Source organism: Tamandua tetradactyla, chromosome 2 (assembly GCF_023851605.1).
Source record: "Tamandua tetradactyla isolate mTamTet1 chromosome 2, mTamTet1.pri, whole genome shotgun sequence".
Lineage (NCBI taxonomy): Eukaryota > Metazoa > Chordata > Mammalia > Pilosa > Myrmecophagidae > Tamandua > Tamandua tetradactyla.
In genome coordinates, this window is record NC_135328.1 from 46136568 (window position 1) to 46208656 (window position 72089).

At 41.4% G+C, this 72089-nt stretch overlaps 2 long non-coding RNA genes across 3 annotated transcripts; one reads left to right on the forward strand and one right to left on the reverse strand.

The window, feature by feature from the left end:
- Nucleotides 1-20524: 20524 nt before the first annotated feature.
- Nucleotides 20525-30259, reverse strand: LOC143660032 (uncharacterized). Of its 2 annotated transcripts, XR_013163819.1 has the most exons (5): nucleotides 29832-30259; nucleotides 26311-26480; nucleotides 25088-25317; nucleotides 24567-24794; nucleotides 20525-20849 (listed from the first exon to the last, which is right to left on the reverse strand). It is a non-coding gene; the product is annotated as an uncharacterized LOC143660032 (long non-coding RNA). The 2 variants fall into 2 exon arrangements; XR_013163820.1 differs by lacking the exon at nucleotides 26311-26480.
- A 78-nt stretch (nucleotides 30260-30337) lies between these two features.
- Nucleotides 30338-39002, forward strand: LOC143660040 (uncharacterized). Its single transcript, XR_013163821.1, has 2 exons — nucleotides 30338-30463; nucleotides 38383-39002. It is a non-coding gene; the product is annotated as an uncharacterized LOC143660040 (long non-coding RNA).
- Nucleotides 39003-72089: the final 33087 nt, after the last annotated feature.

Here is a 72089-nt window from a genome sequence, read left to right on the forward strand (position 1 = left end):
TGAATTGGAATCTTAATGAATCAAAGCTGTCTGGGTGGAGAAGGGGAGGGGTGTGGGCATTCCTAGCAGAGGAAACAGCCGGGACAAAGGAGTGTGGAGTAGTTTAATGGCTGGGGGTGCCCCTGGAGAGGAAGGTGAGGTTCACCATATGGAGGGCCTTGAATGCCAGCTTAAACTTTGTCCTGGCACCACTGGGGACCTTCCTCTTACCAGTTGGGCAAGGGAGGGAGGGAGGCAGGGAGACCACTTAGGAGGCTGGGGCAGTCATCCTGGAGAGTCCAGCCTGACTCCCCTGCTCTTTCCTGGGTTACGGGCCCAGGCTACTGCACTCATGTTGGACTTCCATTTGACACAACTGGCTTCCAGGAGAGGAGCATTTGCTGCCCTGGTGGGTGGACCCTGCTGGCAGAAGTAGGCCAGGCCAGTTTTCTTCTGACAGCTGAAGCCCCCAGGAGGGCTGTCCTGGGCCCTCTGGACCCTGGCGACTCTTGGAGAGCCATCAGGCCCTTCATACCTTCCTTTCCATCTCTCCCCGCCTCTGCCCTCTCTCCCTGTCCCAATGCTGGACACTGGGAACTTGGAGATTATTTAGCCACAGTCCCTCCCTCTAGTTTCCTGGCTGTCTGGGAGACATATATCAAAAGTTAGCCACTGTCCTGCGTGTGAGGGAGGCTTGGGGTTATGAGATTCCCAAGGAGGGAGAGTCTGATTCAGTGTGAAGAAAAGTTTTATTCAGCACTCTGCAACTTACAATGTCTTTTTAACATACATTATCTCATGTAGCAAACATCTATATGGGGCAGAGATTATCACCCCATTTCACAGAGAAAGAAACCAAGGAGAAACCACTTGCCTAGAGTCACATAGGTTGGGGGCAAAAAGATATTTGCATTGCCATTCAATTCAATTCAGCTGGCATTATCAATCTCCCCCCACCCCCATGCCAGGCACAGGGGCTGTTGGCACCCAGGGAATATAGGACTAACCTGGGGTCTTGGGGAAGCACACCAGGTGTGAGTGGAGCTGGGTCTGGGAGATTGAGATGCTGGGGGAGCCCAGAAGAGGCTGCTAACTGGGACTAGTGTTTTGGAGTCTTTTTGAGTTGGAAGATCAAGCAACCCACCTACAGTGTGTGAAGTCACAGGGGATTGATGGAGAGGGCAGAAGAACTCAGGGTATGGTATTTTCCACCAGTGAACAGCTCCCATGTGGGCAGGAGAGAATCAGTTCCAATTCTTTGGAGCTGGAAGCAACTGCTCAGAGTCTCTCTTCCAGAGATATGCAACAGAACCACTCCAGAAGCTTTTCCACAACTCCCATATTGGCTCCTCACCTCTGGGTCAGGAATCTGTGAGGCTGGGGAGGAGGCCGGGTCAGTCTGTTTAGTTTTTTTAAGTTTTTATTATAGAAAATTTCAAACATATACAAATTAAACAGAAGAGTACAATGAATTCCCATGTACCCTTTACTTGACTCCAGAGTTAGAACATTCCTTCATTCCTATAGCATCTATATCTCCCCAACCACACCCCATCCCCAACTCAAGGATGATGATGACCTGTGCATTTTTTTTTTTTAAAGTCCCTCAAGGATTCTGACAGGCAGTCCAAATTGGGAACCACCCATCTGGCCCCTTCATTTTAGGGTTGGACAGTGTGAGATCGGAGAGGGGAAGGGATTCATCCAGGGGAACCAGCCAAGAAGTTGCAGAGCTGGGTTTATTTGGCTAGAGGGCATTTATCGAGTGTCAGATCCTGTGTTGGGCATTGGGGATACCAGTTGTTTTGGTTTGCTAAAACTGAAAAATGCAGTATACCAGAAATGGGTTGGCATTTACATTGGGGATTTATTAACTTAGAAGCTTAAAGTTCTGAGGCTGTGAAAATGGCCAAATCAAGGCATCAACAGGTGATGCCTTCTCCCTAAAGATTGGCTATCAGTGAACCTGGGCTTTTCACTCACATGGCAAAGCACATGGCAGCATCTGCTGGTCCTTCTCTCCTGGGTTTTGTTGCTTTCAACTTCTGGCTGCTCCATCTGTGGCTTTCTTTCTAAGCTTCTGTATCTTTCTGTCTTCTGTGTCTTTCTCTCTGTCTTTCATCCTCTTATAAAGGACTTAAGTAAGAGGATTAAGACCCACCTGAGGCATGCAGTAACTGAAATAATTTAATCAAAAGGTCCCACCCATAATAAATCTACACCCATAGAATGGATTAACTTTAAGAACATGATTTTCTGGGGCACATACAGCTTTAAACCATCACACCAATGAGTAAGATAGTCCCTGCCCTCACAGGGCTTAGTCTAATGGGGCAGATAAATGTCAAGCAGCCTCAAAAGTAACTACTTAATGATGTTGGTGTTAAGGCCTATGTGGGACCATGAAAGCATATCCATGAGGGAAAGGATGGCTTCCTGGAAAAAAAAGTCATCATTGAACAGGGATCAGATGATGAGTAGAATCAGATGAATGAGCAGAAATTAACTCAGTAAAAAGGAGAAGAGGGGAGGAAAAAGGAGCAAAAGTATGTGCAAAGGCCCTGAGGCCCATCAGGTCCAAGGCACTAAAAGATGGCCAGCATGTCTGTAACTCCGAGATTGAGGGCCAAGGTGATGGGAGGTGGGACAGAAGATATGGCGGGGGTGCTTTCCAGGGAGTGCCTGGGCCTTTATTCCAAAAGCATGAGGAAGCAGGGAATGAGGAGTCAAGTTCATGTTTTAAGAAGAATGCTCTGGCTGCCTGATGGATGGGGCAGGAGGGGCAGGTGTGGGTGTGAAGAAGTTCTTGAAGTCACCCAGATGGTGGGACATCTGACTGGGTGGAGGCAGAGAAGATGGACTGGGTGTGGGCAGAGGGAAAGCAAGGAGGGCACAAGACAACAGGTGGATGGTGCAGTGTAAAACATCACCGGCAGGAGGCAGGCATGGGATGATCAGGGATTCGAGGTTTGCACTTGTTCTGTTTTTGATACTTTTCAGACATCAAAATGCTGACCCAGTTCCTTGCTCTCAAAGTGCTCCTAGTCAGATGGGGGAGGGATTAAAGGGACCTGGAACATTTACCCACTGCTTCTTCTCCCTGAATTTCCCAGCCTTCCAGAGTAAACTGGCATTTGTTGCTGGGTGAAATGTCAGCCCCTGCCTGTCTCTCTGGTGTAGGACTTGGGACCTGTCCATTTCTGGGTCTAAAGCCAGCCGGGCTTTACAAACTCTCATCAAAGCCTTATGTGCTGGGTGGGGGTCTTCTGCCTGAGGGCCCTCCCCTTTTTTTCTCCTTCAAAACTTCTGTTCAAATACCCTCTCCACTGTGGAGCACTCCCAGTTTATCACCCTCCCCTCCTGACCCTGCTGTGGCTTCTGTTCCTCTTAGCCCAACGGGCCATAACTGCCTGTTCATTGTCACCGCTCCCGAATAACCTGGGAGGGAAGGGAGCTGTGCCTACCTGGTTCAGTACAGCTAGCACAGTGCTGGGCACAGAGTCATGACCAACACATTTTTACCAAGTGAGCAAATTAATAATGAACCTGTAGGTGTATGTTTGGGGATTATTTTATCTCCTGTCTTTCCTGCTGCTGTGAGCTCCCTGACTCAGACTCTCTGTCTTCACCTTCAAATTACACCCAGCACAGTGCCTGGCAAGTGGTAGGTCCTTAATAATATTTCTTACATCCCTGCCAGAATAAATGTTAGCCTGGGGTTCTCTATGGCTGAGTCTAGTCCTTAGAGCTTTGGTGCTAAAATGCTGCCCTGCCACTTACTGCTGTGGGATCCTGAGGAAATTACTTAATCTCTCTGAGCTCCTGTTTTTCTTATCTGTAAACCAGGGCTAATGATAACACCTATTTCATTGAGTTTTGTGAACATCCAGTGACATAATTCTTGCAGCATTAGAGTTTAACAGAGTGCCAGGTGCACAGGAGTGCTCTGTTCTAGGAGCTGTTATTTATAATTCAGTCTTTTGATACCGTCATCTTCATGAGCCTTTTTGTTCCATGAGAAAACCGGAGGAGACCTCCACTCTGGATGGCCTTGGAGGTTCTCAGAGCTATGGAGGAGCATGGGATGGGGGTAGGCTTCCGGACAGAGTTAGGTGGCTGTTGGAGCAGGCCCCTGGGGACTAGAGAGGGGGCGGAAGCTGAGCCCAAGGCCGGATCCATTGGGTAGAAAGCGGAGACATCCTGTGGGGGCGCCTGTCAGGACCTAGGGCAGCTCCCCGGAGAGCCGACCGGAGTAGGTGGGGGTTGGGAGAGGAACACTTGGGTCAGGGGCTTAGGGGCCCCCACTGGGGCCGAGCGGAGAGCGCCCCCTGGCGGTGCACCGCAGCATCACCCCGGGATCTCTCTCACCCCTCCCTCTTCACCAATCTGGGGTCTGAGCTGATGAAATTCCCCAAGGGAAGTCAGAGAGATTGGGGGTCTGTCTACTCCGGGCTGTGCTGTCCGTGCTTTCATCAGCTGCAAAAATGGGGGTGATAATTTTGGGTAACTGATGTGTGCCAGGTACCGCATTAGGCATAATTCAGCGGCTGTGACAGAGTGAAAGTGCACAGTTTAGGGATTAGTATAGCAGGTGTCCTAAACATGCCCTCCTTTCCTTTAGGTTCGTTCCCGGGGGGCCTCTGGGCAGAGGTGCGAGGTCCAAGCCTGGCGCGCTCCCCAAGTATGGGAAGAGATGAGAGGAGCAAATCTAAGCACCTATCTTGGATTCCCCAAGGGGCTCACACTGCCCCCCAGTGGCTTCCCCTATGATTGGAGCCTGTCTGCGGTGGTGTGATGGGTGGGGGAATTGAGGTGTGGTGGGTATAGGTATGTGGGTGTGTTCTGGTGTCAGTGTATCTGTGTGTGTGGCCATGTTGGCATGGGTGTTACTGTGGAGGTGTTTTAGAGAGGTATATGTGTGCCTGTGTGCTTATGGGTGTGTCTCCATGTGCCTGTGATCACACGTATGTGTGTTCACACAGGGGTGGGTGTTCAGCGTGCAGTATTGAATCTATGCATGTCAGGTGTTGGGCATGCAGATTGAGGACCTGTGTGCAGGGAATTTTCTTCAAGTGTGTGCATCTGTGATCAGAGAGTTGTGTCTATATGTTCAGGGATTTGTATGTCAGTATGTTCACTCCGTGGTGTGTGTTCAGGCATGCATAAGTGTTCACGGTGGTGTTTGCTCGTGTGATGAAGTTGGGGGGGGTGTATATAGGGGCTGAGGGATGTTCTGGGCCTGTCCAAGGAGTGAGTGAAAAACCTTAGTCACAATTCTGCCCGTCAGCAGGGGAGAGCTGGCTCCCTGTCCTGTCCCCTCATTTCAGCTGCCTCAGGACCAATATTTTCCTTTCCTTTCCCTTTCCTAACCCCTGCCTGTACCTAAAGTCCAGCTCCCTCTCTCTTTCCCTCTCCCTCTCTCTCTTGGCGAGGGTCACATTTCATTCTTTTTCCATGTGAGCATCCCCTTATTGCAGCACCATTTGCTGAATTTTCTTTACTCCGTTGGTTTGTTTGCTTGTTTGTTTGTTTAGGAAGTGCATGGGCCAGGAATCAAACAGGGGTCTCCCGCATGGCAGGCGAGAATTCTACCACTGAACTACACTTGTACCCCCAAGTCCAGCTCTCTCTTTTTTTTTTTTCCTCTGTAATGAGTGGTGCTTAATCTAATCACTGGCAAGTCCAGCTCTCTTATGTGTCTTTATAGAGATGAGAAGCCAGGAGGGTCTGGGCCAAGAGCATTTAGCAAGAAGATGGTAGAGCCAGGTACTGGCCAGACTTCGGACTCTAACTTGAATTCTTTCCTCTCCCAGGAGGACACTGTGCACCTTCACCCAACCTGGGACGCGGGCGTGGACAAGTTTCTGGGCTGGGCTGAGTGGGGAGCAGGACAAAAGGACAGTGTATGCCCATGCCTCCGCCTCCTGGCCCTATCCTGCTCCCAGAGCCGGGTGGGTGTCCAGTGCCAGGCTGGGCAAAGAGGACTGCCTGTGAAACCCATGCTTACCTGGGAGCCCAGAAGGCCCTGGAATCACCTGCTCCCACCATCCCATGGGCTGACTCTTGTTGGGCGTGACAAGGAAACAGAGCCTCACCCGCATTTTGGGCTCCTGGTGCCAGCTCTCAGCTGGCACCCATCCAGACCCAAAGTGCTTCAGCTTGTCCTGCTCTGAGAGGGGATCGATGAGTAATTAAGATTATGATGATATCAACACAATATATTAATAGAATCATAATGATGACTACTGTTTTCTGAGGCCTGACTATGTGCCAATGCTAAGCTCTTTACACAGGTTCTGGGGAGGCAGTGATACAGGGTGTTAGGACCTTGGGTTCCAGTGCCAGCCAGACAGCCAGGATTATTTCTCAGCAACGCTTACTGGCTGTGACATTGGCCAGGTTGCTTAATCTCCCTGTGCTTAAATTTTCTCAGTTGCAGATAGTAGATAGTTAATATGTATAAACCACTTAAAAACCATGCCTAACCCTGAGTAAGTGTACAACAAGTATTAGCTCTTAATACAGTTATCTCCTTGGCTGTTCGTGGTAATCTAGGAGGTAGAGTACTATACCAGTACTCTACTTTACAGATGAGGAAACTGAGGCTGAGCTGTTTGCCACAGGTCACAAAACAAGGGAGTGTCCAGGCTGGGTGGTGGCCCCAGGACTCATACTAAAGTCCATGTTCCAGGCATTGGAAGGATAGGTTGTGGCTGATGGGATTAACAAAGTGCCTCCCTATGCATTGACTTGTTTGAATCCCACTAGAGTCTTAAGATAGGTATTTAATATTAGCATCTACCTTGGATAAGTGGGGAAATTGAGGTCAGCATTTAATTCCAGGTCTTTCCATTAATAAATACTATCATTTTATGTGATTATGATTTGGGGGGGTCTACCTGCTGTGCATCAGGCTACATGCTTGCACTGCACCCACACGATCCTTTGTAATCCTTACATCATCCTCATACAGATTCTCAATTCCACTGGGTTCCTTCGTCAATCCTTGCCCTGCATACACATCCATCCCTCCCCGCCTCCAGGTTTGGACGCCCTAGTGGGCAGGGGCAGAGTGTGATTTAGCTTTGGGGGTCCAGGAGCAGCACCAGGCCTGGCACACAGTAGGTGCACAATCTGGGGGACATAGTGGTTGACTATGAGGGTCCCCAGTTACCAGGAGAAGTGGACCAACAGGGACTTGAGTGGGATTATAATTGGAGCCCCTGACCCATGGTGGGTGGAGGGGGTGGGTGTCCGGAAGGACTATCCTGAGAGGCATCCATGTCGGTGCTGACATGGAAAGGACAGGCAGGGATAATATATTTACATCCATAGTGAAATTTTACCAGGCAGTATGCTAGTTATGACTTAAAGGCTTTATATTTATTGCCTCATTCAATCCAAATTTGAGGTGGGTTTACATATTGTCCCCATTTTACAGATAAAGAGACTTGAGCAGAAGGCGATGCGGGCAGCTAGAGTGTGGCAGAGTTGAGATGTGAACCCGGGTCATTGGTATCCCTCCAGGCAAAAATGGGTATGGGGGTTATGAATGTGTAAGATCCATCCTCAGCTGTCTCATTTCTTCCCACAGCTCAGTGAAGAACTGCCTTAGCTCGCCTTCAGTTTTAAAATTAGAGAAGAAGACCCCATGCATAGATGACATTTCCCCTCTAATTTCCTCTTAGCACATGCCTAGTTGGTGTGGTTCTTTCCTGGTTCCCATGCCTCCATCATCCCCCCCCCCCCCGCCCCCGCCCTCCCAGAAGCAGGGCCAGGCATGCAGCCGGCACTTAATGGAAGGTGCTGATGGATGCCTGGATCTGACCTGTCCTGGGCTCTGGGCCCGGGGTGGGTATGGGGCCAGAGCAGGGTCCTCGGGAGGCCCTCGAGGATGCTAGGGCCAGCAGGAGACAGCTTAAAAACAAGCATGAATTAAATGCTTCCTGTATGCTGGGACCACATGCAGGGTGGCCTGGGCTTGAGGGTAAGAGGAGGCTCTGGGTGGCTCCCTGAGAACTGGTCTTCCAGCACACGGGACCCTCAGAGTGTAGCCGGAGCGCCCCGGGGAGCTGTCGGGACTGGGCCTCTCTGGGGTGCGCCAGCATCGCGGGGCGGAGGGGGGCGATTCTGAGCAGGCCAGGAAACGCCTGCCGGCGCATTTGTTTTTCCATCAACAGGCTTACGTAAACTCCTCGCCGGCTCCGAGGGCTGCCAGCCCGGGGGAGGCGGCCTTATCTGATGGGGGCTCCGCCGGGGCCGGGGTTCTCTGCGTGTCCCGGCACAGGCTGCGAGGAGAGAGTCCCGACGGTGGGCGGGGGGCGGGGTTTGGCACCCTGCGCCTGCCTCCCGAGGGCCTTCTCTCCCAAGACGTTACCACGGGGTCTCTGTCTCCCGACCCCCGAATCCCAATCCCCTGGTCTGCTAGTGCCCAGGAAAAGGGTCCTCTTTACCCTTGGCCCGCTGAGGGAGGGAAGACGCCTGAAGCGAGGAGCTGGTGTGGCAGGTCCACCTGGCTCCCAGGCTCAGCTTTGTGCTAGTCCAGTGGTGCTCAGGATACAGTGTGCTTAGAGGAAAAGGTTGATTCACAAGCCTCACCTCCAGAGATTCTGATTTAATAGGGCTGGGATAGGCCGCAGGAATCCGCAATAAAAACAAGCAAATCCTTTATTTGAAAAAAAAAAAAAAAGATAAATTACAGAAAAGGGACAACAGAACAATGATCTGTCATATATCCTTCCTAGAGTCACAGGATTCCTAGATTCACATTTTGTCATATTTGTTTTCTCTTTCTTTATCCATATGTACTATTGTTTCGAGAGTCAATGACAGACATCGTGATCCTTTGCCTCTGAACACATAGTATGTGTTTCCTAAGAACAAGGACAGCCTCTTACTTAACTTGGGTACAATGATCAAATTCAGGAAATTCAACAATACTAATATGTAATATGCATGCATGCTCGTATTTTACCAGTGTCTCAATAATGTTCTTTAAAGCATCCCCTCCCCTCCCCCACCCAGTCCAACATCCAATTCGGAATTACTCATTGCATTTAGTTGCCTTGGGCATCGGCATTTGTAATACTCTCCCACGCAATCCTCACCTAGGTGGTCGTGGACCCCTGAGAGGGACTCTCTGTATAACCTACTCCACACATCCCCGCGAGGGATCTTTCTGAGCGCAATGCTGTAATCCCTGACTTTCAGAGTGGCGTCCAAGCCTTTTAGCCTGTTATTAAGGACCCTTCATTATAAGGAGCCATCATTAATGATGATGAAAAAGATGATGTTGGCTGACGGGCATTATTTCATTTAATCCACAATGCACCCCCTGAGGTGATAATATTATTAATCCCATTTTACAGATGGAGATACCAAGGTGAGAGAGCTGAAATAACTTGTTCAAGAAAGTGGTGGCGCTGACATTTAAACTTAGATCTATATTGAAAACTTTTGCCTTTTTTTGTTAAATATATTTGTCTGTTTTTGAACACTTAACATTGGTACATAGTATATATAGGTATAAAGTATTTAGTTTCCCTGCCACTTCTCTTCCCCAGCATCCTAGTTCCTCAATCAGAGGCAGCCTGTTTCTTGTGTAACTTTGCAGAGACATTCTATGCCTATGAAAGCATGTCCGTAAATACATTTTTACATAAATGGTAATGTATGTCATACATTGTTCTGCATTTTGCTTCTCCCAGCCTTAACTATGTATTACAGAGATTTCCCATATTGGAAAAATCAGTCTTTACTGCCCCCATTCTCCTAAGCCAGTGCATAGTTTTCCACTTAATAGATATTCTATTATTTATTTCACTAGTCCCCCACTGATGGGAAATTAGGTTGTTCCCTATCTATCGTTATTATAGACAGACTTCAGTAAATACATACATTCACACATCTATTTGTACATGTACGAGTCTATTTGTATGATAAATTCCTAGAAATTGAATTGCTGGGTTAAGGGGTATGAGGATTTTACATTTTCTTAGATATTGCCAAAATGCTTTTCAGGGAGGTCGTACCAATTTGCCCTCTTGCTTGCAATGAATGAGAGTACTGTTTCCCACACTCTTGCCAATACAGCATGTTATCAAACTTTTTGATCTTTATCAATCTGTTAGATATAAAATGGTATCTCATAGTTGTAATTTCATTTCTCCTATTACGAGGGAGGTTGATCATGTTTTCTTATGACTAAGACTCATTTACATTTCCTTTCCTGAAATCTGTTTATATCCTTTGCCTATCTTTAATTAGGTGGTTGATTTTTTCTTGCTGATATGAAGGAGTTCTTAAAATAGTAAATATTATCAATCCTTTGTCAAGAATATATGATATGATTATAATATATTAATTTTTGACATTGTTTTATATTATTGCTTCATGAGGAATTAAAAATATTTTTATGTTGCCAAATTTATGACTTTTTATTTATGGTTTTTTTATGAATCCATACTTTAAAAGCTCTTTTTAAATCTAAGATTATTTTTTAAAGTATCCCAGGTTTTCTTCATTTTAGAATTTTTTTGTGTTTAAAGTATGAAGTAGAAATTAGTTTTATTTCTTTCTAGTTGTCTGCCTTGCTGTTCCAATACTATTTGTTGAATAATTTACCTTTTTGCTATTGATTAGCAGTAACACTTTTGTCGTATGCGAAATTCCTGTAGGCTTTTGGTTATGCTTTCCAATTTTCTGTTCTTTTCTATTGATCCACTTGTCTAAGATGTGCCAGTACCTCACTGTTTAGATTATTGTAGCTTTAGACTACATTTTAAAAATTTTATTTATTTACTTATTTAATTTTATTTATTTTTAATTGTGGTAAAATATATATAACACAAACATCATTTAAACCATTTTAAGTGAACAATTCTTTGACATGAAGTACACTGACAATACTGTGTAACTTTCAACACTATTTTCATCATCTCAAACCATAACCCATACTGATTTAGCAATAATTCTCCACTTTCCCCTGCCCCATCCCTGATAATCATTATTCTACTTTTTGTCCCAAGAATTTGTAGGGATGAGTACTAAGAATCTAAGTATTTCATATAAAAGAAATTATATTATATTTGTCCTTTTGTGCCTGGCTTATTTCCTTCAACATGATGTCTTCAAGGTTCATCCATGTTATAGTATGTACCAGCACTTCACTTCTTTTTATGGCTGAATAATATTTCATTTTATGTTATACCGTATTTTGCCTACCCATTCATCTATTGACAGGCACTTGTATAGATTCCTCCTTTTGGTTATTGTGATTAATGCTGTGGTGAACATTGCTGTACCAATATCTGTCCAAGTCCCTGCTTTCAAGTGTTTTGGGTATATATACTGTTCTAGCTTGTTAGCTGCCAGAATGCGATATACCAGAAATGAATGGCTCTTAAAAAGGAGAATTTAATAAGCTGCGAGTGTACAGTTCTAAGGCCAAGAAAACGTCCCAATTAGAACAAGTCTAAAGAAATGTCCAATCAAAGGCATCCAGGGAAAGATACCTTGGTTCAAGAAGGCCGATGAAGTTCAGAGTTTCTCTCTCACGTGAGAAGAGCACATGGCGAACACAGTCAGAGTTTCTCTCTCATCTGGAAAGGCATGTGGTGAACACGGTCAGCGTTCCTCGCTCATCTGGAAGGGCACATGGTGGACGCGGCGTCATCTGCTAGCTTCTCCTGGCTTCCTGTTTCATGAAGCTCCTCGGGAGGCATTTTCCCTCTTCGTCTCCAAGTGTCGCTGGCTGGCAGACTCTGCTTCTCGTGGCTATGTTGTTCTGCTCTGCTCTCTCTGAATCTCCTGTTCTCCAAAATGTTTCCTCTTTTATAGGTCTCCAGAAACTTATCAAGACCCACCTAAATGGGTGGAGGCATGTCATCACTTAATCCAGTTTAACAGCCACTCTTGATTAAATCACATCTCCAGGGAGATGATCTGATTACAGTTTCAATCATACAGTATTGGATAGGGATTATTCTGACTTTATAAATGGAATTTAGATTAATACATGGCTTTTCTAGGGGACATACATCCTTTCAAACCAGCACATATACCTAGGAATGGAACTGGTGGTTTGTATGGTAATTCTATGTTTAACTTCCTGAGGACCCACCAAACTGTTTTCTACAGTGGCTGCACCATTTTACATCCACACCAACAATCTTTAAGGGTTCCTATTTCTCTGTATCCTTGCCAACACTTGTTATGTTTAGTTTTTTAAAAAAATAATTGCCATCGTAGTGAGTATGAAGTGATATCTCATTGTAGTATTAATTTGCATTTCTCTAATGGCTAATGACGTTTAACTTTTTTTTTCATATACTTATTGGTCATTTGAATATCTTTTTTGGAGAACTGTCTATCCAAATCAACTTTTTAAACAACCCATTTTTAAATTGGGTTGTTTATCTTTTTGTTGTTGAGTTGCCAGGATCCTTTGTATATTGTAGATATTAAACCCTTACCAAATATATAGTTTCCAAATAGTTTTTCATATTCTGTAGGTTGTCTTTCACTTTAAAAGGAAGGTTTACTTCTGCCATTTAGCTATTTGTTTTCTGTAAGTCTTGTTGTATGTTTTTGTTCCTGAATTTAATCCATTACTGACCTTTTTTTGGATTTAGTTGCTTTTTTCAGCGTACCATTTTTATTTATTTCTCCTTTTTTTATTGTAGTTTGTAGGTGTTTTCTTCGTGGTTACCTTTGTAACTACAATAAATATCTTAAACTCATAACAATCCAGTTCAACTAGTATCAACCTAGTTTCAGTAGCATGCAAACTCTCTACTCCTATGTATCTTTGTCCTTTCCCTTCTGATTTACTGCTGTTGTCTCAGATTACATCTTTATTCATTGTATAACCATTGTCTTAGATTTTAAATGTATTTTTCACATTTGCCTGTTAAGTCATGTGGGGGGTGGGGGAAAACATTTACAAACCTAAAGGACAATAATACAGGATTTTATATTTACCTGTGTAGTTACCTTTACCAACATTCTTTATTTCTTCATATGGCTTTGAGTTACTGTCGGTTACTGTCTAGTGTTCTTCTATTTCAGTATGAAGAACTCCCGTTAGCATTTTTTTTTTTTTTTGTAAGACAGGTTTTCTGGTAATGAACTATTTCACCTTTTGTTGATCTGTAAATGTCTTAGTTTCCCTTTCATTTCAAAAGATAAATTCTCCAGAATTCCTGGTTAACAGTTTCTTTTCTTTAAGGATTTATAGCCATCCACAATCTTTGGCCTCCATGATTTCTGATGAGAAATTTACTATTGATCTGACTTGAGAATCCCTTGTATGTGACAAGTCACCTCTGACTTGCTGCTTTCAAAATCCTCTCTTTGTGTTTGGATTTTGACAATTTCGATATAATATGTCTTGGTAGAGATCTCTTAGAATCTATCCTGCTTGGAGTTCATTGAGATTTCTGGATGTTTGCATTTATGTCTTTCATCAGATTTGGGTTTTCAACTATTACTTCTTCAAATACTTAAAAAAATATTTTTATTGATAAAACTTAACAAACATTCTTAACATACAAACATTTCATACGTGGTGTACAGTCAGTGGCTCACAATATCATCACCTTGATTATTTTATCATTTATTCATCACATGATCATTTTTTTGAACATTTGCATCATTCCAGAAAAGAAAGAAAAAAGCAAACACTCATACATACCATACCCTTACCTCTCCTTCTCATTGACAACTAGCATTTCCTTCTACCCAATTTATTTTAACCTTTGTCCCTCTACTATTTATTTATTTCTTATCCATATTTTTACTCATCTCTCCATACCCTGGATAAAAGGAGCATCAGACACAAGGTTTTCACAGTCACACAGTCACATTGTAAAAGTTATACATTACACAATCGTCTTCAAGAAACAAGGCTACTGAATCTTCAAATACTTTTTCTTCCTCTTTCTCCCTTGTCCTTTTGGGACTCCAAGATGCATATTTTGGTATGCTTAATGGTGTCCTGCACGCCCCTAAGGGTCTGCTCATTTTTCTTCATTATTTTTTCTTTTTGTACCACATGTTGGATTAGTAGAATTGTCTTGTCCTCAAGTTTGTTGATCCTGATTACATGTGCTGCTGAATTTATCCTGTGAGTTTTTCATTTCAATTTCTGTACTTTCTCTTTGTTTTTTAAAAATAATTTCTACCTCTTTATTTTGTTCGGACAACGTTTTCCTAATTTCCTTTCTTTCTGTATATATGGATTCCTTTAACTCACTGAAAATATTTAAGATGGTTGATTTAAAGTTTTTAACTTGTAGTTCCAAAGTATGAGCTTTCCCAGGAATGGTTTCTTGCAACTCTTTTTTTTCTTGTGATTGGGCCATACTTTCCTGTTTCTCTGTGTGTTTTGTAACTTTTTGTTGAGAACTGGACATGCTGAGTATTGTGTTGTCGTAACTCTGTAGATCTAATTCTCCCACTCCTCCGGGATTGCTAAGTTTTGTTGTGGTTGTTGCTGAGGGCTGGACCTGTCAATTTGTGGCTTTTCTAAACTATTTTTTGCTCACAATCAGGGAATAGAAAGAGAAAAGAGAGAGAAAAAACAGGTACTGCTTCTTTAAGACTCCTCCACTGCTTTTGCCTGAGGGGGCTGGAACAATGCTCACCCTCAGAGCCAGCCCCTCAGTGATGTGAAGTAGCTAATCAAAAGTCTTGATCAGTGATCAGACCACCAGTACCGGACTTGGGGAACCGGTCCATACAGCCCACCCTGGCACCAGCAAGCTGTACCAAGAACCTGCAATTGCCACTGCTGCCTGCAACATGATTGGGGATGGGGGAGATAGTCAATGTTTATAGAGTGAAATTAACTGAAGTTTACCACAATTTATCAACCTCTTCCTCCAGCTCTTGCCTGGATGCTGCACAGTGTTCCTCTAGACTCCAGAATGTCAAACAGTTGATCTAGACAGTTCCTGCTAGTTCAATAGTTGTTTTGGTGGAGAAGCTGATTTATGGAGCATCCTCCTCTGCCATATTCCTGCCTATACCATATATATGATATATATTTTGTATGCTATATGGTGGGGGGTCACATTTCATTCTTTTTCCATGTGAGTATCCTGTTATTGCAGCACTATTTGTTGAATTTTTTTGGAAGTGCATGGGCTGCTGTTCTAGTTTGCTGGCTGCCAGAATGCAATATACCAGAAACGGAATGGCTTTTAAAAACAGGGAATTTAATAAGTTGCAAGTTAACAGTTTTTAGGCCGTGGAAAAGTCCCAATTAAAGCAAGTCTATAGAAATGTCTAATCTAAGGCATCCAGGGAAAGATACCTTGATTCAAGAAGGCCGATGATGTTCAGGGTTTCTCTCTCATCTGGAAAGGCATGTGGTGAACCTGGCTAGCTTCCTCTCCAGCTCCCCAGGAGGCATTTTCCTTCTTCATCTCCAAAAGTCGCTGGCTGGTAGACTCTCTGCTTTGTAGTTCTGCAGCGTTCTCTGTTGTGCTCTCTCTGAATCTCCCCCTTTCTCCAAAATGTTTCCTCTTTTATAGGATTCCAGTAAAGTAATCAAGACCCACCTGGAATCTGACTTAACACCCACTCTTGAGTGAGTCACATCTCTATCTAATCAAGTTTAATAACCACATTGATTGAGTCACATTTCCATGGAGACCACCCAATCACGTTTCTAACCTTTAGTGCTGAATAGGAATTAAGAGAAACGGTTGCTCCCATAAGATTGCTTAGGATTAAATCATGGCTTTTCTAGGGTACATAAATCCTTTCAAACCAACGTAGCTGGAAATTGAACCTGGGTCTCCCGCATGGCAGGTGAGAATTCAAACACAGAACTACCCTTGCACCCCCTAATACAATATTTTAATATGTGTTAAAATGAGTCCTCATTCATTACTCTTCTTTTCAGAATGTTTTAGAATTTCCTTGCCTATATTGCCATGTGGAATTTAGAATTGGTTTACTTATTTCTAAAAATTTCATCAATTTTTTTATTGGAAGTAAAAAAATACATTAAATATCTAGGTTAACTAAGAACAACATTTATGATGTTGAATCCTCCTATCCAAAACCATTCTATATGTTTAGGTCTTTAGCAATTTATTAAAGTTCACTTTCAAAAAATCTCATACATTTTTGGTACATTAATTTCTAAATATTTTATTTTTTTGCTACTATTGTAAACAAGGATTTCTCTTTTATTATCTCTGCTGATTGTTTGTATTTATGAAGACTATTTATTTCAATATATGAATTTTTTTCCACCGACCACCCAACTGAGTTCTTTTATTATTTTTTCTGAAAATAATTATCAATTCTTTTTCTTCTCCTTTCTGATTTTTATGCTTATATTTTTCATGACTAATTGTGTGGGCTGGCATTTCCAGAACAATATTGAATAGTGTTGGGAACAGACACACTTCTCTTATTCTTCATTATTTAATGTTTCCTCTTTAAAAATGATGCTAACTTTTCAGTTGGAATAAATATACTTTATTATGCTTAAGCATTTTTCTATTTTGTTAAGAGAAAAAAATGTTCTTTTTAAAACTACCTCCCTCTCTGACTTCCTTCAGATACAGCCCTGGCTCCACACTGCTGAATTACTCAATCCTTCCTGAATAGGTCATTTAGTTTCATGTTTTCTAGCCATTGCCCATACTAGTACCTCTGCATGGAATGCCCGTCCCTCTGGCTTCTCCCATGCAAGGCCCAGAACAGCATCACCTCCTCTGAGAATCTTCCTAGCCAGAGTTGGTCCCTCCTTCTTGTATCCTTACATCCCTCCTCAGGCTGGGCTATAATTGCCTTCATCCCGCTCTGCTCCCCACACCAGCCTGTGAGCATATTTCCGTGTGTGGGGAGGTGGCATATCTGGATTATTTCTGTGTCCTCAGTACCTAGACTAGGATTGAAATAGAGTAGACACATGGCAAATGTTTTTTGAAGAATAATTGAATAAAAGCTAACACTCACCAGGTACTTACTAGATGACAGGCTCTGTGCAAAGCAATTTACACTTATTATCTCATTCAGTGCCTACAACAATCCTGTGAGGCGATGATTATTATCTCCATCTTGAGATGAATGCATAGAAGTTCAGAGAGGTTATATAACATGTGCAATGTTGCACAGCCAGGATGTCAACCCAGGTTTCTCTGACTCTAAGTTTCAGGCTTTTAGCTTCTAGGCCATTCTGAATGACTATAAATAAATGTATGAATGAACAAATGCCACATGATTAGGCCTAGGGTAGGGGCTAGGCTTGGTTATGACGCCTGCAGAGAGGAACCCTGATAAGAGGCCTCCTAAGTGACCCCAGAGGGTAGAGCTAGGAGTGAGGGTGAGGTGGGATAGGAGGACCAACCACCTTGGTTTGTTCAGGACCAAGGGGTTTCCCGGGATGTAGGACTTTCAGTGTTAAAATGTGAAAAATTCTGGGGCAAACTGGGACAAGTTGGCCTCCCTATTTGGGAAGCATAAGCCACAGATGCTCTCCCTGTGTGAGCAAGGGTTCTCAGAGTCAGGAGCAGCCAGGGAGGGGAGGGGCAGTCCCTGAGGCAGTGAGCTCCCTATAATGGGAGGTCTAAAAGCAGGTGCTGGAGATACCTTCACTTTCTTATTTCCTCCTCACCCTCTATGAAATTCCTGGGTAATCTTAGCTTTAGGGGTCCCGGCTTTGTCCTAAGTCCCAGGGTCCTTGGAGGAAACGGAGACCAGCTGAAGGCCAGTTGCTGTTTCATGGCTGGATGCTCCTCTGAATGGCTTATAAGGACCATGGGTGGGCACAGTTGATGATCTATGTGTCACATGGTTAATGGGTCTCCTGCCATGCCTGGAAGCCTCCTCCTCGTAACATCCCTCCTGGGGAAAGGACACCAGGGAAGGGGGTCAGCAAAATGAGAAAACTGGGACTCGGGGGAGGGAGTAAATCAGTGGGAGTGTGGGTGGGTGGGGAGCTGGAGCATGAGTCTCTGCCTCCATCAAGTGTGTGGTGGGCACCTGAGGGCAGGAGCCACTCAGAGGCAGGGAAGCCCACCTGGTCCATGGGCTTATCTCAGGAGTGTTCCTCCAGCCAGACCCTAGGATCTGAACAAGCGAGCTCAGCAGAGGCCCCTGAACAGAGCGCTCTCCCTATGGGACTCACAGAGGTGGGATGGAAAGTCTCAGAGGGCAGGTCCCGGGAGGGGTGTTTTGGTAGGGCCTAAAGGTAATCTGGGTGGTGAGGGTGGAGGGTGGGCACATTGGGATAAAGGGAGAGAAATGGTTGGTGTTAAGAGTGGGCAGAGCTGAAATTTCTTTAAACATCTCTGCACATGTTGACTCCTAAGAGTGAGTGTGTATTTTTTTTTCTAACTTATATGTCCTTTAAAAAAATTCTTTTGAGTGTGGCATAGCATACATGTAGTAAGTATGTATAAGAGTATAAACTTGATGGTTCTACGAATATGTACACCCATGTAACCACCACCCAGATCAAGGTATTGACATTTCTAGCATCTCACAAGGTTTGCTTAATACTCTTCCCAGTCTATATCTGCCAACAAAGGTAGCCACTATTTTGTCTTCTTCTACCATCTTGAATAGTTTTGCCTGTTCCTCAATGCCATATACATAATTGTTTTAGTTTGCTAGCTGCCGGAATGCAACACACCAGAGACGGATTGGCTTTTAATAAAAGGGGATTTATTTTGTTGGTTCTTCAGAGGAAAGGCAGCTAACTTTCCACTGAGGTTCTTTCTTACGTGGAAGGCACAGGATGGTCTCTGCTGGCCTTCTCTCCAGGCCCCTGGGTTCCAACAACTTTCCCCGGGGTGACTTCTTTCTGCATCTCCAAAGGCCTGGGCTGAGCTGCAAGTGCTGAGATGAGGAATGCCGAGCTGCTTAGGCTGTGCTACGTTGCGTTCTCTCATTTAAGCACCAGTCAATTAAGTCAAACGTCACTCATTGCAGCAGACACGCCTCCTAGCCAACTGCAGATGTAATTAGCAACAGATGAGGTTTACATACCATTGGCTTATGTCCGCAGCAACAAGACTAGATATGCTCACCTGGCCAAGTTGACAACTGAATCTAACTATCACAATAATATACTACAGTAAGTGCACTTTTGTGTCTGACTTATTTGCCCAATGTAATAATGGGATGACTCATCCATGTCGCTGCACATGCCAGTCATCCAGTCCTTTTTTAGTGCTGTGTAGTATTCCATCATAGAAATACACCGCAGTTGGTTTATCCATTCTCCTGTGGATGGGCATTTGGGTTGTTTTCAGTTTGGGATTATTAGGACTATGTCTGTTATGAGCGTGCACATCAGGTATTTTTTTTTTGGCACTTGTACTCAAGTCTCTTGGGTATACCCAGGAATGGAATTACTGGATTATAGGATAAGTTTAGCAAAACATGCACTGCTTTTGTTATAAAAGAAATTTGGAAAAATCAGTGTGATTTGTTAACTTGTTACAACTTTAAAAAGACTGTAAAGAGTCATGTGGGAGGTGAACTTGGAGTTCTCTGGGGCCCCAGTTCCAGGTTCTGGGTATGTGGCTTAGATTCTAGAGGGGAAAGTCAAGCACAGGGAGAGAGTGGGCCTTCTCAGTCCCCCTTGCAGGGAAGAGAGATAAGGGTTAGCATGATCCTTATCTCCTCAGGCAGATCCAATAGGTATCCCTGCGAAGAGCCTGATTTCAGGCCTCACTCTCCCCACTTGTCTGGTCTGGTGCATGATGGACCCAACTTTGAACCTCTGGTGTCTTTGGGTGTCTGTCCAAAAGCCTCCTTTTACAGCCCCTCTTCTCTGACCCCATTGCAGCGGCCTGTGGCAGTACTGACTCTGGAAGGTTTTATGGGATTGGGGAAGGTACCTGAGCTCCAGAGCTTCTACCAGGGTGAGCCCTGCAAACAGGGCTCCAGAGGCCACCTCCCACTCCCTTACCTGGTCCCAACTGTGGCTCAGACTCCCTGGGAGTTGGGGGGGAGAAAGAGTGGGGTGCAGTAGCCACGGCTATTTCCATGAATTCAGAACAGCTGTGGCCCAGGGTTTGGGACGTTGTTGTTCTGCTAGGGGACACCCCGAGGGAAATGTCAGAGCCAGGGCCTGGCTGCCGGGGTCCTGGCCATGACTGGGCGAATAAATCACCCCTGAGATGAGCTCAGGGACTTGTCCCCTAGCCAGCAACTGAACAGAAGTATTCGCTGACCAATAAAATACTTCTCAGTCCAGCGAAAACATTCAGCTGTGGTTTTAAATGACTCAGTAGCCCAGTAGCAGTCCTCACAGGGCCAAGGGAAGACACTCACTGAGCCTGGAGTAATAGATATCTGTTCACAGTAGCACTCATTAATTTAGAAAACAAAAACAAAAACAAAAATTAAACTAAAAGCCCCAGAATGGCTCTGGGTTCATGTCCTGGCCCTGCACCTTCCTGAGCTCTGGTTTCCTTTGGAGGAATAGCCACTCCCTTTGTGGTTTGTTGGGAGCATTCAATCACATAATATCTAAAAAGGCTTTCCTTGATGACCGACACATTGTGGACCTTCAGCAATATTTAATGAGGTCTTACTATGCACCAGGTTCTATTTTTACAATTTCTGCAATCCTTAAGAATGCAGTCCTGAGAGATGGGGCTTTGGTAGGGACAGCTTCTCTGAACAAGATTTATGAGCTTTATTCACAGCTTCAAACATTGCATGATCCTTCAAGAGTCCTTTTTGGTGCACTTCCTGGTTCTCCTTCGGCTGTGTTTTGAAAGCCTTGAGTCGTACCCAGATTTAGTCTTCCTTCTTTCCTTTCCTCCCTTTATCCACCACCTCCAGTGTCAAGTCCTCTTCTTGGCTCTGGGCTTCAGAGATGTTAGACTTGGTTCCTGTGTAAACAGGTGATGAGAATGGACTAGGAGTTAGAGTGATACTACTACTAATAAAAATATAATTAAATTTCTGCTGCTCATTTGTACATTTCCACATTATGAGGAAGCAATCGCATGAATAATTAGCTATATTTGGAGGGTGTACCTGACTTAGTGTACACGTCTGGGTGCACATGTACATGACTTAGTGTATACCACATTCCTGGTCCAGGAAGTGGGGGCATGGGAGAGATCAACTAGATGGACAGGTGTCTTCCAGGGCTTCTCAGATTGATGGTCAGTGACAGACCATTTGCTTGATGATTGGGAGGCCACTTGTATTAAGATGGCACAGACAGAGAAAACAACTGGGTTCTAAATGTGAGCTCAAAATTGACAATCATGAGGGCAGGCACTGAATATGGGTATTGATTTGTGATCAAGTGGCTTCAAACACTGCCAGCTCTGCGTGGCTGCTCCATAAAGAATAGAAGCAGGAATTAATTTGTTTTACCATGTAAAATAAATGTAACTCAGTAAACGACAGGATTCAACAATCTAAAGGCCTAATAATCAACTAATAAAAGATATATAATAACTCTATGAAAAAATACAAAATATTATTGAAGAACAAAAACACACAGAAATGAATAAATGAAAATGTGCACACCATTCACGGAAGAGAAAAGAGATCTCAAAAATAGACCCAAATTATCTTACAACATACACAAAACATAAATTTCAGATGAATTAATGACCCAAATGTGAAAAACAATCTTAAAAGCTCGTAAAAAAAAAAAAAAAAGGAGGAGAATCCCTCCCTTATGACTTGGGATAGGGAAAGAGTTCTTAAAGAAGTCACAAAAGCTAGAACCATAAGGGAAAATATTGTTAAATTTAAGGTCAACTGAATAAAATATTTTTGTACAATAAAAGACACCATTTGCAAAGTTAAAATGTAAGCAAGTATCTGAGAAAAATTCTTGCAGCAAACATAACAAACATAGCATTAATGTCCAAAGTATATAAAGAATACCTACAAATTAATAAGAAAAACACAAAAACCCAATAGAAATATGGGCATAGTGAATTAAGAACTATTTGCAAAGTCCTCTTGTGGGACTGGGGAGAAAGGAGGAAATATTCAACTTCCCCATTTAGAGAATTCCTGATATTTTCGCACAAAATAGGGCCAGACAAATCATGGGGTTCATCCTTGAAACTTATTCCTGCAAGGGATAGGATAGGCCTACTTATAATTATGCATAAGAGTTACCCCCAGAGAACCTCTTTTGTTGCTCAGATGTGGCCTCTCTCTCCAAGCCAACTCAGCAGGTGAACTCACTTCCCTCTCTCCTGTGTGGGACATGACTTCCAGGGGTGTAAATCTCTCTGGCAACGTGGGACAGAACTCCTGTGATGAGCCAGGACCTGGCATCATGGGATTGAGAAAGCCTTCTTGACCAAAAGGAGAAAGAAGGAAATGAGACAAAATAAAATTTCAGTGGCTGAGAGATCTCAAGCAAAGTAAAGAGGTTATCCTGGACGTTATTCTTATGCATTATATAGATATCCTTTTTTAGTTTATGGTGTATTGGAGTGGTTGGAGGGAAGTACTTGAAACAGTTGAGCTGTTTCAGTTGAATCAAGTAGGCTTGGTTCTTGAAGATGATTGTATAATGATATAGCTTTTACAATGTGACCGTGCAATTGTAAAAATCTTACGTCTGATGCTCCTTTTATCCAGGGCATGGACAGATGAGTAAAAATATATGGACAAAAATAAATAAATAGTAGGGGGGATAAAGGATAAAATTAATTGGATAGATTGAAATACTAGTGGTCAATGAGAGGGTGGGGAAAAATGGGCAAAAGATATGAACAATTCACAAAAAAGGTAACCAGAAAATAGTGATAAGTGGTTTGGTAAGACTACTTACTGTACAACTTATCAAACAAATAAATGTAAGTAAGTAGAAAGTTAAGTAACAAAGAGATTCCATTTCACATCCATCAGGTCAACAAAAGTTGGGAGGTGCAGTACTATTAAGTGTTGGCGAGGATGTATGGAAATAGGAACTCTCACATACTGTAACTAGACAATAGCCATAAAAATATTGGAAGTGTGCCTACTGTGCTGGTTTGAAATGATGTATGTACCCTAGAAAAGCCATGTTTTAATCCTAATCCCATTTTGTAAAGGCAGCCATTTCTTCTATTCCCTATTCAATATTGTATGTTTGAAACTGTAATTAGATCATCTCCCGGGAGATGAGACTTAATCAAGAGTGGTTCTTAAATTGAATTAGCTGGAGGCATGTCTCCATCCATTTGGTGTCTTGATTAGTTTCTGGAGTCCTATAAAAGAGGAAACATTTTGGAGAAAGAAAGAGATTCAGAGAGAGCAAAGTAGAACGACATAGCCACGAGAAGCAGAGTCTACCAGCCAGCGACCTTTGGAGATGAAGAAGGAAAATGCCTCCTGGGAGCTTCATGAAATAGGAAGCCAGGAGAAGAAGGTAGCAGATGATGCCATGTTTGCCATGTGCCCTTCCAGATGAGTGAGGAACCCTGACCGTGTTCACCATGTGCCTTTCCAGATGAGAGAGAAACTCTGACTGTGTTCACCATGTGCCTTCCACTTGAGAAAGAAACCCTGAACTTCATTGGCCTTCTTGAACCAAGGTATCTTTCCCTGGATGCCTTAGATTGGACATTTCTATAGACTTGTTTTAATTGGGACATTTTCTTGGTCTTAGAACTGTAAACTATCATCTGATTAAATTCCCCTTTTTAAAAGCCATTCCGTTTCTGGTATATTGCATTCTGGCAGATAGCAAACTAGAACACATACCATGTGACCAGAGTTCTGCTTCTAAGAATGAACCCTAGAGAAACCCTTGCACATTGGTCAATGAGACAATGTGGATATTAATTTTGGAAGTAACACAAATGTCTATCAGTGGAATAATTAAATAAATCAGTGTCACCTATTTGTAGAATAGAACACCATACACCAAACTAAATTACCTTGTCACATATATCAACATTGGATAAATATTTTTTAAAACTACCATCTTGACTTTAAAAAGCAAGTAAAAAATAATAAGTATAGCATGACACCATATATGTAAAATTTTAAAACACGTACAATGATACTTTATTTATGGATTTTAAGAAATTGACAGGAAGATACATTCTAAATTCCTGATGGTAGTTGCTTTTGAGTAAGGAAGGGAGATGCGACTAAAGAGGGGTAAAAGGACTTCAATTAAAAAAATGTTCAGTGTGTATTTCTTTTATAAAAAATGTCTAAAATAAAAACGACAATTCATCAACATTTGTTAGCTTTGGGTAGTAGGTTTGTGGGCATTTGTTGTATTATATATCATCCGTATAAACTGTGTTATTACTGAATGTGTATCTGGGACCATATATACATCTGTGTATATATGTGAATTTCAAATATTTGCTTTTTGTATATGCAAATGTATGGATTTCCTGTGTCCCTGCACACTCTGGCTGTCGTGCTGACAACTTCTATTGCACAAACTCCCTTGGTACCCCCTGCCACAGCAGGAGCAGCCTTGTTGGGTCTGCACCCAGGCACCATGGGTGAAGAATACTGCTTGGTGCCATATCAGAGACCTGCTTTCTCCGTTCTTCTCTATTGGCAGCTCTTGAGTTTCCTGGATAAGACAAATACCTGCAGAGTGTGAGGCTCACGAGGCTCACCTGGACCCAGCAGCCACCCACCGGCGTCTTGGTCTGCTCTGAATGACTTGGTTCATAGAAGCCAGGACCACAGATGACAGAAGCACTGAGTAAATGTCTCCCCAAGAAAGCGGGAATGATCCAGTGCCAGGCAGGGGAAAGATCCCGGGCTGGGCAGGGACCCTCCACGCTGCACACCATCTCCACTCGAGACCATGGGCAGGTGGTTGCTCGCCTCACCACCATATGCTAAATGAGGGGGATGGATGACAATAGGTTGGCCAATGTCATGTCACCATGTCACACTCCTGCATCGGTGGAAGACATTGCTAAAACATTGCTATCGTTTTCTGTCTAAGGTCTGATATAGCCCCAAAATCTTTCTCAGCCAAGACTCCAGCTTCCGTCAGCACCAACTGGAATGGGAAACAAAACCACTCTTGGGACGTCTGAGCCCTGAGGGTCTTTCTGACTCGAATGTTCTGGGATTCCCACCTCCAGGTGGCAGTAAAACACCCTGGAAACTTTCTTAGTTATCTCACCTGGAAAATGGGGATGAAAATCCATCTTCCTTCCGAGGTCTGCTATCAGACTAAATGAGGTAGGAGAGCACATGGGAAGGACCAGGTTTGGCAAAATAAATGGGAATTTCCCAGGTATATCTTTGCCATGTCTCCCCCCACCTTCTCCCAAGACTAGGAGGGGCAGCCAAGATGTCCTGGACTCCTACAGGCACTGGGCTGGATGCACTTTTTTTCAAGCTCACCCAATCCTGCAAGGTTCAACAAATTTTAATGATGATCATAATAACATTAAGCAAATAGAGCAGTATTGTCTTGCATGCTATATTCTAAGTGCTTCACATATTAACTCATTTAACCTTCACAATCACCTTTGAATTAGGTGTTGCTATTTCCATTTTACAGATGAGAAAAACTAAAGCACAAAGTGGTTAAGTCACTTGCCTAAGCTCAGTATCAGCCTGAACTAACAAATGTCAGAAGAACGGATTGGACCTCGGTAGTCCTGAGTCTGAGCCTTGTCTGCTTTTGGTAAGGTGGGCACTGCCACTCCATTTGAACAGGTGAGGAGACTGAGCCTTGGAGAACGCAAGTATCCAAGTTACCCAGGCCACCGAGTAAGCAAACAGTGGCGATTTCAACCTAGCCCGCCTGGCCTTTTTGCTATACCTTCCCACTTTGTCACTGGCCCATTCATGCTCTCGGGAAGACTGGCAGAGCTCAGGGGTTGCAGACTAGGGTACTGGACCCTGCAGGTATCCCAGACAGAACCGAGGCTCGCTACTCTCTGGGAAAGGGCCAGGCTGCCACGTGGAAGGGTGGTGGTCCCCTGTGGGACCCACGTGAGTGGTCTCTTGGGGCCTAGGAGGAGGCAGGGCCTGAGATTGCCAATGCAGCCAGGCCCCTCTGACCACTCCCTACCTCCTCGGGTGGGGAAAGCGGCCGATGTGGGGTCATCTCTTGGGTTGCGTCTCGATTGTTGCACACACCTCCTCCCTTAGAGATCCTCTCGCCAGCAACTCACACAGCTAACTGCCCCCATGGTGGAATCAGGGCTGGCTTCTGAGTGTAATTATCAGGAGAAACTTCAGGAGGGTGGACAGGCTGGCCCTGGGCCCACGTCAGAAACACATCCATGCACACATACACAAAAACACTCTCTCTCTCTCTCTCTCTTGCTCTCAGGCTCACACTCTCATGCTGTCACTACGAACACTGTCACTACCCAACCTCCCCACACTCACCCTCACATGCAGTCTCAGGCTCACATGGAAAAAGTCACTTGCCAGAGACCACCAGTGGAGCAGGAAGATGCTGGCTCAGGAGCCACCCAGAGCAGGTTCCACTATGGGGACTTCTCTGCTGTATGACCTTGAGTAGCACCCTTTGTCTCTCCCAGCCTTACTCTCCGCATCTGTAAAATGGGGATAACAATCTAGTAGAAACCTCTCAGCTCACCCAACTGGTCTCAAGTAGTTGACCAGTAATTGAAAAGGTTGGCTAAGAAAGGGACTCAAAATGGAGGCATGAATACTGTAAACATTTTGTGCCAACTTAAAACAGTAAGTGGGCTGAGGCTGCTGCCTTGAGTTTAAATGCCCTGGTTGGAATTCCATTTTGTCTGTTTTGCCTGTATCCGCAGAGTATTGTTAAAGATTTCCAGTTTTTTTTCTTTACAGTGAAGACACTTGTGAAGCAATTTGAATTGGAACTCTACATTTTTATTATCCCTCTCTCCAAACTCTCCCAAAATGAAATCAACAGGTTTATTTTTAGCAACTCATCTTTTATTGCATATTTTCAAAGCAGTAGGCTTAGTTTTTCTCAAAACATTACTTTCTTTTTTTGCAGCCCAGATTTCATTATTTTACGTTTTATTTAACTAAATTTTATAATTGTATCAATAAATACAAACTGACCAAACGTTTTAGGGAGCAAATTCTCCTGATGTGGGTAGCTCCCCACAAAGCCAGTAGAAGCAGAAGTGCCTGGGCAGGGTGGAGAATGCCCTGGAAGTTTCAGTCAACAGTGTTTGTCGGCAGGGCTGGTCTGTTTTGGCCAGGGAAGGCAGGGCAGCCAGTGGTCCAGCAAAGTGGTGACATGCGTGCCACTTAAGATCATTTCTATGGAGCCACATCACAAGGCCTTTGGGAGAATCAGAGGCAACATGGGGAGAGAGTCCAGACCATGGAGGGCGCTCAGTGGGCTGTAGCGCCGCCTGCCACGCTGCTCGCCCAGGCCCGTGCACATCCATCCTTCCATAACACTTTTCTGCCTGGGTTTCAAGGGTCAGTGCCTGACTCCCCTGCAGTGTGGCACTTCTTGAGATCAGACAAGGAGCCTCCTTCCTCTCTGTTTCTCACAGCCCATCACTGGGGTGTGATGTGGTGTGTGACTCCAAAGCCCATGTTTTTTACCACTAAGCCAAATATTGTGCACACATGTGAACGGGCCTCTGGGAGAGAAGTACATTGACTGGTGCCAGGCACCCTTCTGGAGACCAGGGAAGGATCCTGCCTTTAACACCCTGCTTCCAGTCCCCTTGTGCATGTCCTGGTGAAGGGGCCTGCAGCCCCTTGTGGGTTGAGATGACCTGGTGTCCAGAGCTGTACTCCCAGGTTTGGGTGGAGGGAAGGAGGCAGGCAGTCTGAGTCCTCCATCTGGGCACCTCACAGTGGTCCCTGGAGCTTGTGCCCTTCCTATGACCTTCTAGATGCCAGCTGGCATGTCCTGGGCTCCCCCTGGATGACCCTGGGCAGGTGCCCAGTGGGGTATGTAGTGTGCGGGTGTGTATGGGTGTGTAGGGTAGGGTGTATGCTAGAAGGTGCCATTACATTCAGCAGCCCCAGCCCCCAGGGTCCCCTTGATGGGGACAGGTGCAGGGACTGCTGAGTCTGCTCTGGCCTACTCCCCCAGATGGATGGTGGTTATTTTCCATATTGGGGGTAGAAGTGGCATGTAAGGCAGGAACAGGTCAGGGAGAGCTTGTACTCAAAGAGAGAGGTGGTTACTCTTTGGCCGCTTATTTTATTTATATGTAGTTTTTCCAATTGCAAAAGTAAAATGCAGCTAATAAGTGCACGAAGAGATGTTCAACAGCATTAGTCATTAAGGAAATGCAGGGAAACCATAGTGAGATACCATTTCACACCCATTAGAATGGCTATAATAAATACAACAGACAATAACAAATTTTGGTGAGGACATGGAGAAACAGAAACCCCCATACATTGCTGCCATGCTGGAAAACAGTTTGGCAGTTTCTCAAAAAGTGAAACATAAAATTACCACAGGACCCAGCAATTCTGCCTGCAAGTATCCTCTACCCAAGAGCTTGTATATGAAGGTTCATAGTAGCATTATTCATAATAGCTCAAAAGCAGAAACAAGCTAAGTGTCCATTGACTGGTGAATGGATGGAAAAAATGAGGTGTTATCCTACAATGGAATATTATTTAGCAATTAAAAGCAACAAACTGCTGACACATGCTATATCATGGATGAACCTCAAAATCATTCTGCTCAGTGAAAAATGCCGGACACAAGAGACCACATATTGTATGAGTCCATTTTATGAAATGTCCTGAAAAGGCAAATCCATAGAGACAGAAAGTAGATTAGTGGTTGTCATGGCTGGAGATGGGAACAGGATTAACAGTAAATGGGCATGAAGAACACTATCAGGGGATGAAAATACAAATGGGTGAATTTTATGATATGTAAACTATACCTCAGTAAAGTTATTTAAAGAAGTATAATGTATATTCATAACACAGAATGCAACCTTACATAACAATATACTAACCAACATTGTTGGGTACTTAATATATGCCAGGCGCCACAACTTCTAAGATATTCGTATTAGTAGGTAGCTATATTAAGATATTAAACTGATTTCTGTTTTATGGATAAGGAAAATGATATGCAGAGAGTTTGAGCAAATGGCCTCAGGCGGCTGAGTAGGGGGACAGGGTTCCTTCCCAGACCGCCTGTCCTGGAGTCCAGGTGTTCACCTGTCTGCTCGTCAATATCCCTAAGTATCATCATTTGTATTTCACAACACAAGGAGACAACTGTCAAATGGCTTGCCAAGGTCACTCTACTGGTCAGTGGTACTTCTTGGATACGGTCCTATCCCGGGCAGTGTGACTACAGCACTGACTCTTAACCCACACTTAGGCTGCCTACACACGCCAACGTAATAGCAAAAGTTTCCCCATAGCTTTACCTTTCAAGAGAGCCTCTGTGAATATCTTGCTGTCTGTTCTTCCAAACAGTTTTTTCTATGCATAATTAAGATCTGTAGGTGTAGCAATACTGACTTCAAAAGTGGCATCATCATTCTATATGTACTATTTTGTAACTTTCTTTCATTCATGTAGAAATATGTCGTGATCGTTGTATCATGCTGTATTGACTTCATTTAAACAAAATTTTTGTGTAATGATCCATGGTACTGATGTATCAAAATGAATTTATACAACCCCTTATTGAGGGACATTTATTTCTGATTTTACTGTTATAAGCAACATTATACTGAACATCCTTATACACATATTTTTGGTCTCTTTTGTGAGTGTTTCTATAGGTTAAATTTCTAGAAGTGGCACTGCTCGGTCAAAAAGCATATGCAGTTTAAACTTTGAATAGAAACCTTTAGAGCTGAACTTTAAGGGAACCTGGCTGCCCCAGACATCAACCAGTCCATTGACATTATCCCATTGATGTGAACTCCCAAACCCCAGTTCTGGTCCCACCTGCTTACCTGCACAGTCCCAACCATGCCACCAACCTCTCCCAGTTGTTTGGGTGTCCCCAGGGTAAGGAGGACTGATCAGCCCTCAGGAACACATTCTTCTCTTCCAGGTGCCACATGCCTACTCACTGGCCACTCAAGGGAAGAGCTGCCACCCTGTGTTGTGGGTGCCTCTCATGCATGACTGTCCTTTGCTGATCACTTGCTGCCAGGAGCCCACAAGGTATCCAAGCTGCACTCTAATTCTGACTCCTGTCAGGGAGAAGTGGGGGCCAAGGGTAGGGGAGCAGGATTCCCCTCTTCCACATCTGGGTCTCTGGGCCAGTTTTTTATCTTCCTGGGTCCGGAAGTGGCACAACCTGGGTCCAGGGCCTCACTCGATCTATCCCAGACCCGGCTCCTCCAGCCTCTTGGGCTGATGTCTCTCCCATAGGGATCTGTAGAAGACTGGATTATTGTTCCCAACTCTGATAGGATTATGACACAGTCATACCCTTTGTCACATGACTGCAGTCATGACTGCAGTGCCTCCCTGTAGAGCAGGCAGAATGTATATTCTCACCCCCATTGAATTGGGGCTTGGTCATAACTTACTTCAGCAATGAAAAGTTAGCAGTCATGATGTTACCAGAGCTATGAAGGTACTTGTTTTGTTTGCTTGGCTTCCTAGATATCTGCCATCTATCATGAGATGCTCATGCCCCAGGTAGCTGGTGCTTGCAGAATGAGAGCCAGGTGGAACAGACTTGAACCTGGTCTTCAGCCTGATGCCAAGCCCAGCCAATTGCAGAAGAGCCTAGCCCAGCCAGACTTTTGAGTAAAAAGTAAATATTTATTATTATCAGCCATTGAGTATTGGGGTTGTTTGTTATGAATCTTTATTATAGCAATACCAGACTGATAAAAGGTTCAAAACCATACCTTTTAGTACAAGGTCCTTTTACCTCCATTCTCTCTTCTCCAAGACCCTCTGCTTCCAATATAACTTCTCTTTCTTATTCAACATCCTAACAACAGAACTAAAACTTCTATAATTTCTACTCATGCTAAAGATGATCAGATTAGCAGCTCTACAACCAATCAGACTCCAATTCCTGACTTGGGTTTAGCTGCTACGTGATGATAGTAATAGCTATTCCTCGTCAGAACTTTTCTGATAAAAAGCCATTTCCCCAGCCATGATCTTCACTGATATTTACAAACAGCCTCCTGAGGCAGGTATTATCATCTCCATCTTGCAGAATAGGAAATGGTGATGACTTGGTTCATAGTTTCACAGTTAATCCAGGTTGGCGCCTTGCAGGGACTCTTAGTGGTAGATTCCATTATTTCTCAATTAAGTCAATTAAGTCATAACTCTCGTGTAGGCACCCTCCCTAAGTCCATCTAAGCCCTTTTTCTGTCATCCTTCTAAGTCCTTGAGGAAGCTATGTCTTACCCACGTCTCTTTCTCCCTTTCTATGCTGTAGGAAAATTGAGCCTTTTCTTTTCTTCAAAGTTTATTTTACTCAATCCATGACTTTCTCAACATGTTCCCTCAGCCTGGAATGTCCTTTTCTCCCATCTTCATATATCTAAATCTTAACCATTTTTTAAAGTCTAGCCCAAATGTTATTTCCTCCATATTGTTCCCCCATACTTCCCTCTCCCCACACAGTTTCTATCTGTGACCTCATTTGCTTCCTGATATCTATTGCTGGAATCACTTTGAAGACCCCGATGACCTGCATCTTCTATATATGTCTGTTAGGGCTGCCTGGTTTAGAATTGTTCCAGTCTTGTACTTTCTTATTAATCTTATGATTAGATGTTCTATCCATTATTATTATTATTATTATTTGGCTTTTTTCCTCTTTTTTTTTTCTTGGGCAGGCACTGGGAATCGAACCCAGGTCTCGAGCATGGCAGATGAGAATTCTGCCACTGAGCCACCATTATTTGGCTTTTAAAAAGGGAATTTAGTAAGTTGAAAGTCTACAGTTCTAAGGCTATAAAAGTGCCCAAACTAAGGCATACAGGAAAAGTTACCTCAGCTAAAGAAAGACTGATGGCTCTGGAACACCTCTGTCGACTGGGAAGGCATGTGGCTGGCATCTGCTGGGGTCTATGGCTTCTCGTTTCAAAATGGCTTTTCCAGGCGTGTGTTTTCCTGCATCTCCAAAGTTGTCTGCTCTGTGTGGGCTCTGTCTGCTCTTTCTATCCATTATTAAAAGTGGTATATTAAAGTCTCCTACTATTAATGTGGAATCATTAATTTCTCTCTTCAAATCTGTTAGTATTTGCTTCATATATTTTGGGATTCTGCTGTTAGGAGACTATATAATTGTTACATATTATTGTTGAATTGTCCCCTTTATCACATATGATGATGATCTCTGTCCCTCTTAACTGTTTTTGACTTAAAGTCTACTTTCTCTGATATTTGTATAGTTACCCCAGCTCTCTTCTGGTTACTACTTGCATGGTATATCTTTTCCATCCTTTCACTTTCAACCTACTTGTATCTTGGAATTTAAGGTGAGTCTCTTGTAGACAACATATAGTTGTGTCATGTTTTTAAATCTATTATGTCAATTCTTGCCTTTTGACTGGGAAACTTAATCCATTTACATTTAAAGCCACTACTGATGATGCAGGACTTTCTTCTGCCATTTTGCTTAGCCTTTGTACATCTTATATCCCTTTTGTCCCCTCCTTAATTCTTCCATTAAAGCCTACTTTATATTTATTCGTTTATGTATGTTGTACCATATTGAGTACTTTCTCTTTTCTATGTGGATATATTTTTCATCTATTATTCTTGAGGTTACCATGTGTTAAAATTTAACATCATAAATATTTAAAAATCATATTTGGTTTAATACTAACTTAACTTCAATAGCATACATATATACTTTTCTTATACCCTTTTGTCCCTCCACCATTTTGGGGTACTTGTTACCATTTATACCTTTGTACATTCTATGTCCAATCATAAATTTATCATTACTTTCTATGCATTTGCATTTTTTTTATTAATCAAAAAAAAAGAAAAGAAATTAACACAACATTTAGAAATCATTCCATTCTACACATGCACTCAGTAATTCTTAGTATCATCACATAGATGTATGATCATCATTTCTTAGTACATTTGCATCGATTTAGGAAAAGAACTAGCAAAACAGCAGAAAAAGATATAGAATGTTAATACAGAGAAGAGAATTAAAATAATAATACTAATAATATATATATATAAAAAGGAAAAAGAAAAAACAAAAACAAAAGATACAAACACACAAACAAACAAACAAAAAACCATATTTCAGGTGCAGCTTCATTTAGTGTTCCAACCTAGTTACATTACACTTAGGTATTATTGTGCTGTCCATTTTTGAGTTTTTGTATCTAGTCCTGTTGCACAGTCTGTATCCCTTCAGCTCCAATTACCCATTATCTTACCCTGTTTCTAACTCCTGCTGGTCTCTGTTACCAATGATATAGTCCAAGCTGATTCTCGAATGTCGGTTCACATCAGTGGGACCATACAGTATTTGTCCTTTAGTTTTTGGCTAGACTCACTCAGCATAATGTTCTCTAGGTCCATCTATGTTATTACATGCTTCATAAGTTTAGTCTGTCTTAAAGCTGCATAATATTCCATCGTAGGTATACGCCACAGTTTGTTTAGCCACTCGTCTGTTGATGGGCATTTTGGCTATTTCCATCTCTTTGAAGTTGTAGATAATGCTGCTATAAACACTGGTGTGCAAATGTCCGTCTGTGTCTTTGCCCTTAAGTCCTTTGAGTAGATACCTAGCAGTGGTATTGCTGGGTCGTAATCCATTCTGCCATTCTATGTCTTTTGATTGGGAAATTCAGTCCATTAACTTTTAGTGTTATTACTGTTTGGATAATATTTTCCTCTACCATTTTGGCTTTTGTATTATATATATCATATCGGATTTTCCTTCTTTCTACACTTTACTCCATACCTCTCTCTTCTGTCTTTTCGTATCTGACTCTAGTGCTCCCTTTAGTATTTCTTGCAGAGCTGGTCTCTTGGTCACAAATTCTCTCAGTGACTTTTTGTCTGAGAATGTTTTAATTTCTCCTTCATTTTTGAAGGACAATTTTGCTGGATATAGAAGTCTTGGTTGGCAGTTTTTCTCTTTTAGTGATTTAAATATATCATCCCACTGTCTTCTAGCTTCCATGGTTTCTGCTGAGAAATCTACACATAGTCTTATTGGGTTTCCCTTGTATGTGACAGATTGTTTTTCTCTTGCTGCTTTCAAGATCCTCTCTTTCTCTTTGACCTCTGACATTCTAACTAGTAAATGTCTTGGAGAACGCCTATTTGGGTCTATTCTCTTTGGGGTGCGCTGCACTTCTTGGATCTGTATATTTAGGTCTTTCATAAGAGTTGGGAAATTTTCAGTGATAATTTCTTCCATTAGTTTTTCTCCTCCTTTTCCCTTCTCTTCTCCTTCTGGGACACCCACAACACGTATATTTGTGCACTTCATATTGTCATTCAGTTCCCTGATTCCCTGCTCAAGTTTTTCCATTCTTTTCCCTATAGTTTCTGTTTCTTTTTGGAATTCAGTTGTTCCATCTTCCAGTTCACTAATTGTAGCTTCTGTCTCTTTAGATCTACCATTGTAGGTATCCATTGTTTTTTCCATTTTTTCTTCTTTGTCCTTCACTCCCACAAGTTCTGTGATTTGTTTTTTCAGATTTTCTATTTCTTCTTTTTGTTCAGCCCATATCTTCTTCATGTCCTCCCTCAATTTATTGATTTGGTTTTTGAAGAGTTTTTCCATTTCTGTTCGTATATTCAGCATTAGTTGTCTCAGCTCCTGTATCTCATTTGAACTATTGGTTTGTTCCTTTGATTGGGCCATATCTTCAATTTTCCGAGCGTCATCCATTATTTTCTGCTGGTGTCTGGGCATTTGATCAGATCTCCCTGGGTGTGGGACCCAGCTGGTTGAAAGGTTTTTCTGTGGAATCTCTGGGCTCTGTTTTTCTTTTCCTGCCCAGTAGGTGGCACTCGTGGCGGTCGTTTGTCTGCGGGGCAGTTGGCCCGGGAAACCGTGCGTGGAGGCGGGGGTCGCTGGCCGTGGCTTGGGGGAGTGCTGGTCCAAATTGCCCAGCTGGCCCGAGACGCCAAGCGTGACGGGAGGGCCCCGCTATCCAATGTTCCCAGTCAGACCGGGGAGCCACGTGCGTGGAGGGGACCCCAGACGCCAGCCACCCCAGCCGGGAAAACGTGCACCCCTCGGGTATCTCACAGCAGTGGATTCTCCCTACCCGTTCAGCCGTTCCAGAATGGGGTACGCTGTCTTTTTTGGTCTCTGTCGTGACTCCGGGAGCTGTTTCGTATTGTTTCTGTTTCTTTAGTTGCTTTTCTGGAGGAGGATCTAAGACCCGCGCGTCTTACTAAGCCGCCATCTTCTCCGGAAGTCTGCATTTGCATTTTAACACTTGTAGGAAGTAAGTGGGGTTACATACAGAACAACACAATACAACAGTACCCAAATGACCACTTTTACCACAGGTCCTTATTTATTTGTGCCACTTTGAACCACTGTCTAGTAAAGAACTCACTTAAGCATTGTTTGTTGGATAGGTCTAGTGGTGATGAATTTCTTCAGCTTTTCTTTATCTGGGAATGTCTTAATCCCTCTCTCATTTTTGAGAGAAAGTCTCATCAGACATAAAATTCTTGGTTGGCAGTCATTTTCTTGCAGCGTTTTAAGTATCTCAACCCATGCCTTCTTGCCTCCATGGTTTCTGATGAGAAATCGGTACTCAATCTAATTGGGATTCCCTTGTACATAACATGTTGCTTTTCTCTTTCAGCTTTAGGTACTCTCTCCTTGTTCTTTGTGTTCATTAGCATCATCAGTATATGATGGGGTGTACTTTTCTTCAGTTTATCCTGTTTGGTGTTCTCTGGGCTAGTTGGATGTGAATATTCACATTTTTTGCTAAGTTTGGGAAGTTCTCTGTCATTACTTCTTTGACTATTCCTTTCTCTCTTTTCCTTGTGGAACTCTCGTACTGTTTATAGGTGCGCTAGATGGTGTCCTAGAGGTGTGTTCTAGTTTGCTAGCTGCTAGAATGCAATGTACCAGAAACAGAATGACTTTTAAAAAGGGGAATTTAATAAGTTGCTAGTTTACAGTTCTAAGGATGAGAAAATGTCCCGATTAAAACAACTCTATAGAAATGTCCAATCTAAGGCATCCAGGAAAAGATACCTTGATTCAAGAAGGCTGATGAAGTTCACGGTGTCTTTCTCAAGTGGTAGGGCACATGGCGAACACAGTTTCTCTCTCATCTGGAAGGGCACATGACAAACATGGCGTCATTTGCTAACTTCTCCTGGCTTCCTGTTTTATGAAGCTCCCTGGGAGGCATTTTCCTTCTTCATCTCCAAAGGTCTCTGGCTGGTGGACTCTCTGCTTCGTGGTGCTGCAGCATTCTCTGCCCTCTCTGAATTTCTTATTTTCCAAAATGTTTCCTCTTTTATAGGACTCCGGTAAACCAGTCAAGACCCACCCAAATGGGTGGAGACATGCCGTCACCTAATCCAGCTTAACAACCACTCTTAATTAAATCACATCTCCAGGGAGATGATCTGATTACAGTTTCAAATATACAGTATTGAATAGAGATTATTCTGCCTTTATGAAATGGGATTTAGATTAAAACATGGCTTTTCTAGGGGACATACATCCTTTCAAACCAGCACAAGGTGTCTTAGGTAATTTTATGTTTTTAGATACTTTCTCCTTTCTGCTCCTCAGCCTGACTCATTTCAGTTGTTTTGTCTTTGAATTCGCTGATTCTTTCTTCTGCCAGCTCCACTCTGCTCTTGAAACCCTTCTAGGAATTTTTCAGTTTAGTTAATATGGCCTTCAACTCCAGTAGTTCTGTTTGAAATTTTCTGTCTTCACCAAGATTTTCATATTGCTCATTCAGTGTTTTCCTGATACCACTTAGCTCTTTCTCTGTATTTTCCTTCATCTCCTTGAGAATTTTTAAGATCTTTTTTTTTTTTTTGTAAAGGTTTTTGTGGTATGTTCACATTCTGGTGTTCTTTCATGGTATTTTCTTCCTTTTGCTGAGCCATTATTTTCTGTTTCTTTGTCTGTCTAATACTCTTTTGCTGCACACTGTACTTTTTAATATTTTTAAATGTTAACTCTGGGATTTATTTCATGAAATGTCTGTTTCTTGATTTTGTAACCGGTGGTGATAAGACAGAGATGTTCTGGAGCTTCAGCTCTCCTCTCAGGAAGATCTGCCCAAGGCAAATACAGTGTGCAGGGCCCCCTGTCTTGTCCTGTCTTTTAGGGCCCATGTCTTGTCCTGGGCTTTTGCTTGTTAGCTGTTTTGGAGTCCCCATTACAATAGTTTGGTTCTCCCCTCTGTTTCCTGGGAGACAGACATCCCTTTCCTGGGTGTTTGAAGCCAGCAAGCCTTTGCCCCAGACTAGTTTTTTTCACATTGCTTTAATTGCCTCAAGCTGTTTTTGCCTGGAGGGCAAATTCTAAGAGAAGGGGCATACCAGAGAGGACTTTCTTAGTCAGTCTTTCCCCGCTGAAACAAGGCTAGAGACCCACAGAGGGGGTGCAGACTGGCTCCAAATGCTCTAGGGAGAGGATCAGGAAGCGGACCAAGAACCTCTTCCATGGTTCCCCAAAGTTGAGTTTTCTCGGCCTGCCCAGAAAATGCAGTCCTTCAACTAACTGTCCCCACGGCTTTGAGGAAGTATAGCATCTATAAGTCTGTCCTGCCAGGGCCTTTGTCCAGGGTGGATTCGACAATAGCCACCCCTAGAACCAGGCCCCCAGTGGTCCAAAGTCACTTATCAAAAGTTGTGATCAGTGATCAGCCATGCCCACCCCTGGTGTTGGGAAATAAGATTTTTACATCACTCTCTGTCACCAGCGAACTAGCCAGGGGCTGGACTCTGTAGTAGGCTGCCACAAGAGTGGGGGATGGGCACTGGTAGCTGCTGCATAGAGAAAGCAATTTGCTATTCTTTATAGTAATTTATCAGCCTCTTTCTCCCACTCTATTCCCTGGATGCTGTACAGTGTTCTTCTGGCCCCTGGAGTTTCAAAATAGTTGTTTCAGACAGTTTCTGCCTCTTTAATAGCTGTTCTGGTGGGAGGACTGAGTCCTGGAGCTCCCTACTCCACCACCTTCCCACAGTCCTCCAGTGACTTGCATCTTCTATTGGAGTCATTGTTGGTCATGTCTGTTTCCCTAGTAGACTGCAAGCACTGGGAGGGCAGGAACCTTGACCGACTCATCTCTGAGCCTCCAGAATCCAGAAAAGACTCTTGTGCAAAGTGGGTTCAAAGAGTATTTTGAATGAATAAATGAATGGATGGATGCATGGATGGTTGGAAGGAAATGGAAGATTGAATGAATGGGTGGGTGGATGAGTAGATGAAGAAGATAGGATGGATGGAAGGTGAAAGTACGAATGACAGAAGGATGTCTGGTTCCTCTCTGCCAAATTATCCTTAGACTAAAAATGCTCTCCTGTCACTTCTAGATGCAGAAAGCCTCCGCGATTCCACTCGTGAAATCTCCAAAGACAAAATCTCTCAAGAATCCCCCTAATTCCTGTTGGACCAATTCAAAGCAGACTTTTTTCTCTTCTGATTCACCTCCATGCACAAAGTCACTAAAATCAGGGGAAAAGAGCACCTGAAATCCAGCCCTCATTCTTCTTCCCAAGAGGCACGCCCTGGTGTGAGATTCATCCATCAACAGGAAGGTGCACCTTTTCCCTTACACAAGTCATACACCTGCAGATCTGCATTTGCTCAGAATGTCAGCTTCTCCTAATTTTGAAGAAGACATCCTTTAGATTATAGGTGATTCTGTCCCCATGGGTTCTTTCTCTTCTACTCTTGTTCCTCTCCTTTCCTTCTTCTTCCCTCTCTTGCCCATTATTTCTCTCCTATCTTCACTCTTGCCCTCTATCATATGGCTTGGTGGAAAGAGTCAGGACTTTGGATTTAGAAAGACTTAGGTTTGAAGCCTACTGCTCTTTGATCAAGTCATTGCACCTCTCTCCCATTTATAAAATGGAGCTAACAATTCCCAACCATCAGGAATGTTGCATGAGTCTACCTGTGTAAGTTTCAAAGATAAACCATCTTAAAAACACTCCAACTTCCTGTTTGACTTTTTTGATCTTGGGTTGGTCTTTGGGCTTGGATTGGTCCTTGCCTGCATGGCTCCAGTGCCCAAGACAAGACCTGGCACAGAGGAGGCACTCATAAGGCATTTGTTGAATAAAGGAATGAAAGATGTGGCTGTCAGGCTGCAGCACCTGCTGTCAATGTCCCACCTATCTCTTTTAAGCTTGTACTGGAAGTTACCTGCCGACAGTTCCCCGCAAGCTGGGGACTTCCTGTATCTCTCCACTTGAGGGTATTCTGTGGTCATGCTCAGCTCACCTGTGGGTAGGTAGAAGTTCTTGAAAGTTTATACCTTAGCAGCAAATTCTTAACAAGAGAAGAGAGCTAATGGGTAGAAAGTCCTTCTTCCTTGCCTCACCAGTGAGGGCTTTTGAGATGCTAACCCTAATCCTAACTCTCAAGGATCCTCAGTAGGATTAAACCCTAGTTGCTCACAGTGAAAATCCCTTCATTAATTTAATCTTTGTTACATTTGCTCCTTTCCTTTGCTCACTTCCCTCACCATGTTTCCTGGGATCATTTACAGATGAACTATTTGGATCCTAATCATTGTTTGACTAAGACAAATGGTAGGAAAATTTTGTTTTTCAGCAAATACAGAAAAGTTAATTTGTTTGAGTAGTTATGAATCAACCTGTTGTTCTAGGTAACAAAAATAGCTCTGGTCTATTCTCCTGGCCTTCCCCTCACCCCCATTCCAAATGCATTGGAACTTTTGTATGTGAAAAATATGAACCAGGCTATATTAGTCAGAATTATCCAGAGAAACAGGGCCAACAGGATATGTGTGTGTGTATATTTTTACAAATGTATGTATTTCTATCAAGAGAATTATTTCAAGAAATTGACTTATGTGATTGTGGGGACTTGTAAGTCTGAATTCTGTAGAGCAGGCTGGAAGCTGGAAATTCCAGTAAGAGTGATATTAAAGTACTGAGTCCAAATTTCTCAGTGAAAGCCAGCAGGGTGAAAACTCAGAAGTGGAAGGTGTAGTCTTGAGGTAAAGTTCCTTCTTCCTAGAACCCTCAGTTGTTTGTAGTTAAGGCCTCTAACTGATTGAATTCGATCTATGTTAGGATGAATTATGTACCCCAGAAGAAAACGTGTTTGTAATCTTATTCCATTCCTTTGGGCATGAACTTATGGTAAATAGTACGTGTCATGGTCCGGTTCATGTGTCAACTTGGCCATGTGGTGGTGCCCTGTTGTCTGGTTGGGCATGCACTGGCCTGTATGTTGCTATGAGGACATTTCATGAACTTAAATCATGAACATGTTGGCTAAGGGGAGTGTCTTCTGCAATGAGTGATGCTTAATCTAATCACTGGAAGGCTTTTAAGGAGGATTCAGAAGAGACAATCACTCTTCCTGCTTCAGCCAGCCAGCCTCTCCTGAAAGTTCATTGAGGACCTTCATAGGAGCTGCCAGCTCGCAGCCTGCCCTACAGACCTTGGACTCTACATCCCCAGGGATACATGAGACACTTTTATAAATTTTGTATTTACAGATCTCTCCTGCTGATTCTGTTGCTCTAGAGAACCCTAGCTAATACAGGGCCTTTTGAAGATATTATATTTAGGTAAGTTGTGGCCAAAAGGAATATGGCTGGATGGGCCATGGGCAGAGTTCTCACCTGCCATGCCAGAGACCTGGGTTTGAGTCCTGGTACCTGCCCATGCAAAAAAAGAAAGAACATGGCTTTTCTGGGGCACAGGACAGTTTCAAACCAGCACGTTCCACTCACTGGACACCCAAAAGACATGTTCTTTCCATATACAAAGTACATTCAGTCATATTCCTATTTCTGGAGAGTTTATCAAGATAAAGCTACATGGAGGAGTAGGTGGTAAATAGAAGCAGAACTTGGAAGGGAAAGGAGAGCGCATAATCATGTGACAGAAAAGCCAAGGAACACATAGAATTGCCAGCCAGCCAGAGCATACCAATCCTGGAAGAAAGCCAATCTCAGAAACCATGAGTGGATATGTTCCTGTTGTTAAGCCAATCCATTGTAGGTATTTGTTTTAGCAGCCAGGAAACCAAGACAAGAAAGACCAACCTACATTATCAAGGGTAATCTTCTTTATTTGAAGTGAACTGATTGTACTTGCTAATTCTATCTACAAAATATCTCTAAAGTAACATTTAGGCCACTGTTTGACCAAACAACTGGACACTATAGCCTAGCCAAGTTAACACATAAAATTAGCTATCTCATGGGCCACCTCCAAATTATAAGGCACATTTCAATAGAAATATCACAGGGTGACTTGAAACATGTCAAAGTGCTTTTATGGGGACCTATGTGGATGGATATTTACACCAGGTCACTGGAGAGTAGTAGAAAGAAGGTCTGTTCTGCAGTTGGATAAGCTTGGCTCAAGTCCCAGCTCCATGCCTACTAGTGGCAGCCTTAGACAAAAGACATTGCACCTCACTGAGCCTCAGTATCCCTATCTGTTGAGACAGGACATAAATAATTGTGACCTCACCAAGCTGTAGTGATAATGGAGGAGATAATGGAAGTAAAAGAACTTTGAAAGCTGCAAAGCAGGATTCCTCTATTTATTATGATGATTTTTGAATTTTGAGACAATATAGTAGGGAGCAGTGGTGAGGAATGCAGGTCTTTGTAATCAAACAGATGAACTCATATCTGGCTTTACTACTCAATAGATGGGTAATTGCTTTGCTTCCTTAACCTCAGTTTCCTCATCTATAAACTGGAGATGAAAGCCTGATTCAGTGGATCTCAGTTTGATCACAAGACCCCTTTACACTCTTAAAAATTAGTGCAGATCAAAGAGTTTCTCAAAATTTTGGTCATATTTATTGATATTTACTATATTAAGATAAGCATTAAAAGCTTTTAAATATTTATTGATCTATTGAAAAATAACAGTTATAAATTCATTACCTGTTTTAGTTTGCTAAAGCTGTCAGAACACAATATACTAGAAATGGGTTGGCTTTTACAAAGGGGATTATTAAGTAACACCTTTACAGTTCTAAGTCATACCAATTTCCAAACTAAGGTATCCAGAGAAAGATACCTTGACTCAAGAAAGGCTGATGGCATCCAGAACACCTCTGTCAGGTGGGAAGGCATTTGGCTGGTGTCTGCTGGTCCTTTGGCTTCTAGTTTCCAACAGCTTCCCCAGGGTGTTTTCTTTCTGCATCTCCAAACATCTTTGTCTGTGTCAGCACTGAGCTTATTCCAGAATGGTTCCTTTAAAGGACTCAGTAAGTGGGTTAAGACCCACCTTGAATGGGTGGAGACACAGCTCCATGGAAACTACTTAATCAAAAGGCCTCAGCTCCAATTGTGTAGGTCACATCTCTATGGAAACAACCTAATCAAAAGGTCCCACCCTAATCAATAGGGCTGCCCCCACAGATTAGAAAACAGAACATGGCTTTTCTGGGGCACAGAACAGTTTCAAACCAGCACGTTCCACTCACTGGATACCCAAAAGACATGTTCTTTCCATATACAAAATACATTCGTTCCATCTCAATATCACAAAAGCCTTAAACCATTTCAGTAACAATACAAAGACAATACAAAGTCAGGAAAAGTACAAAATCTCATCAAAGTCAGTTACAGGCATGGTCTGTGTTTTAGTTTGTTAATGCTGACAGGATGCAATATACCAGAAATGGGTTGGCTTTTTTAAAGGGAATTTATTAAGTTGCAAGTTTACAGTTCCAAGGCTATAAAAATGTCCAAACGAAGGCATCCAGAAAAAGATACCTTGACTCAAGAAAGGCCTGAAGATATTCAGAGTTTCTGTCAGCTGGGAAGGCACATGGCAACATCTGCTAGCTTTCTCTCCCAACTTTTCATTTCAAATGGCTTCCCCAGGGATGTTTTCTTTCTGCATCTCCAAAAGTCTCTTGTCTGTGTCAGCACTGAAGCGTTTCTCAAAATGTTTCTCTCTTAAAAGACTCCAGTAAGCAACCCACCTTGAATGGGTGAAACACATCTCCATGGAAACAATAAAAGAAATCCCACCCAACAGTATTGAATGAGGGTTAAAGAACATAGCTTTTCTGGGGTATACAACAGTTTCAAACTAGTAGAATCTGTCCTAAGGCAAAATTTCCCTCTTGCATTAGACCTTTCAAACTCAGAACAAGTTAGCTGTTGCCAATATACAAAGGAGGGACAGTCATAGGATAAATGTTTCCATTTCCATAGGGAGAAATTGTAAGGAACACAAGGGTCTCTGGAACCAAACAGTTCCTAAAACCAGCAGGGCAAACTCCATTAGATTTCAAAGTCTGAGAATCACTTATCCTGAAGGCTTGGTAGAGTGGCAGTCCTACCCTCTCTAAGGGCTTACATAGCAGCCCTGTTCTCTCCAAACACTGGGATGATGGTTGCAATATTGGGGGGTATTGGAGAGACCACTTTTTCTTGGCTCCATGCTCTCAAAGCATCAGGGCAGCCTCCTGGCTCTCTGCCATCTCCAAGCACATGCTCAACCCCTCAGAGCAATGGGGCAATTGCTAGGCTCCCCCCAACCCCTGGGGAATTTGCTCCACCCTCTTTGAGGCCCATGGTGGTAACACTCTTCCTCTGCCTCCAAGACAAACTCACCTTTTCCATGTGGATGGGTAGTCTGCTCCCCTGGCCTGTAATTTCTTGGCTTCAGATCTTAGCTTCCATGGTTCTGCCTTTGAAGTAATTTTTCCTTCATTTTTTCCATTTTCTGTCCTTTTATAGTCAAGACTGGCAGTGGTTATTTTTATATATGTCTCACAAGAAACTTACAGGGTTTCCATGCAGTATGCGGGGATGACACCCATCAGACAATTGGACCTTTTGTAAATCCTTTCTGGATAATTCCATCTCCAATTCTGAGTTTTTATGAAATGGTTGACTGATTTCATATTTGGTTAAATCCTCACCTGGGGCACTATTCTCTGGGGTCTCCTTTTCTGGAAATCCAGACTTTTCCAGACCATCAAATTTTGGTTTCTTTGTACCCAAAAGTTCAGTTCTCAACTTACATCTTTCCTGCCACATTTCATTATAAACTGCAAGGAGAAACCAGGCTGCAATTTTCCCATTTAATTTGGAAATCTCTTCTGCTAAATATCCAAGTTCATGGCCTTTAAAATGTGGCATCCATCCAAAACCAGTAAACAATTTTGCTAAATTTTCTGCCACTTTACAACATGGATTACCTTTCTTCCAGTTTGCAAGGGCATATTCATCATTTCTATCTAAAGCCTCATTGGAAGTATCTTTAGAGTCCATATTTTTACCAATAGTCTGTCCGAAGGAATTCAGGCCTTTTCTATCAAGTATATCACAATTTTTTCAGAGTCTTCCCCGTATTCATGTAAAAAGCTATTCCAAAATGTTTGGTATTTACAAACATCAGTACCCCATTTCTCTGGTACCAAAATCTGTTTTAGTTTGCTAAGGCTGCTAGAATGCAATATACCTGAAGTGGATTGGCTTTTATAAAGGGGATTTATTAAGCTACAAGTTTATAGTTCTAAGGCCATAAAGATGTCCAAACTAAGGTATCCAGAGAATGCCTGAAGGCTCAAGGGAGGTCAGTGGTGTCTGGAACACTTCTGTCTGCTGGGAAGGCATGTGGCTGGAGTCTGCTGGTTCTTTGACTTCTGGTTTCAAACCAGCACACTACCTAATGTAAAAATGTTTTGTGGAAAATAACTTTATTTTCCAAAATGAAAGTTGAGTGAGAAATGTGGCATTCTTTTACATTTTTGCAAATCTCTTTAAAGTTGACTTAGTAGAAGAAAACAAGATTTTTTATATTTGGTATTCAAATTACTGTGATACATTGTTTTGGTTGAAGTATAGGAAAAAATTCGTTTCATGAAAACAAGATTTCTCAGATAACTATGGATATTATGTTTTGATACTACACCCAAAATTGACAAGTGGTCGTTTTTTAAAGCTTAGATGTAAATGTAGAATCTGAAATCACATTAGTGAATTTTTCATAATCTGTTTCATAAAAATCCATTGGTCTACATTGCACTTTGAATGGATCTTTTACCGATGCATGATTTTGTAACATCATACATGTTGATTTGGAAAATATCGGTTCACTGGGTTGTGCTGATTTTCCAAATATTGACATATTTCATTATATAAAAGTAAAAAAATCACACTTGATGATGTCATGTCATCAATCTGAAATTACAGGGATGCTGACAAACTCATAGTTTTTACTTGAAAGCTCAAATTTTATCACTGGCAACAAATACCAGCAGTTGTTTGTCTTGGAGTGATATGCTAATTTCCTTCATTTTTGAGAAAATGTCTGCTAAATACTGAAGTCTGATTAACCACATTCATCTGTTGTCCTTTCAAGTAAAAATGGTGCTCATGATAAAAGTGGGTAGTTTAGCTTGCAACTGAATCACAAGAGTGCTTTTCTTTGAGACAACCATTGTAATGAGATATGCAGCAAAAGGGCTTTCAGTTCATTCCCCATTTTTTAACACAGCATATAAAAAATATATGTACCTCAGGGTTGATCTTTCATAATATCAATAATTTTTACTGAATCACCAATGATGGTTCTTTAAACTGCAATGTGTGGTAGTGAGGAATATAAAATGATGATCAGTACGGTTTGCTTTGCTTGTGCACCATTGGTGCAAATGACAAACAAAAAATATGCAAATAACTTGGTATTATTAGGAAAATATTTTGACTGTGAACCCTCTGAAAGAGTCTTGGAGATGTCTGGGGCCTGCAGATTACACCTTGAAAATTGCTGACCGTATTTAGTAAGATGTTATGATGACTTATCTATGATAATGTATTTAAATATCTGGAACAGTGCTTGGCATAATGCAGGTGCTTGGCCTAACTTATTTCCTTTTCTTCTCCAGCTATGCCCCAATGACCCCTCCTTTAAGAGGTTTATTAATACATGGCTCTGTTTACACTGGTTAGAGATCACAGGACCAGTCCTCTCCATCCTCCGGTCTCCCACAGTTGGTGGTCAGGGCCTTTGGAAGACCTGGGGGGATGTAAGGGAGCTATGAGATTGTTTAACCTGCAGGATCTATGGAGATTTCTTTGACTTGTGTAGTGATTCACGTTGTTGTAGCTGGGCAAAGTCTGAGTTCTAATCCGATTCTGAGAGAGACTCTTTGACAAATATTTTGTAAGTCTCAATTCTATAATATTTTCGTTAGTCTCTTAGTTCTGTCCTCTTATCACCATGGTAATACACATAAAAAGAGGCAGGAGGAGTGGTTTCTACTGCTATTTTTTTGAGGGGCATTGTCTTACATTATGCTTCAACACATTAAAAATAAAATAAGTAAAATTATATGTTTTAATAAGTTAAAAGTAAGCTCTTTGAAGATTCCAAGTTATCTGAACTTTATATATCAACGGGGCTGGTTTCTATCAGAGTTATATCAATGACAGCTGTATCCTAAAGCAGTTAGAGCAAAATGAGAGAGAGAGCAGGGAACTACAGGAAATCTACTATGCCAATTTCTGATCATTCAAAGCTTTTGTAAACCTTAGGAAAGTGCTTCTTGTCTGAGTTCACTTCCAATGCTGCCTAATTATTGTATCTTACTGTTACCTGACGGCTTTACTTTGCCTGAGCTGCTATCACAAATACCACAAAATGGGTTGGCTTCAGCAACAAGACTTTATTGGCTCATGGTTTTGAGGCTAGAAAATGTCTAAAATCTAGATATTGGCAAGAATTGCTCTCTTCCCAAAGATTATAGTGTTTTGGTGCTGGCTTCCAGCAATCCTTGGGGTTACTTGGTTTTATTATCACATGGTGATATTTTCTTTCCTAGCTTATATGACTTCTGAGTCCTCTTTATAATCTGAATTAAGACCCACCCTCACACATTAACTAAAAGCAACATGTTCAAGAAGTGCTATATACAATGGGTTCATACCCACAGGAATGCAGACTGAGATTAAAATCATGTCCCCCCCCCACCTGGGGTACATAGCTCAATCTACCTCACTAATATTTTTCAATTCCTTCCTTCCCTGATTTCTTTTACCTTTGCAGACATATTTAAGAAAGTTGGATGGGACCCTAGCCTTTCACATATTATTATAGGTAAGTTTAATCAGATTGCCTTCTCAACATCCAGACCATCGGTCTCAATGATAGTAAAGGGGTTTTATGGAGCTTAAGGGAGGAAGAAAATGTTTACAAGCCTTGAGCCACCAAAGAGAGCAAGCCTGGTGGGTGCATTAAACATTACAGAACAGCAGGACTGGGTGTGAAAGTGAAACTGTCAGAAAATAGGAGGTGGCACAGAAATGGTGGAGGCAAAATCTGAAAGACACACTTGGCTGAATTCTAGGAATTGCTAGGTTGGTTTCTTAATTTGACCAAGGGGTCAGTGCCATGATGGTACTATTCTTCCCTTGTGCTTCTGCAGGGACAAGATTGCCTTCTGGATCAGAGTTTCTTAGTGGCCCATTAGGGAATCACCGTGAAAGGCGTTCATTCCATAAACATTCCTTTAGAACCTTCTCCGTTTCCGGTTCTGAGTTAGGTGCTGGGAACAGAGTCATTGCTCAGTTTCCATTCCTGCCCTTGATGAGTTCTTGACCTTGCAGGGGGTCAGAGCATCAGTTTGTTTGTCTACATATTTTAAACTCTTTATTTTGAAATAATATCAAATTTACAGGACAGTTGCAAAACTGATACAAAACAATACAGAGAACTCCAATATATCCCCTACCCAGATACCCAGATTTGCCAACTTTTAACATTTTGCCACATTTGTTTTATCTTTTTAGCTATCTAATCTGTCATCTATTTATCTATCACCTATAATCTTTATTTTCTAAACATTTGAGAGTAGGTATCATTGTCATGTTCCTTGAACACTTAATACTTCCATGAATATTTTCTAAGAACAAGAATATCCACTTAAATAACCACTGCTTTAGTTTGTAAGCTGCTGGAATGCAATATACCAGAAATGGAATGGCTTTTAAAAAGGGAATTCATTAAGTTGCAAATGTACAGTTCTAAGGCCATGAAAATGTCCAAATTCAAGCACCAGCAAGAGGTTACCTTCACTTAAGAAATGCTGATCCTGTCCAAAACCCCTCTGTTGGTTGGGAAGACACCTGGTTGGTGTCTGCAGAGATCTCTGGCTTCTGGACACCTCTCCCAGCTGGGAGGGCACATCGCGTCAGCTTTCTCTCATTTCATAAGGCTTCTCCAGGGGCGTTGTCCTTCTGCATCTCCAAAGATCTCTGACTGTGTGGGCTTTGTTGGCTTTGAGCTTTTTCCAAAGTGGTTCCTTCTAAAAGGGCTCCAGCAAGCAACCCCACCTTGAATGGATGGAGACACATCTCCATGGAAGCTAACTAATCAAAACCACCGACAATTGGGTGGGTCATATCTCCATGGAAACAATAAAAAAGATCCCACCCAGCAATATTGATAGAGGATTAAAGAACATGACTGTTCTGGGGTACACAACAGTTTCAAACTGGCACAACCACTTTAAGTTCAATGTTCAAGTTCAAGAAATTTACCATTGATATAAAGCATGCAGTTTACATTCCAATTTTTTCGGCTGTCCTAATAATGTTCTATTGGGAATTTTCTCCTCATTATTTAATTCAGGATATGACATAAAATTTCCCATCTCAACTCCCAAGCATACAATTTAGTAGCATTAATCACATTCATAGAGTTGAACTACCATCACCATCATATATTACCAAAATTCTCCCATCACCCCAAACAGGAAACAACCATCATGCATTAACTCCCTCATTTCCCACCCCAACCCCTGCCCCTGGTAACCTGCACTCTGCTTTCTGTCTCAATGAATTGGCATATTCTAATTATGTCATATAGGTGGGATCATACAATAGCTGTCCTTTGGTGTCTGCTTTATTTCACTCAACTTAATGTCTTAAAGGTTCATCCATGCTATAGCATATATCAAAGCTTCATTACTTTTTCCCCAATGTATATGGGGCTTCTTCTTCTCATTTTTTTATTAGAGAAGTTGTGAGTTTATAAAATAATTATCATAAAATACAGGATTCCTGTACACCACCCCACCACCACCGCTTTGCATGGGTGCGGAACATTTGTTGCAAGTGATGATAGTACAATAAAAAAAAACTCTACTATTTTTTAACAGTCGTTACCATTGTTACAACTGATGAACAGTTATTAAAATAGTCCTAGCTCTCATCCATTATTTACATTAGGTGCATTTTTCCCATATATCACCCTATTATTACCACCTTGTATTAATATTATATATTTTTTATAATTCATGAAAGAACTTTCTTATACGCTTACTATTATAGAGTCCATTATCTACAATAAGGTGCACTGTGCTGTGCAGTCCTATGTTTTATTGTTTAATTTTTATTCTGGCAATATATACAAGCAAGGTTTCCCTTTTAACTGCATTCACCCATATATTTCAGTGCTGTTGATTACACTCACAAGTAATGTGTTGCCATGACCACCATACATTTCTAAACCTTTACCACCAGTCTAAATAGAAATTCTGTACAAGTTAAGTATTAACTCCCCATTCTCTAACCCTGGTAACCTATTTCCATATTCTAACTCTGTGAGTTTGCTTATTATATTTAGTTCATAACAGTGGAATCATGCAGTATTTGTCCTTTTGTGTCTGGCTTATTTCATTCAACATAACGTCCTCAAAGTTTATCCATATTGTTGCATGCATCAGGATTTCAGTCCTTTTAATGGCTGAGTAATATTCCATTATATGTGTAAACCACATTTTGTCTATCCATTCATCAGTTGATAGACATTTGGGTTGCTTCCATCTTTTGGCACTGCTATGAATATTGGTGTGCAAATATCTGTTCGAGTTTCTTGCTTTCAGTTCTTCTGGGTATAGACCTAGTAATAGCATTGTTAGATCATACCATAATTCTATACTTAGTTGTTTGTCAAATGGATTTTCTGGATAAATCAAATGATCATGTGGTTTCCCCCCCTTCATTTTGTTAATGTGATGTATTCCATTAATTGATTTCCTTGTGTTAAACCACCCTTGCATACCTGGGATAAAACCTACTTGATCTTAGTGTACAATTATTTTAAGTGCCGTTGGATTCAATTTTTTAAAAAATTTTTTTTATTAATCAAAAAAAAGAAAAGAAATTAACACAGCATTTAGAAATCATTCCATTCTACACATGCACTCAGTAATTCTTAGTATCATCACATAGATGTATGATCATCATTTCTTAGTACATTTGCATCGATTTAGGAAAAGAACTAGCAAAACAGCAGAAAAAGATATAGAATGTTAATACAGAGAAGAGAATTAAAATAATAATACTAATAAAAATATATATATATAAAAAGGAAAAAGAAAAAAACAAAAACAAAAGATACAAACAAACAAACAAACAAACAAACAACTATATTTCAAGTGCAGCTTCATTCAGTGTTCCAACATAGTTACATTACACTTAGGTATTATTGTGCTGTCCATTTTTGAGTTTTTGTATCTAGTCCTGTTGCACAGTCTGTATCCCTTCAGCTCCAATTACCCATTATCTTACCCTGTTTCTAACTCCTGCTGGTCTCTGTTACCAATGATATATTCCAAGCTGATTCTCGAATGTTGGTTCACATCAGTGGGACCATACAGTATTTGTCCTTTAGTTTTGGGCTAGACTCACTCAGCATAATGTTCTCTAGGTCCATCCATGTTATTACATGCTTCATAAGTTTAGTCTGTCTTGAAGCTGCATAATATTCCATCATAGGTATACGCCACAGATTGTTTAGCCACTCATCTGTTGATGGACATTTTCGCTGTTTCCATCTCTTTGCAATTGTAGATAATGCTGCTATAAACACTGGTGTGCAAATGTCCGTCTGTGTCTTTGCCCTTAAGTCCTTTGAGTAGATACCTAGCAGTGGTATTGCTGGGTCATAATCCATTCTGCCAGTCTATGTCTTTTGATTGGGAAATTCAGTCCATTAACTTTTAGTGTTATTACTGTTTGGATAATATTTTCCTCTACCATTTTGGCTTTTGTATTATATATATCATATCTGATTTTCCTTCTTTCTACACTTTACTCCATACCTCTCTCTTCTGTCTTTTCGTATCTGACTCTAGTGCTCCCTTTAGTATTTCTTGCAGAGCTGGTCTCTTGGTCACAAATTCTCTCAGTGACTTTTTGTCTGAGAATGTTTTAATTTCTCCTTCATTTTTGAAGGACAATTTTGCTGGATATAGAAGTCTTGGTTGGCAGTTTTTCTCTTTTAGTAATTTAAATATATCATCCCACTGTCTTCTAGCTTCCATGGTTTCTGCTGAGAAATCTACACATAGTCTTATTGGGTTTCCCTTGTATGTGACAGATTGTTTTTCTCTTGCTGCTTTCAAGATCCTCTCTTTCTCTTTGACCTCTGACATTCTAACTATTAAGTGTCTTGGAGAACGCCTATTTGGGTCTATTCTCTTTGGGGTGCGCTGCACTTCTTGGATCTGTAAATTTAGGTCTTTCATAAGAGTTGGGAAATTTTCAGTGATAATTTCTTCCATTAGTTTTTCTCCTCCTTTTCCCTTCTCTTCTCCTTCTGGGACACCCACAACACGTATATTTGTGCGCTTCATATTGTCATTCAGTTCCCTGATCCCCTGCTCAAGTTTTTCCATTCTTTTCCCTATAGTTTCTGTTTCTTTTTGGAATTCAGATGTTCCATCCTCCAGTTCAGTAATTGTAGCTTCTGTCTCTTTAGATCTACCATTGTAGGTATCCATTGTTTTATCCATTTTTTCTTCTTTGTCCTTCACTCCCATAAGTTCTGTGATTTGTTTTTTCAGATTTTCTATTTCTTCTTTTTGTTCAGCCCATGTCTTCTTCATGTCCTCCCTCAATGTATTGATTTGGTTTTTGAAGAGTTTTTCCATTTCTGTTCGTATATTCAGCATTAGTTGTCTCAGCTCCTGTATCTCATTTGAACTATTGGTTTGTTCCTTTGACTGGGCCATATCTTCAATTTTTCCGAGCATCATCCATTATTTTCTGCTGGTGTCTGGGCATTTGATCAGATTTCCCTGGGTGTGGGACCCGGCTGGTTGAAAGGTTTTTCTGTGAAATCTCTGGGCTCTGTTTTTCTTTTCCTGCCCAGTAGGTGGCGCTCGTGGCACTCGTCTGTCTGCGGGGCCCACCAGTAAAAGATGCTGTGGCTCCTTTAACTTGCCAATCCGAATCTCGCAGTCGGCCCGGGAAACCGCGCGTGGAGGGGGGGTGGGTCGCCGGCCACCGCGGCTTGGGGGAGTGCCGGTCCAAATTGCCCAGCTGGCCCGAGACGCCAAGCGTGGCGGGAGGGCCCCGCTATCCAACATTCCCAGTCAGACCGGGGAGCCACGTGCGTGGAGGGGACCCAAGTCGCCAGCCGCCCCAGTCGGGAAAACGCGCGCCCCTCGGGTATCTCACCGCAGCGGATTCTCCTGCCTATTCAGCCGTTCCAGAATGGGGTACGCTGTCTTTTTGGTCTCTGTCATGGCTCCAGGAGCTGCTTCGTATTGTTTCTGTTTCTTTAGTTGCTGTTCTGGAGGAGGAACTAAGACCCATGCGTCTTACTAAGCCGCCATCTTCTCCGGAAGTCTATTGGATTCAATTTGCAAGGATTTTGCTGAGGATTTTTTTTTTACCTAATTCATAAGAAAAATTAGTCTGTAACTATTTTCTTGTAGTATCTTTATCTGCTCTGGTATTAGAGTGATATTAGGTAGTATTCCTTCCTGTTCAATTTTTTGGAAGAGTTTGAGCAGAATTGGTATTAATTTTTCTTGAAGGATTAGTAGAATTCACCTGTGAAGTCATCTGTCCTGGGCTTTTCTTTGTTGGGAGGTTTTTGATGACCTATCAATTCTCTTTACTTGTAATTTTTCTGTTGCGGTCTCCTGTTTCTTCTAGAGCTAGTGTAGGTTGTTTGCATGTTTGTTGTCCATTTCACCTAAGTTGTCTAATTTGTTGGCATACATTGTTCATAGTATTCTCCTATGATGCTTTTTATTTCTGTGGAGTCAACCGTTATATCCCCTATTCATTTCTGATTTTATTTATTTGCATCTTCTCTCTTTTTGCTTTGTCAGTCTAGCTAAGTTTGTCAATTTTATCGATCTTTTCAAAGAACCAACTTTTGATTCTGTTAATTCTCTATTTTTTGAATTCACAATTTCATTTATATCTGTTCTAATCTTTGTTATTTCTTTCCTTCTGCTTGCTTTGGGATTAGTTTGGTGTTCTTTTTACAATTTCTTCAGGTGTGCAGTTAGGTCTTTGATTTTAGCTCTTCTTTTTTAATGCAAGCATCTAGGACTATAAATTTCCCTCTCAGCACTGCCTTTCCTGAATCCCATAAGTTTTGCTTTTTTTTGGAGAGGGTGGTGCATGATCTGGGAAATCCCATAAGTTTTGATTTGTTATGTTCTCATTTTCATTTGTCTGGAAATAGTTACTGATTTCTCTCACAATTTCTTCTTTGACCCACTGATTGTTTAACTTCCATATACTTGTACATTCCCAGTTCTCTCCCTATTATTGATTTCCAGCTTCATTCTACGATGGCAAGAGAAAATGCTTTGTATAATTTTAACCTTTTAAAAATTTTTGAGTGATCCAATATGTGGTCTATGACAGAGAATTATCCATGGGCACTTTAGAAAAATGTATATCTTGCTGTTTTGGGGGGCAGTGTACTGTATATGTTTATTGGGTCTAGTTCATTTATCATATATTCAAGTTGCCTGTTTCCTTATTTATCCTCTGTCTAGATGTTCTATCTAATGATGAGTGATATATGAAGTCTCTAAATATGGTTGTAAAGATGTCTATTTCTCCCTTCAGTTTTGCCAATGTTTGCCTCATGTATTTTGGGGCATCCTGGTTAGATGCATAAATATTTATGATTATTTCTTCCTGGTAGATTGCCACTTTTATTAATGTATGGTGTCCTTTGTCTGTTATAACAGTTTTGCATTTAAAGTCTATTTTGTCTGATATTAGTTTAGCTACTCTAGCTCTTTTTGGATTATTCTTTGTGTGGAATATCTTTTTTCCAGGCTTTCACTTTCAACCTATTTGTATCTTTGGGTCTAAGGTGAGTCTCCTGTAAATAGCATATAGTTGGTTGATACTTTTCTTTTATCCATTCTGCCAATTTATGCCTTTTTATTGGGGAATTTATAGCATTCAATGTTATTACTGTAAAGGCAATACTCACTTCAGCCATTTTATCCTTTGATTTTTATATGTTGTATCTTTTTTTTCTCTCTTTTTACTCTTTTAGTTACCCTTACTGATAATCTTTATTTATTCACACTACTCCAAGCCACTCTGTCTTATCCTTTCCTTTCAGCCTTTAGAACTCCCTTTAGTATTCCTTGTAGGGCAGGTCTTTTGTTGATTAGCTCTCTTAGTTTCTTTTTATCTGTCAATATTTTAAACTCCTCCTCAGTTCTTTTTTTTTTTTTTTTTTTTTTGACATGGATAGGCTCTGGGACTTGAACCTGGGTCTCTGCAGGGCAAATGAGAATTCTGCCACTGAGCCACTGGTGTACCGCTCTCCTCCTCATTTTTTTTTTTTTCTTTTTTGCATGGGCAGGCACTGGGAATCGAACCTGGGTCTTCGGCATGGCAGGCGAGAACTCTGCTGCTGAGCACCATGGCCTGCCCCCTCTGCTTCATTTTGGAAGGATATTTTGCTGATAATTTTTGGCTGATGGTTTTTCTCTTTCAGTACTTTAAATATATCATACTACTGCCTTCTTGCTTCCATCGTTTCTAATGAGAAATCTGGCTTAGTCTAGTTGTGAAGCTCTTATATGTGATAAATTGCTTTTCTCTTACTGTTTTCAGCATTCTGTCTCTCTCTTTGGCATCTGACATTCTGATTATCATGCGTCTTGTGGTAGGTCTATTAGGATTTATTCTGTTTGGAGTTTGTTGAACATCCTGGATGTGTATATTTATGTCTTTCATAAGAAGTGAGAAATTTCAGGCCATTATTTCCTCAAATATTCCTTCTGACCTTTTTCCCTTCTCTATTCCTTCTGGGAAACCCATGACACATATGTCTGAGTGTTTCATGCTGTCATTCAAATCCCTGAGAGCCTGCTCATTTTTTCCCCAATTTTTTTCTATTGGTTCTTCTGACTGTAAGATTTTGATTGCTCTGTCTTCTAGTTCACTGATTCTTTTTCTACCTGTTCAATATGCTATTATATGCCTCTAGTGTATTTGTACTATCTTTTATTGTGCCTTTCATTCATAATTTCTAAGTTTCCTTCCTTTTTTTTTGTTTTTACATGGGTAGACCCCAGGAACTGGACCTAGGTCTCCAGCATGGCAGGCAAGAACTCTGCCACTGAGCCACCATTGCTCACCCTATGTTTCCTTTTATACTTTCAGAATTCTTCTTTATGCTCACAGATTGTCTTCTTAATAGCCTTTATTTCTTTAGCCATATTTTCCTTCATCTCCTTGAATTGATTTAGAAGATTTGTTTGAACATCTTTGATTAGTTATTCCAAATTCTGTATCTTCTATGAAGTTTCAATCTGTGCCCTTGACTGCCCATGTCTTCCTGTTTCTTACATGGCTTGTTATTTTTTGCTGATGTCTAGGCATGTGATTATCTTGATGAGTTTACATTGAAGGTCAGTTTCTCTCTTGCCTAGGGTTTTATTGTTGATTGGCTTTATGTTAAGTTCTTCTTTGATGCTTGGCTCAACTTATTCTAGACCTTTAGATTGGCCCATGTTTAAATGATCAGATGTTTTTCAGCTGTTCTACCTCACTTCTTACCCTGCATATGAGGTACAGTTTTTAAGATTGTACTTTCTGTGCAATTGTTTCACCTCCAGAAAAATACTTCTTTTGATTAGTTCCTTCTCTGGGAAGTGCTCTGAGTAGGAGATCAGGAAGGGCTCCATAGGCCTCTTTGACAACTTTCCACAGTGGTGCTTTCCTGGCCTGCTGAGCAAATATACAGCCCTTCAGCTAATTGTTTCCTACAGCCCTGAGGGAAGGACTGTGTCTTTAAATCTCCCCCACTTCCATCTCTTTTGGGTCTGAAGTTGAAAAAAATGGTTGCTGCCACCTTTGCCCAGGTCTGGTTGAAACAGTAGCTCAGAAGCAGTATCCAGCTATCTGTCTTTGCAAATCAAAAGCAGTGCCCACCCCTGTTTTGGGAGACTAGGATTTTTGTATCCCTTTCTGTCTCCAGCAAGCTAGCTAGGAACTGGACCCCCAAGGCCACCCACTGCGGGAGTGGGGGATGGGCGCTGACAACCTGCTTCATTGCTTTTTATGGGCTGAATAATATTCCATTGTAGGAATATACCACATTTTGTTTATTGATTGATTTGTTGATGCAATTTTGGTTTGGTTTCACCTTTTTTTATTGTGAATTCTGCTACTATGAATATTGGTGTACAAATATCTGTTTAAGTCCCTATTTCAGTTCTTTTGGATATATATATACCTAGAGGAAAGATTGTCAGGTTATGTGATAGTTCTGTGCTTAACTTTTTGAAGAAATGCCAAACTGTTTTCATAGAAGTGCCACCATTTTACATTCCCACCAACAATGTACTAGGATTCCTATTAATTCGCATTCTTTCCAGAAATTATTTTCCATTTTTAAAAATAATTGCCATCCTAGTGGAGGTGAGGAGGTATCTCACTGTGATTTTGATTTGAGTTTCTCTAATGGCCAGTCATGTTGAAAATCTTTTCATGTGCTGATTGGACATGCGTTTGTGTTCTTTGGAGAAATGTCTATTCAAGTGCTTGGACCATTTTAAAATCAGTTTGTTTGTTTTTGTTGTTGTTGTGCTGCAGGAGTTCATTTTATATTCTAGATATTAAACCCTATTAGATATTCTCTCATTCTTTTGGTTGCCTTTTCATTTTCTTAATAATGTCTGTTTTGGTTTTGAGCTGCCCAAACAAATACCAATCAGTGACTAGGCTTAACAGCAGGAATTTATCGGCTCATGGTTTTAGAACTAGAAGGCTTTCTTCTTCCTGGAGTTGATGTCTTTTGGTCGGCACACAGTCTTTGGAATTTCTCGACTTTTCTGCCACTGTGCATCTTCTCCTTTCCATTCCAGGTTACATTAACGTCCAGCTTCTGGCTGCTGCTGCGGCTTCTCTCTGTGTACAGCCTTCTTGGCTTGTATGTACTTCAGCAATATTGGATTAATGCCCAGCCTCATTCTGTTAGAGTACCTTAACTAGTAACATCTTTGTGGATCCTGTTTACAAATGAGCTCACACTCAAAGAAACAGGGGGTGGGATCTGAACCTGCCGTTTATGGGGGACATGATTCAGTCTCTAACAATGTCCTTTATGTACGAAAGTTTTCAATTGTGATAAAGTCCAATTTATTTTTCTTCTTTCAGCGCTCATGCTTTTAGTGTCAAGTCCAAGAATCCACTGCCTAATGCAAAGTCCTGAAGATATTACTCAATTTTTCTTCTAAGAAAATTTTCTTCTAATGCCATAAAAATGGTATTAGTTCTTGTACTTAGGCCATTCACTCATTTTTAGTTTATTTTTCTATATAGTGTGAGGTAGAATCCCACTTTCATTCTTTTGTGTGTGGATATTCAGTTTTGCCAGCACCATTTTTAAATCAGAACAGCCTGAAGTCATTGTGGTGAGAGTTATGACCAAGTGATATCCAAGAAGCAGTGAGCCCCAAAGAAAAATCAGCTACTCTTTCTGCTCCACTAAGGAGGTGGTATTAGAGGAGGATCTTGAAGAATTAGTTAGAATTTGATAGTCAGAGAAGGGTCATTTTAAGTAAAAACACAAAGAATATGGAGGTATGAAAGTATATGACTTACTAAGAATGAGAATTACAAGATCACTTCACTGGTTGATGGGGAGAGATGGGGAATTAGCCTGGAAAAATGGAAAGAAGCCAGATGGTGAAAAACTTTGAATGTCACTGTAAGAAGTTTGGACAGGGTAGAGACATTAGCCAGACAGATGAGGCCAAACTCAAGCTTGGGTTTGCTGAATACTTAAGGCACTAACTTAAAAGGGCATGATAGGGCAGGCAATGGTGCTGCAATGGTAGAGTGGCAGAGTTCTTGCCGGCAATGCTGGAGACCCAAGTTTGATTTCTGGTGCCTGCTAGTGCAAAGAAAAAAAAAAAAAAAAGACAAACATGATAGTGAGATGTTCCCTGCCCAGATCAGGGGCATCTTATATATTCTTACTGAAGCAAAGACCATTTCCAGGGTGTGTGAAGCCCTCAAAGCAGCTGGATGGAGCAGGTATACGGTGCTACGGGGTGGAAGGGGGTGAAGGGCAGAGATGAGGACAGAATAATTCAGCTCATTCCAAAAAGTCCAGAGCAATGCAAGTCACTCAACAATTATTTGTTTAGCTCCTACTGTATGCAAGGCAGATACCATCAGAGTGTTGAAGTAAAAGGTCAAATATGCAAGCCTGAGACCTGTTTTCTGATCTTAGTTCTGCTATTTATTTTCTGCAAGGACTTGGAAAAATCCTTTTTCCTTCCTGGGCCTTGGTTTCCCCCTTGTTACAATGTAGAAATTAGATTTGAAAATTTTGATAGTGACTTTCGGCTTTCATGTTCTGTGACTCTGACGCGCTCTGTGATTTTGGGAAAGCCCTCTCCCCTTTTTAGGCCTCAGTTTTCTCATCTGTAAAATGGGAGGTGAGAATAGATTTAGCTCCAGATAAATAGAGCCTGTGTGACGGTCACTCAAGCATCGTCGTCCCACCAGCCCAGGGTCCCAAACCATTCCCCTCAACACATTTTAGCTTCCTCTACAATTCTCATCAAGATGCAACATACTTTAAATAGCATCTGCATGACTGGCTGTTTTTTTTCCTTCCAGAGAAGCTCTCTACAAAGTGTGCCAAGTGGCAGCTGTCAGGGCCGAGGTGGCATTTCCCTCAGTGATGCTGACAGCAGCTGTCCCGGCGCAGGCTGAATGGAATGGAAATGACATCATGTTTATTCAGGAAAGATGTTCCCAGACCCAGATCAGTGTCAGCAAGATGCTGGGATGCTCGAGTAGGGAAAACACGCTCGAGACCAGTCACTGGGTCTTGTCTTCTGGAACATACACTGAACCACATGCCACCCACCTCATGCCTCCCCAGCGCACACACACACACACACAGAGCACACAACACACCTCAAAAACCTGCATGACTCAACACAAACAGACCTTGACATGCACTACACCCCCATGTACACACATCATCACAAAACAACATGTGCCACGTACTACACCTTCTCCCAATACACACACACATCACAAACACATAACAACACATGCCACGCTGACAGCACACACTTTCACTGCAGGCTCACAGACACAGAGACGTGCAGAGAGGCATATGCAGACACATGAACATTCCTACTCTGTTTACAGAAAGCACACGTCACATATGCACTCAGGTAGGGACACAGTAGTTGGGATGGAGATGACGGTCCTGAAGTACAAGACCTGTTCATTCTCCTTCCTCTCCACGATAGTTTCTTCTCTTAAATGGTGTTGTACCATCTGGTCATAGAATTGTTTTAAGGACTGAACAGCAGAGACAATAAAATTGTACTAGAAAGATCTTTTTTTAAAAAAAAAATTTTTTTATTGATAAAACAACATACAAACACAGGCATTCTTAACATACATACATTTCATACATGACTCACAATATGATCACATAGTTGTGCATTCATCACCATGATCATTTTTCGGGAACATTTGCATCTCTCCAGCAAAAGAAATAAAAGAAAAAACTCATACATACCATACCCCTACCCCTCCCTCTCATTGTCCACCAGTATTTCCATCTACCCAATATATTTTAACTTTTGTTCCCCCTATTATTTGTTTTATTAATCCATATTTGTTACTCGTATGTCCATATCCTTGATAAAGGAAACATCAGACACGAGGTTTTCACAATCATGCAGTCACATTGTAAATGTTTTATCTTCATGCAATCATCTTCAAGAAACAAGGTTACTGGAACACAGCTCTGGTTTCATGTACTTCCCTTTAGCTACTCAGATACACCATAAACTGAAAAGGGCTATCTATATAATGTGTAAGAATAACCTCCAGGATAAACTCTCGACTCTGAAATCTCTCAGCCACTGACACTTTATTTTTTCTCATTTCACTCTTTCCGCTTTTGGTCAAGAAGATTTTCTCAATCTCTTGATGTCAGGTCCCAGCTTATCCCAGGTTTTCTGTCCCATGTTGCCAGGGAGATTTACACTCCTGGGAGTCATGTCCCATGTAGTGGCAGAGGGCAGTGTGTTCACTTGCCGTATCATCTTAGAGAGAGGGGCCACATCTAAGCAACAAAAGAGGTTCCCCTGGGGGTGGCCCTTAGGCCTAATTTTAAGTAGATTTAGCCTATCCTTTGCAGGAATAACTTTCATAAGGGTGAACCCCAAGATCAGGACTTGGCCTATTGATTTGGTTGTCCCTTGCAAGAGCATCAGAAATTCTCTAAATGGGGAAGCTGAGTTTTTCCCTCTTTATCCCCATCCCCCTAAGGGGACCTTGCAAATGCTTTACTCACTGTTCAAGTCACTCTGGGATTTATCAGGGCATCACACTAACCTGGACAAACCAACAAAATCTCATGCCCTGTTCAAGATTCCCTGTACTTATGGTGTTAACTAAACTGACCATACAAGTTAAATTAGAAAATGCACTACCCAAAATGTAAATTTTGCAGCAAATAAACATCTCTCCCTTTAATATCACACGAGTTGAAGTTTTAAGATATGAACAATATCATCCTTTACCCAGTCTTCTGACATACCTTATTCCTATCCAGATCAGCTTCATTCATATCTCTACTCGATGTCTGATCACTTTTTCAACTTCTTTTTAAAAGTGTTTGTATGGGAGGAACAGAGCTTCAGAACTGAGTCTCAGGTGTCACAAAAATATCTGAAGTTTTTGGAAAAGACCAGGCTATATACAAATAGCTCACTATCTCAGAATTTAGAATGAACAATTTCACCTCCTGAATATATGTGACTACTGTAACAGCTTACAATCTAGGACCCTTTACAATAAGCTTGCACCTGATAACCTATGCTCTCGACTTTAGTTCACCTTATTTTTATATTATAGTTAGTCCATATAATAAAGGCATGGAAATATTCATCTTTTTATTCCTGACATTTCATTCAACATACAGCTGTTAAATTTCATTCATCTAGTTGCATGCCTTACAACTTCATTCCTTCTTGCTTGCCACTCAGTAGTCCATTGCATGTATATAGTATTGATCCCCCTTCCATTCCTCAGTCAGTGTACCTTTAGGCCACCTCCATTCATTGTGGACCATGATCAGCACCACCAGAGACAGCAATGTGCAAATGTTCATTCGTGTCCCCACACTCAGCTCCTCCAGCATATACTGAGCAACGGGGTTTCAGGATCATATGGCAACCCCACCCCTAAACTCCTGTGGAACCACCTCATTGCTCTCCGAGGGGCTGCACCTCTCAGTTCCCTACCGACGTGAATAGGTACATCTCTTTCTCCACATTTTCTATAGCACTTGTTTCTCTTTGACTTTTTTAAAATAGTTTTATTCACACATCATACAATCCAGCCTAAGTGTATAGACATGTCTTCATCACCATACTCTATCTGAAGACGTTTCCTTGCCTTCCAGAAAGAATCCATAACCCTTACCCAATGCCCCTGCCTGTTGACATTTAGCTTTGGCATAATGCCTTTGTTACATTCAGTAGAAGCATATTACAATGTTACTGTTGACCATAGATCCTAGCTTACATTGCTTGTATTTTTTCCTATATACCATCTATTTTCAGCACCCTGCAGTATTGACATTCCTTTGTTCTTCCTCCTACAAAAACATTTTTTAATTTGTACATTTAATCACCATCATTACCCACTCTAGGCATTCCTAAATTATATTCATCTCAGTCTTTATCCTCTAACTTTTCTTCTTATGGGTTTCATACGTGCCCCCAGCCCTTCTCCCTCTATCATACTCACATTTAGCTTCATGCAGGGTGCTTACATTATTGTGCTACAATCAAGTAGTATTGTGCTATCTATATCTGAATTTTTACAATCTTGTTGCACAATCTGTATTTCTTCAGCACCAATTGCCCAATGTCTACCCTATTTCTATCTCCTGATAACCTGTGTTCTTAACTTAAATTCTCCAAGTTCACTCATTAATGTTAGTTCATATCAGTGAGACCATACAATATTTGTCCTTTTGTTTCGAGGCTAATCTCACTCAGCATAATATCCTCAAGGTCCATCCATGTTATTACATGCTTCCTGACTTTATTCTGTCTTACAGCTATGCAATATTCCATCGTATGTCTATACCACAGCTTGTTTAGCCACTCATCCGTTGATGGACATTTGGGCTATTTCTATCTCTTGGCAATTGTAAATAACGCTGCTATAAACATTGGTGTGCAAATGTCTGTTTGTTTCCTTGCCCTCATGTCCTCTGAATAGATACCTACCAATGGGATTGCTGGATCATATGGCAATTCTATACTTAGCTTCCTGAGGGACTGCCAAATTATCTTCTTCAGCGGTTATACCATTTTACATTCCCACCAACAGTGGATAAGGGTGTCTCTTTCTCTACATCCTCTCCAGCACTTGTCGTTTTCTGATTTTTTTTTTTAATTTTTTTTATTAATCAAAAAAAAGAAAAGAAATTGACACAACATTTAGAAATCATTCCATTCTACACATGCACTCAGTAATTCTTAGTATCATCACATAGATGTATGATCATCATTTCTTAGTACATTTGCATCGATTTAGGAAAAGAACTAGCAAAACAGCAGAAAAAGATATAGAATGTTAATATAGAGAAGAGAATTAAAATAATAATACTAATAAAAATATATATATATATAAAAAGGAAAAAGAAAAAAAACAAAAACAAAAGATACAAACACACAAACAAACAAACAAAAAACCATATTTCAGGTGCAGCTTCATTCAGTGTTCCAACCTAATTACATTACACTTAGGTATTATTGTGCTGTCCATTTTTGAGTTTTTGTATCTAGTCCTGTTGCACAGTCTGTATCCCTTCAGCTCCAATTACCCATTATCTTACCCTGTTTCTAACTCCTGCTGGTCTCTGTTACCAATGATATATTCCAAGCTGATTCTCGAATGTTGGTTCACATCAGTGGGACCATACAGTATTTGTCCTTTAGTTTTGGGCTAGACTCACTCAGCATAATGTTCTCTAGGTCCATCCATGTTATTACATGCTTCATAAGTTTAGTCTGTCTTGAAGCTGCATAATATTCCATCATAGGTATACGCCACAGATTGTTTAGCCACTCATCTGTTGATGGACATTTTCGCTGTTTCCATCTCTTTGCAATTGTAGATAATGCTGCTATAAACACTGGTGTGCAAATGTCCGTCTGTGTCTTTGCCCTTAAGTCCTTTGAGTAGATACCTAGCAGTGGTATTGCTGGGTCGTAATCCATTCTGCCAGTCTATGTCTTTTGATTGGGAAATTCAGTCCATTAACTTTTAGTGTTATTACTGTTTGGATAATATTTTCCTCTACCATTTTGGCTTTTGTATTATATATATCATATCTGATTTTCCTTCTTTCTACACTTTACTCCATACCTCTCTCTTCTGTCTTTTCGTATCTGACTCTAGTGCTCCCTTTAGTATTTCTTGCAGAGCTGGTCTCTTGGTCACAAATTCTCTCAGTGACTTTTTGTCTGAGAATGTTTTAATTTCTCCTTCATTTTTGAAGGACAATTTTGCTGGATATAGAAGTCTTGGTTGGCAGTTTTTCTCTTTTAGTAATTTAAATATATCATCCCACTGTCTTCTAGCTTCCATGGTTTCTGCTGAGAAATCTACACATAGTCTTATTGGGTTTCCCTTGTATGTGACAGATTGTTTTTCTCTTGCTGCTTTCAAGATCCTCTCTTTCTCTTTGACCGCTGACATTCTAACTATTAAGTGTCTTGGAGAACGCCTATTTGGGTCTATTCTCTTTGGGGTGCGCTGCACTTCTTGGATCTGTAAATTTAGGTCTTTCATAAGAGTTGGGAAATTTTCAGTGATAATTTCTTCCATTAGTTTTTCTCCTCCTTTTCCCTTCTCTTCTCCTTCTGGGACACCCACAACATGTATATTTGTGCGCTTCATATTGTCATTCAGTTCCCTGATCCCCTGCTCAAGTTTTTCCATTCTTTTCCCTATAGTTTCTGTTTCTTTTTGGAATTCAGATGTTCCATCCTCCAGTTCAGTAATTGTAGCTTCTGTCTCTTTAGATCTACCATTGTAGGTATCCATTGTTTTATCTTCTTTGTCCTTCACTCCCATAAGTTCTGTGATTTGTTTTTTCAGATTTTCTATTTCTTCTTTTTGTTCAGCCCATGTCTTCTTCATGTCCTCCCTCAATGTATTGATTTGGTTTTTGAAGAGTTTTTCCATTTCTGTTCGTATATTCAGCATTAGTTGTCTCAGCTCCTGTATCTCATTTGAACTATTGGTTTGTTCCTTTGACTGGGCCATATCTTCAATTTTTCCGAGCATCATCCATTATTTTCTGCTGGTGTCTGGGCATTTGATCAGATTTCCCTGGGTGTGGGACCCGGCTGGTTGAAAGGTTTTTCTGTGAAATCTCTGGGCTCTGTTTTTCTTTTCCTGCCCAGTAGGTGGCGCTCGTGGCGCTCGTCTGTCTGCGGGGCCCACCAGTAAAAGATCCTGTGGCTCCTTTAACTCGCCAATCCGAATCTCACAGTCAGCCCGGGAAACCGGGCGCATGGAGGCGGGGGTCGCTGGCCGCCGCAACTTGGGGGAGTGCTGGTCCAAATTGCCCAGCTGGCCCGAGACGCCAAGCGTGGCGGGAGGGCCCCGCTATCCAACGTTCCCAGTCAGACCAGGGAGCCACGTGCGTGGAGGGGACCCCAGTCGCCAGCCGCCCCGGCCGAGAAAACGCGCGCGCCTCGGGTATCTCACCGCAGTGGATTCTCCCTGCCCGTTCACCTGTTCCAGAATGGGGTACGCTGTCTTTTTGGTCTCTGTCGTGGCTCCGGGAGCTGTTTCGTATTGTTTCTGTTTCTTTAGTTGCTTTTCTGGAGGAGGAACTAAGACCCGCGCGTCTTACTAAGCCGCCATCTTCTCCGGAAGTCCCCGTTTTCTGATTTTTTGATAATGGACATTCTAGTAGGTATGAGATGATATCTCATTGTGGTTTTGATTTTCATATCCCTAATTAGCCAGTGAAGTGGAGGATCTTTTCATGTGCCTTTTAGCTATTTGTATTTCCTCTTCTGAGAAGTGTCTGCTCATACCTTTTGCCCATTTTTTAATTGGGTTGTTTCTTTTTGTTGTTAAGTTGAAGAATCTCTTTATATATTCTGGATACTAAACCCTTATCTGATATGTGGTTTCCAAATATTGTTTCCCATTGCATAGGATGCCTTTTTACTTTCTTGACTACATTCTTTGATGCACAAAAGTGTTTAATTACTAGAAAGATCTTAAGTTCTGGAGTTAGGCAGACTTTGAAATGAGTCCAGACTCCATGAATTCTAGCTGTGACCCTGGGCATATTTTATAACTGCTTTGAAACTCATTTTCCACATCATTAAAATAGGATGCTTTGGATATCTATTGCTGCATAAAAACCACCCTAATACTTAGTTGCTTAAAAAAATAGCTATTATTATTTCTTATGATTCTATGGGTTGACTAGGCAGTGATTGTGCTTCACACAGTATAAACTGGAAATCTAGAATGAATGGAAGATCCGAAATGGCCACTTACAGAGCTGGCAGTTGATGCTGTCAGAAGTTCTACTCAGGTCTTGACTTTTTTCCACATGGACCTCTTATTGTGGCTGGTTGGGCTTCCTCACAACTTGGTTACTGGGTCCAAGGAGGAGCATTTTAAGAGGTGGGGGCCAATGCTCTAGGTCTCTTAAGACACCCTAGAAATGTCACTTCTGTGGCATTTTATTGGATAAATGAGTCACAGGGTCAGTTCAGAGTCAAGAGGAAATAGATGTTCCTTTTTGATGGATAAGTGGCCAGGTGATATTTCAAGAGTGTGTGGGACAGGGGATATTGTTCCAGTCATTGTTGGAGACAAAATCTACCAGATAGGAACAACCATTGCTATTTCAAGGTTGAATGTGTACAAAGTGCTTAATGACTTCATAAATTGTGAGCAGTCTTCCTCTAAGAGCTGCCACAAGTCCTCATTTCCCTCTTATGGGGCGCTTTACTCTGGCCAAGGATTAGCGTGTTCAAAGAGTTCAGAACTGAGTATAATCTTTATATCTGCCTGTGGGAGTCTCTGTCTTATTGTTCAAATGGAAGGGGGATAGAACACTTCCATTCCTCTATCTGAGCCTTGGTTTCCTCATGTATAGAGGTCAGGCACATAGTTAAAGCTTAGTTGATGGGAGCCAATGCTAGAGTCATTATTATTCCAGTGCAAGGGCTGGAATCGAGTCTGGAAGGAGGTAACCCTGAATGCCCAGCACTGGGACTTTAAGGCCTCTGAGGAACTGAAGAGGGGCAAGGTCTCTGGCTCCTCTCCAACCAAACAGAGATCTTCCCAGATGGGTCTTGTCCTCCCTCCTGTGTCCACCCTCTGCCCTAGCTCTCAGCTTGGGTTTTCTTAGAGATTTCACTTCTTACAGTCCCTTCAATATGACTTTCCTGCTGTTAAAAACATAATTTAATGGCTGTCATTTTTAGAGCACCTACTATGTGTCAGTCACATATATCATTCGTGTCATTGAAACCTGACAATGATTCTATGAGGTAGGGAGTTTTATTCCCACTGATACAAGAGGAGCCTGAAGTTAAGAGATGGACAGTGACTTGTCCCACTGCATAGTCAGCTGAGACAGAGCTCCTACTCAGACTCTTTTACTACCATCTTGGCATTGACAGCTCTTCATCATCCTGGCATAGCATTCATCCCAAGATGGGTCATCCAGCCCCAACTCTGGCAATGGCAGGGGGTAGAAGGCACAGAGTTGGGATTGGGGGTTGCTGGTAGAAGAATGGGGGCATCCTTTTCTATTCCTCGTTTTCAGGCCGCTGAGGATAGTATAAAACACATGTGGATCTGGAATCAGATGCTCCTGGGTTCAAATTCCAGCGTTGCTACCTCCTAGGACAAGTAACTTCATTTTTCCAAGCTTCATTTTCCTCATCTAAAAATTTGAAATAATCATAGTTCCTATCTAAACAGGCTTGTGAGTATCTTACAAGATTATATTAGAAAGTATAAAGTTTAGCTCATGTTGTTGGTTGTGGGGTGGTGTATAAATGAAACAAGATTGGTAAAATGTCCAAGCTGATGAAACTACAGCAAAGGTACATGGGGGTTCACTATGTCATTCTATCTATTGTTTAAAACTTTTTTATTGTATAATATAAAATATACACAAAGCAAAGAAAGAAAAAAGCAATAGTTTTCAAAGTACTCTTCAATAAGTAGTTACAGGACAAATCCCAGAGTTTGTCATGGGCTATCAACCATCATCTCAGATTTTTCTTTCTAGCTGCTCCAGAACATTGGAGGCTAGAAAGAATAAATATTTTTTTATCATCACAATCGACTTTTTTTGTGTGAAAAATAACATGTACAAAAAAGCAATAAATTTCAAAGTGCAGTACAACAATTAGTTGTAGGACACATTTCAGAGTTGGTTATAGGTTACAATTTCACAATTTTAGGTCTTTACTTCTAGCTGCTCTAAGATACTGGAGACTAAAGGAAATATCAATATACTGATTCAGCAATCATACTCGTTTGTTAAACCTTACCTTCTCTGTATAACTCCACTATTATCTTTGATCTTTCTCCGCTCTTAAGGGGTATTTGGGCTATACCCATTCCCACTTTTTCATGTTGGAAGGGACTGTCAATAATATAAGGTAGGTAAATGGAACTAGTTGATGTTCTGGAGAGGCTGGGCCCTCTGCATTTGAGGACTTATCTGTTCCAGGGACACATTTGGAGGTCATAGATTTCTGGAAAGTCACCCTAGTGCACAGAATTTTTGTAGAATCTTATATATATATTGCCCTAGGTGTTCATTAGGATTGGCTGGAATGGTTTTGGTTGGGGGTTGGCAAATTATGATAAGTAGCATTGTCTAAAACTGAAGCTTGTGTAAGAGTAACCTCCCTAGTAGCCTCTCGACTGTATTTGAACTCTCTCAGCCACTAATATCTTATTTGTTACAATTTCTTTTTCTTCTTTTGGTCAGGATGGCATTGTTGATCTCAGATGCCAGGGCCAGATTCATTCCAGGGAGTCATTTCCCACGTAGTGGGGAGGGCAATGATTTCACTTGTAGAGTTGGGCTTAGAGAGAGGCCACATCTGAGCAACAATAGAGGTGCTTCAGAGGTGACTCTTAGGCATACCTATATGTAGGCTAAGCTTCTCTGCTACATACATAAGCCTCACAAGAGCAAGCCTCAAGTTCAAAGGCTTGGCTTATTGATTTGGGTGTCCCTAATGTTTGACCCAGTGTCAGGGGTTTCCTCAGTGGTAAGTCTATTTTTCTGTATGTTTGAAAATTTCTATAATCAAAAATTTTTTTAAATAAGAGGTTTTCTCAGTGCCCTCAGTAAAGTTAGCTATTGTTATAAATGGAGACTGTTCTTGGAAGGGTGTAGGATTGGAGAAACTTCTCCAGGAGAGAATTACTTTCTGCTCTGGCCTTGGAGGAGGAGGGCATGGTTAGTATAAAGCCAAGATTACTGCCATTTTAAGCAAGCATAGCTGCCCAAAGGGTAGGGGTAACTGTTAAAACAATTCATTGACTTGTTCTCTGTCTCTTTTTTTTGTGCTAACTGTCCCTTCCCCCCTACTTCTGATAGGGCCTAACTCATCCCCCACCTCCATTCAGCTTGCCTGGGTCTTTTGCTTCCCATCCCGTCAGTCCACCATAATAAAACTTTGATACTCTTGTTTCATTCTTTTCCCGCCATCCCATCTGCTTTTCCTCTTTTTTTCCTTTAACAGCTTTATTGAGATATAATTCACATACTGATCATTGGTTTTCTTCTTCGGAAACATATCTATTCAGATCCTTTGCTCATTTTAAATTGAGTTATTTGCCTTTTATTATTGAGTTGTAAGAACACTTTGTTTATTCAGGTTATAAGTCCCTTATTAGATATATGATCTGCAAATATTTTCTCCCATCCTGTGGTTTCATTCCCTATTAAGTTGGAGTTTGTGTTTCCAGATTACACTCTGATATCAGCCCTATTAAATCCCAGGACCTTCTCTGGGAGATGCTATTTCCTGATTGTGTGATCTTAAGCAAGTGACTCAATGTCTCTGAGTTTCAGGTCCTTCATTTGCAAAGAGTAAGCAATGACGCCTGCTTCACTGGGTCACCGTGAGAAACAGGTGTGGTGACAAAATGAAAGCCATCTTTAAATATTGTTCTAATCAGCCTTTAGAAATAGAATCTACTGTAAATCTACTTAAAATAAATAAAGCAATATCATTAGTGAAAACTCATTTACTAATTTATCTTATACAATATTAAACAATCTTATACAAAATTCTTCATTTAATGTTAAGTAATTGCAATTTAAAATCTGTAAAGTGTGTCTCCCACCAGTCATTCCTATCGGTATCCAGGCATTCTGCACTTACACTTCAAGATAGACCACTCAACCCACGCCTTTGTCTTCTCTCCTGACACACCACCAAAATAAAAGTAGAGAAGCTAAAAAAGGAATAAATCCACAATAGCAAATGTAGGGGGTGGTGGTTTCACCATCTTTCATTTAAAACAAGAGATTTCAGCAAATGTGCAAATGGTGGGGAACAGATGGGAGTTAGCTGATGGATGGAATAGGCCTAATTTAGAATATGCTCCAAGGGCTGCATAGGATGTGTGAATGAAGGATCATGGAGAGATTTTGCCCTAGAGTTGGCAGGTTCGATGGAGGGCAGAAAAGAGGAGGGGGCTGAAGGCAGGGCATTACCTTCAGGTCTGTAAATAGGATTACAGTGGGTCTCTCACCCTCTCAGAACTTTCCTGCAGAAAATTAAGCAGAAGTAGCTTGCTAAAGACAGCTAAAACAGGGTAAGAAACAATTAAGTCAAAGGGGCCTGTGACAAAGGATTATCTGCTTTAAGTTATAAAATATAGCACCCAGAGTGGGAGAAAGTCTATTTCATAGGGAGCAGATGGGGCATTTGAATTGCTGTAAATGGGGGGATTTTCTAAAGTCACAAGCAAGCACAAGCCAAGAATGAAATACAGGCTCGGAAAAGACAGAGAGAACCCTGCACTTCACATTCAACTTGGGCTGATCTTCTTGATAGGAGGGCTAGTCTCTGAAGGAGAGCATCAACAAATACAGTGCCAGTTTGCAAAGACTTTTTACATTAGTTTGTTTGTTTTGTTAGCTCCAAAGAAATCTGTTATTTCTGGATATAAACTTAAGAAACAGACAGCCCAGGCTCTAAATCCCAGGGTTTACACCTTAAAATATTAAAGTTTACAGTATGCAAAAAAGACAAACAAAGAAACAGGAAATGATGGCCCATCCAAAGGAACAAGATAAAAATCCAGAAACCATCAATGAAGAAAGCCAAACTTTGGAAAAATAAAGAAAGTCTCAGACAAAGACTTAAAAAAATCATACTAAATACTTTGAAGTGAATAAAGAAAAACACAGTGCAAGAATTAAAGGATATCAGGAAAGAAATGAATGAATATTTTGAGAATTTTAATAAAGAGGTACAAACTTCAAAAAGGAACCAAACAGAACTATGAGTTGAAGACCACAATAACTGAAATGAAAAATTACCTAGAGGGTTTCAACAGGAGATTGGAGCTGGCAGAAGAAAGAATCAGTGATATCGAAGACAAGACATTGAAATGATTCAGACTGAGTAGCAGAAAGTAAAAATAATGCATAAAAAGAAAATGAGGGTGGTGCAATGATGGCTCAGTGACAGGATTCTTGCCTGCCATGCCAGAGACCTGCATTCGATTCCTGGAGCCTGCCCATGCCAAAAACAAAAAAAAGAAACAGAGGGGTGCAAGGGTAGTTCAATGGTAGAATTCTTGCCTGCAATGTGGGAGACCTGGGTTCAATTCCTGGTCCATGCACTTCCCCCAAAAGCAAACAAGCAAAACAAACAAACAAAAATTCAACAAATGTTGCTGCAGTATAATGAAATGTGACCCCGCCATAGAGAATACAAAAAAAAAAAAAAAGAAAGAAAGAAAGAAAGAAAAGAAAAGGAAATGGAACCTAAGATATCTATGGAACACCATCAAACATACCAATATATGCATTATGGAACTCCCAGAAGGAGAAGAAAGAAAGAAAGGGGCAGAAGATATATTAAAGAAATAATGGTAGAAAGCTTTCCAAATTTGACAAAATACATGAATATGCTTATTCAAAGATGCCCAATGAGCCTCAAACAGGATAAATTTGGAGAGAGCCATGCCCAGACACATCACTATGCTAAACTATCTAAAGCCAGAGACAAAGCGAGACTGTGAAAAGCTGCAAGAGAAAAACAATGTTATGTATGAGTACCAATAAGATTAAGTCCAAATTTCTCATCAGAAATCCTGTAAGCAAGAAGGCAATGGGATAAAATATTTCATGTGCAGAAAAAAAATAATTGCTAACAAAGAATTTTATATCTGGTGAGACTGTCTTTCAAAAATGAGGGAAAAATTAAGGAATACCCAGATAAACAATTGCTGGGGAAGTTTGCCATCACTAGACCTGCCCTACAGGTAGTTAAAATAATTTCTTCAGACTGAAAGGAAAGGACATTAGACACTGGATCAAGGCATCATAAGGAAACAAAGACCTCCAGTAAATGTAACCATGTGGGTAATTATAAATTCCAGATATTATAATATTTTTTGGTATATAACTCCACTTTGTTTACTTCTTATAGATTTTAAAATGCAAATGCACAAAAA